A 60948-nucleotide genomic window follows, 5' to 3' on the forward strand; every position below is an offset into this window, starting at 1 on the left:
TACTCTTTGGCTGGGATGATCCGACAATCAAGTCATTTTAGCCTGAATCAAGGGCGTAGGAACCGGGGGGGATGGAGGGGACGTGTCCCCTTCAATATTGGAGACAGGCGCATCTGTCCCACCTAAAAATTATACCGGGGGAGAAAAATATTTTATTTTATTTTGAAAGCGCAACACAGCGTCTTGTCACCGCTTCTTATTCTAAAAAACTGGATGATTGAGCGTGCAATTAAAGAATTGATTTGATGTTTATCAGTTCATTACTGCCATTCAATTTTCCTCTACATAATCAAATGTATATTTTTAGTAGAATAAAATATATTTGTGAATGCTTTCAGTGTAGTTAATTTATGACATATTTCTGTTCAAACCATTAACGGATCTGTCAGGTTTCCGATATGTGTCCCCCCCAATGTTAAACTCATTCCTACGCCCCTGTGTATAGGTGATGCACGTGCTCACACTTCCATAGGCTGCAACAGTGAACCAATGTTGTCTCGCTGCACACAGCTGCTGACTGACAACAAAAGGCCTGTCACCGTGATTAATGACGAGGGGAAGTGCGGCCGCGACTCTCTCCGTGCACCGCTGTCCCCCGGCTCCGAGCAGGGCCAGCAGGCACGGGGAGGGAGAGTGGGAACGCACGGGGAGGGAGTGGGAATGCACAGGGCCATGTCCCCGCTTCTTCCGGCCGCGTGGCGTGGGGCTGCCTCCTCGTGTCACCCGTTTACCAGAGTTAATACCTTCACTTAGGTCGGACCCCTCTCCGCTCTCACCCACATGGTGTTCTCCCCTGTTGTCCTCTCCCCCTCGCCTCGCCTCCGCCTCCCTGCAGCAGTCAAGGTCCCGTCCCCTGCCTGCCCGGACAGCCGCGGGGAGGGATTGGCTCAGGGCAGTTAAAACAGAAAGGGGGACAGGTGCCACCGAATGAGAAGGTAGGTCCCAAGGGGCCCGGGCGCCTCCAAGCACTACATTTCCCTCAAGGTCCCTCAAGGACTCCGGGCGCTGGGGGTCTGTGTGCAGAGTTGTTCTTTCCGACGGTCGGAGGAAAGCGCTTGATTGCCTTTTTTTTATTTGTCAGTTTAAAAAGAAAGAGAGAAGGAGAAATAGTCAGAGTGAAAGAAAGAAAGAAAAGCCCACCAAAAAAGTTGATGGAGCAGGTATTGATTCAGTGTTTCTGATCGCATCAGGAAGCTGAGCCCCCAGACCCATGTGGGGTATAATCATATCATGCTTGGGTGCTAAATGGATGTGGCTTGACAGTATGGGAAATCCATACCAAACATTAAGTTGCTCAGAGTTTAGCCGTCCGATTGGGACGCTCGCCGCAGCCTCTCTCAGCGTGGGCTGGAGATATAAATCAAAAAGAAGAGCGAGCCATAGGAAGAGACAGAACGTGTCCATGGCATTGTAATGCAGTCCCGGCTGGCAGAGATTCAGTTAGGGAAGATTCCAATATGCATCCCAGAGGCGCACAACAAATCAAACGCAAAATGGAACATTCTGTAATTCGGCCCAAATATACAGCTGTTAATTGTACCATGATACCGAGTGATCCAATTTTACAAAGTTGTGTTTTTGACTCATTGTCTACAATAACCTTAATTTCTTTATTGAGGTTATTGTCCAGAATACACAAATAATCAAACTCACTGTGTGTTAATCTGAGGAGAATAAAAATAACCAGAAGTAAACAGGAGGCTGGAGATTTTGCAGAACCAGGATGTTCGTCTGTACCCAAGTGTGTGTGTGTGTGTGTGTGTGTGTGTGTGTGTGTGTGTGTGTGTGTGTGTGTGTGTGTGTGTGTGTGTGTGTGTGTGTGTGTGTGTGTGTGTGTGTGTGTGTGTGAGTGTGTGTGTGTGATAGAACCCTAACGAGGCAGGTCCGGGGCCTGTGGCGGAGAGGAGTGTGTTCTCCCAGCCTGCTGCAGACGACCACTGGGGAGGTGAACTGTCTTTTACTGTCCCAGCTGGACTCATTATCTGAATAATGACATATTTTCAGTCTGTCTCCCTCTATGTGGCTCTCTCTCTCCTTCCTCCTTCCCCTCTGCATCACTCACACACGTCCCTCCACACTCTAGTCTGGACCTCGGCTGCTCAAACCCACTCACTTTCTACTGGGCCTTCATTCACTTTCTCTCTCTCTCTCTCTCTCTCTCTCTCTCTCTCTCTCTCTCTCTCTCTCTCTCTCTCTCTCTCTCTCTCTCTCATTCTCTGTCTTTCTCTTTTAGCCTCTCTGAACCTCTCTCTCTCTCTCTCTCATTTATATTTCATACATCCAATGAACACAATAACAAAACACAATCAACCCTTATTTGTAGAGCACCTCTCTTAACAGACACTATGAGGGGCTAGCGCCTAAATGCTTCTAAATGCGTACCCTGTAGTCTACCAATACACATGGTTGTCCTCTCAGTACAGCAGCTGTTTCAACTTCTCTACTGCTGCAAACCCACAAGTCAAATGGGGTAGGATGGCTTTTTTGCCCTCATGGCACATTAAAGGTGTTGTCTGTACCATTTAAGAGCTATTATTGGAGTGTAATTTGTTAGAAATGGTAAAACCATCTATCAGCTGTTAGTGAGTGAGATGCTCTGTGAGAGTATCTGTTTCAAGGTGACTGCCCCAGCCTCTATATGAGACCCTCCTGTGTCATTTCTGACCATTCAGGGTATCCCTCTCCAGATTGGTTGGGGCAATCTATCTTTCATGTCAATCATAGGTCTGGGAAATGCTGAGCTTCTCAATGGGGGAGAAACCATGGAGGGAGGGAGGAAGCACAGAGAGGAAGGGGAAGTTTTATCTGCTTGGGTTCAGTTTCAAAATCTTGCTCTCTTCTGCCCTCTCTCTTTTCAACTCTCACATCTAACCCTAACCCTCCGCCAGCTTTGAGATGGCCGTTTCAACATCAGGGTGATGTTGAGGGAATGTGCACGTAACACACATTAATTGTCGATGTCTGAAATGTCCAATTTTGTGCTGTGCATTGTTGTGGGGCTGGATTGAGATCCGATCGGGAGGTTCTCAGCGCTCCATGTGGAATGTTAACCAAATGTAAGAAGAATGCACCAAATACAAAAAGAGCTCACCAACACTCAGCCTCCCTCAAGTCCCAGCGGTGTCCACGCTTGACAGAAACCTAAAGTTCCGGCTATACCTCGGACTGACCCACAAGCTGTCGAAACCAAGGTTGACAGCTTGGCTCCTGACACATACACACACACACACACACACACACACACACACACACACACACACACACACATACACAGTTGAAGTCCAGTGTGTAAATGCATACACTATAGTGTATACGGCACAAAGAGGTTGTCCATCAACACCACGGCAATGCAGTGCCAGCAACGGCCCTGCTCATATCAGGTGAGTCCAACACACAATTAAAAGAAGTGAGCAGCAATTGTCTGCGACCCCTTACAGGAGGAACTCACTCAGTCTCTCTTTCTTGCACAATTGTGGTTTGTGTAAGGCCGGTCCCCAGATGACGGTAATCTAGGGCCTTGGTTCTCCTTTCAATATAAACACTGCAGGATTATTACTGAGAAAGAGAGAGAGAATGAGAGTGAGATAATCTTTGGTGCAAATTGGTAAAAATCGTCCTTTTCAATATCTGCTCTTTCAGTATCTGGTGATTAGTACATGTTGTCAAGGCCAGTAACAAAACGCTAGCTTTTGGGGTTGTTTAGGGTTTAAACACACTGTTGAATCTGTCCAATACTTTTCTCTGGCCGCAGTGAAAAAGTTCCATAGTGTCAGTTTTAATGATTTTTCTTCCCTTATACATTTCCTCTCTTTCTGTGTGTCTCACTTGCATGCGTGGTTGACTGTTACGTAAAGCCCCGGTGAAACACATGGCACTGAAACCCTCCCAAAAGGCCCATCACCAAGGAGAGAGTGATTGAAAGGAAACGCACACTGGAACCAGCCTGTTTTCAGAGGAGGATGAGGGATGGATATCACACCACTGATGATGGATAGATCCAGCCTGTTTTACTATTCATTTCAGAATCATTGTTTTAAATATGTTTCAATTATATAATAAGGACACTAGGTTCCCTGTAATCCCTTTGGTGAGTAAATGGTAAATGGACTGCATTTAAACCACATTTTTCACACCAGCGGCCACTCAAAGTGCTGTACAATATTGCCTAACGTCACCCATTCATGCAAAAATGCCCACACCAACGGCGGTGACTACCATGCAAGGCAACAGCCAGCTCGTCGGGAGCAGGAGCCATGCTCAGGGACACCTCGACGCAGCTTGGAGGAGCCGGGGATCGAACTAGCATCCGGTTACCAGCCAAACCCGCTCTACCTCCTGAGCCACATATCACCCCAAGTGTGGGGGATACAATGCCTTGTGTGTAGCCAACCTCTGGCTTTAGGCCCATTTGTGCTCAACACACACTGGCTACCAGAGTGGAGTGGTGAGGAAGGATGCAATTCAGTTAGTGACCAGCGGGCTATTACACGGCCATGTTGGTATAAGACCAGGGTGGGAATTTGGTTAGTTATCCCCCTACCATAGTGATGAGTAGAGACACTGGGGTTAGCCCCCTACTCTAGTGATGAGTACAGACACCAGGGTTAGCCCCCTACTCTAACGATGATTAGAGACACCGGGGTTAGCCCCCTACTCTAGTGGTGAGTGCTAAAAGGACACCGGGGTTAGCCCCCTACTCTAGTGATGAGTACAGACACCGGGGTTAGCCCCCTACTCTAGTGATGAGTAGAGACACCGGGGTTAGCCCCCTCCACTAGTGATGAGTACAGACACCGGGGTTAGCCCCCTCCTCTAGTGATGAGTACAGACACCGGGGTTAGCCCCCTACTCTAGTGATGATTAGAGACACCGGGGTTAGCCCCCTACTCTAGTGATGATTAGAGACACCGGGGTTAGCCCCCTACTCTAGTGGTGAGTGGTACAAGGACACCGGGGTTAGCCCCCTACTCTAGTGAATGGTGTCATGGCTGTCATCATCTTAAGTGACCACAGGGAGTCAGTACCTTGGTTTGATATCTCATCAGCCAGACACTGATGTTCCACAGGATTTGGGGATATTAACTGGGCCAGAGGGATGAGCACCCCCTACTGGCCATCCAACACTTCCACCAGCACCAGCTGCTCTCCCGTCCAAGGAAGGACCATGGTTAAATCCTCCTGAGGAACAACACAGATTCTCAAAAAAAGTGATTCTCTGTGCTGTCTTGTGTCCACCCTCAATCCTAAATGCCTCCTTTTCCTCTCTCCTATACTTTCGTCTCCACACATTCTCTCTCATCCTCTCCTTCCGTCTCTCCTTCTCTTTCTCCTCTTTTCCTCTCCTCTCCTCATCTCTCTCCTCCTGTCCTCTCCTTTCCTCTCTCTGCTCTTCTCCCCTCCTCTGCTCTTTTCTCCTCATCTCTCTACTCCTCTCCTCTTCTTTCCTCTCTCCTCTCCTCCTCTCCTCTTCTCTCTCTTCTCCGTCTTCTGTTTCCTATCTCACTCAGCGTCTATCCCGGTCTTCTCACTCGACCCAGGGATCAGAATGGCCCTCTACTCGTTCGTGAACAGCCCTCTGTGAGGTCCGTCCAGGGGGATGGTTTGAGGAGAGGCTCTACAGTGCTGCCTCGCTCTGGATAATGCTAGTATTCAGTGGATTGAAAAAAAACTTCCAGAAAGGAGGGGGTGCGAGTGGAAGGCGATGGACGGGATGGATGGGGGTGTGTTGTCATAACACTCTCCACAGCTCTTGATCTCATAAGAGGAGCCGTCTGACGAGAGGAGCCTGCCGAAAGGATAAGAAAGCCTGAAAACACAGACGGGTGTGCGGAGACACACACACACACACACACACACACATACACACACACAGATACACACACACACACACATACACACACAGCCACACACACATACAAATTCACACACATAGAAAGACACAAACTCACACACATACAATCACACAGATAGACACACACACAAACACACACACACATACAAACAAAAACACAAACTCACAAAGACAGACACACAGACTCTCGCAACAGCTGAAGAAAGGATAAGGAAAGGACTGGCGTTATTACTCATTGAGCTGTATTCAGTTCAGTTGCCTTTATTCATGCACACAGACAAACACACAAAGAAAGACACACACACTCACAATTAGCCAACATTAAACAGCAGCAACGTGTAGCTGGGTTTGATGGAGCATAAGGCTCTATAGACCCATAGACAAAGAGGAGAGTGTGTACTGTATGGAGACACAGGCTAAGTGAGTGAGCAGAGAGGCAGCCGCTCCTGTCACAGGGACGGAGGCCGGTTCATTAGTTCAGCTTACATAAGTATGCTGTGGTTTGTATTGGCCTTATTACACCAAGGGGGGGAACCAGGCCAATACAGCAGCCGGTTATGCAAGGAGAGAAGAAGAAGCCGGAGTTAAACATCTGCCCCCCCATTCAACGCCCGCCTTTAATCCCCAAGAGAGAGACGGGGAGAGAGATAGAGAAGCAGACAGACACACAGAGAGATAGATAGATAGACAGGCTCACAAAAGAGAGTGGGAACCGTGGCTAAATCCAAATGTGGCAGAGCTCTTTATCAGCAGTGGTACGAGTCTCCCTGCTTTGTTTGCTCTGGGTGTTTTTTTGTGTGATTCTTTTTGCGGCGGCAGGGAAACTGATTCTACTGCCAAAGCAGAATTTCACGGTCTCAGAATATCTGAGGTAACTCAGAGTGCACGATTGAATTGCTTCTTGTGTCTGATGAAGAGCGCCCTGGGACAAATGTGTGTGGGTGTGTGTGTGCGCTTGCATGTGTGTGTGCACGCGGGTAAGTGTGTGTGTGTGTGCACATTAAAAAAAATGCCTTTATCTCTTGGAAACTGGTCCAACACATGTTCCTGTTTCTTCAAATCAATAAACATGATGGCTGGGGAATATTTACAGGTAGTGGTTTGAAATCAAGCACTGCTTTTCTTTAAGATGTGCTCGACTGACCCATTGGGAACTAAAGCGGGCAGAGTAGCTATACGCATTTTACAACGCCATGAGTGTAATACGTTTGTAAGGCACTGCGGTTCTAATTAATGTAAGAATTTATAATGTATATTTAGTTTTTTCATCATTATTTATTTTCTTGGCAACGAATACTTTTTGAGGGCATGACAGATAGTGAGCAGGAAAATCCTCGGTCATTTTTCAATGTGAAACATGGATCGTTGAAAACATTGGCAGCAAACTCAAGTATGGTTCACTGTGTTGCAAGTCAACAAATCCGCTGCTACATGTTAGCATCCTGCCGTCTGCTAACTGCTCATGCTCTGATCGCTTTTGTGATCCGAAGCAGGAATCGCTTAAAGCCACGAGCCAAAGCAATTCTTTATGGAAGGGTGAAGGTGGTAAGTATTGACATAAACAACCTTTGCTTTTTTCTTCCTGCTTCCCTTGTTGAAGATTCTGCTGACAAGCACAGTACAGGTGAACTCTACGGAGAAACCGCCTCCAATCGGAGAATGGTGGTAATAATGATGACAACATTGAATATATCCCATCATGCACCCTGCTTGTCCTGGTGAGAAGCATCTGTGAGTTCACAGCCATTCACTGATGCCACCATGTTGCAGTTCTGCTCTAAAAACCACCCTTCCCTAATAAAAAGGTTTTTTACCCCCCCCCCCCCCCTAAAGATTCAGCATATTTTTGCATAATTTGTAGGATGAATGGGTTCGCACAGCACTTTTTTATCTGTAAGATTTTCGCAAGTTTCCTCCAAAGAAGAAAAAACCTAATGACATGTTTGTTTGTCTGCGTCTGATGAGATGGCATTGGAACACTGACAACGCTGACAGCCAATGGCGTTGAGTGTCACCTACACCACGTGACCTCTGCCGGGGTTTGTTTACAGTGTAAAATGTGGATTAAAGGCCGTGTGTCCTTTGGCCCACTGGCCTCAGTGTGACTCGGTCCACACGGACAAAAAATAGAAGGCTCTGTCCTAGAAATACAATTTGGTACGGGGCTTTCAGAGCCACCCACTATTGGCTATTGTGTGGAGACGGAGAAAGAGATGCAGACAGTCAAGACCCGAGTCCTGGGAGTTTACCCCTGTGATGGAAAGTGCTGTGTCCTGTCTGAACTAGTGGAAACTTTGTGTCACAGATGCTCATCCGTTTGGTGGACTTCCACTTTGACAGGCATTAAGCAGCTGGATCACATGAATCCACAGGTTTTGCTGCTGATAAGAGACTGTGACAATAATCTTACAGCTGCTGGTTACAGTTTATATGCTAAGGTGACCCACTGGGGAAAGGCTGATAGGTAAAGAAAAGATCTGAGTCAAACCCGGCATCCACACTGTGGCATTCAGTAGGCCTATACATTTGGTCGAACTGAAATTCTAGTTCATGATAACATAAAAACAAGGGCCTGTCTGTTTTTAACTTTTACATCATCTCACAAATATTACTTTAGATTAATCATCTAAATCCTGACCTTAGAATAGCTAAAATCTGCATTTCACTTTGCTTAACTTCCTCTTTGTTTCAACCAATGATGTTGCTGGGAGTGGGGATGGTAAATAAAGGCAAGCCCTGTTATTGGCTCACAGCAAACACAACCTCTGCCAGCCCTTGTAAACCTTTCCTTTTGCCGGTAAGAAGACAAGCTTAAATAACCTAGCAGAATGCTGTCACCAATGTTCGTATAGAAAGTGATGGAAAGGTTTCAAATCAACACTGTGCTACTACTGGCCATAGTACCAAGATACAAAATCCTCCTCTGAAAGCTACCTCTTGCCACTCGCAAAGAGGTTTTCTTCGGTAGAATATCTCCATACAAAGAGATGGAAAAAATGAATGGGATATTTACTGCCGGAACCACACTGTTGAGCTCTATAGCATAGTAGGAATACTGTGTCGAGATGAACCATTACATTCATATTATTAGTATTAGTATTATTAGTATTATCGTACAGATCCTTCTTCACCACCCATTGAATTAACAATGTGATATTGTTTCCTATGGTTAGCCCATGTGCTGTCCCTGGATAATCCTGTGAGCGAGCACACAAAGACAGGACAGACTGAGAGATGGAGAGAGAGAGAGAGACAGAGAGAGAGAGAGAGAGGGAGAGAGAGAGAGAGAGAGAGAGAGAGAGAGAGAGAGAGAGAGAGAGAGAGAGAGAGAGAGAGACAGAGAGAGAGAGAGAGATAGAGAGACCCTCACTGATTACAATGGTCCTATGGACAGGAGGAAAATAAAGGCTAATGATTTGAGTGTCTTGGACAATCTGTTAAATTGCAGTCAAAGCGGCGTGGCGAGGGCAGGTGCCTGGCCAGCCGTGGACTCATTAGGGGGAATGTTTGCAATGAATTACCATGGGAGAGGTCGGCTGCATCCCGGCAGCCTCACTCATTTATTAAACTGCTCTTGACAAGGGGGCTCCTCCTCCTCCTCCTCTTTGGAGGAGGGTTTGCACACCCTTGTCTGTTCTGTGGGGATGAGTTTGAATGGGTTTGTTCCAGGATAGTATGTGTTACGACCACGACAACCAAGGCCCCCATCTTCAGGGCCTGGATCAGGAGAAACCAATCAAAGGCTGAGCTAATCCTCATTTCAAGCCAACCTTTTCTTCTTAATAGCCAGGTTAGACATTCAACATCCACATGTGCTCATGTGGATTGCCTGCAAAGCGATAGAATAAGAACTGTAATTGTACACTCATAAGTTGACTTTTATTAAATCCTTCATTCCAATATGTATAATTGTATATATTTATGTATATTTACCTGGATGACAATGTAGGCTTTGTGGCTTCATGATCTTAATTGCACATGTGTCCTCTCCTGGGAGTGCGATCCCTCTTTGAAGCTGCTTCTGAGGCTTTCTGGACCGCTTAACCTCCCTCATGGAAGAGCGCTGGACTGTGGTGTGTTGTCTGAACCGGTTAGGGGCCAGCGAAACCATCTGAGACCCAAACAGTGATTAGGGTCTTAATTATATGCTGCTGTTATGACACATTGCGGACCAGGCTTGCATTCTAATTTCAATCTTTAAAAGGTAGTCTGTTCATTATCTCACCCCAGGAAGACACCTGTTAAATGAAACTAAACCAAATAGATGCCTTTCAGTTTTTCAACAGTAAAAGTGGATATATTTAAAAAAGAAAAATCATTTTTAGCCATATAGCCATCTCAATTTGCCGCACACAGCCAGACCATATTCGCATCACTCATTAGGTCTGTAGAGTCTGCCGTCGGCAGTTTATGTTGAGGGGGGCGTCGCCAGTCAACCTTACTCTGCAACCGATTGGATTAGCCGGTCAATCCTGCAATCCGATGACATACACTGAAGGGCTGTGTTTTGATAGTAAATACCATTAGCTGACACTAACGCCTCCATTTGCACTGTGTCTGCGGGTGAACCCGGAGGGGAGCTCGCTGGCCCCACGTTAATACCCCAACACATCCCCGGAAAGTCCTCCGCACGTTAATACCCCAACGCATCCCCGGAAAGTCCGCCACACGTTAATACCCCAACGCATCCCCAGAAAGTCCTCCGCACGTTAATACACCCAACGCATCCCCGGAAAGTCCTCCGCACGTTAATACCCCAACGCATCCCCGGAAAGTCCGCCACACGTTAATACCCCAACGCGTCGCCGGAAAGTCCTCCACGCATCATCGGAGGGTGCATCGTTTCTTTGGATTGTGAGAGTAAGTGGGGGAGTGGGGGGGGGGGAAGCGCTGGGTGCATCGGGAGGGAGGGGGGCCTGCGGGTGGGTAGACCTTGTCAGATCGAGGCAGCCTCTGGCGTGGCTTCCTGTCTCGTGCCAGTCAACTGGGACAAGTGTTTTCCTCCTCCCAGTCACGGCACTGTGATGACTGCCACTGTGCAGGGAGTCCTGTCCCCGTACCGCGCCCGCGTTGCTGTGTCAGAGCCACTGCTACATCTGATCTGCTATGTGTGATTGTGATTGTATGTGCGCTGTGTCGGTTGCATATTTGTGTGTTTTCTTCTCCTTCGTGCGGGTGAGTATTTCGGCAATTCTGTCCTGTGTGCTCATGCTCTACATGAGCATGTTTTATAAGTGTGTGTGTGTGTGTGTGTGTGTGCCTGGCTAGCATGAGTTAGAATATGTGTGTGTGTGTGTGTGTGTGTGTGTGTGTGTGTGTGTGTGTGTGTGTGCGTGTGTGTGCGTGTGTGTGTGTGTGTGCGTGTGTGTGTGTGTGTGTGTGTTTGTGTGTGTGTGTGTGTGTCTTTGTCTGTGCCCGGCTAGCGTGAGATAGAGTATGTGTATGTGCTTGTGTGTTTGTGTATGTGTGTGTGTTTGGGTGCTGTGTGTGTGTGTGGTTGTGTGTGGTTATGTGTGTGTGTGTGTGTGTGTGTGTGCGCATGTATGTGTGTGTCTGTATGTGTTTGTGTGTGTGTGTGTATATGTGTGTGTGTTTGTGTGTGTGTATGTGTGTGTTATGTGTGTGTGTGTTTGTGTGTGTGTTTGTGTGTGTGTGTGTGTTTGTGTGTGTGTGTGTATGTGTGTGTGTATGTGTGTGTGTGTTTGTGTGTGTGTGTGTGTGTGTGTTGTGTGTTTGCGTGTGCCTTGCTAGCGTGTTCCAGACTCTGTGTATTGGTGCTTCCGTGACTGGCTGGGACCCCCCGCTGTGCTGCTGAGTGCCTCCCCTTCAGCCGCATTAAAATAAGATGAGCGCATGTCCAGGCAGAGCTCTGGGATGTGTGCACACACGTGCACGTGGGGGGTGGGGGCTAGGGGGGTGGGGGGAGGTTAAGGGCCTACAAAGTAAGAGAGATCCAGATCACAAGACTGCAGACACACCCACACCAAGCTGAGGGCAAGGCACGAGAGGCCGGCGGCTCCATGAGTGTGTGCGTCTGCTTCCGTGAGTTTGTGTGTGTCTGCTTCCATGAGTGTGTGTGTGTGTGTGTGTGTCTGCCTCCATGAGTGTGTGTGTGTCTGCTTCCGTCAGTGCGTGTGTCTGCTTCCGTCAGTGCGTGTGTCTGCTTTGATGAGTGTGTGTGTGGGTCTCTGCTTCCATTAGTGTGTTTGTGTCTGCTTCCATGAGTGTGTGTGTGTGTGTCTGCCTCCATGAGTGTGTGTGTGTGTGTGTGTCTGCTTCCGTCAGTGTGTGTATCTGCTTCCATGAGTGTGTGTGTCTGCTTCCATGAGTGTGTGTGTGGGTCTCTGCTTCCTTGAGTGTGTGTGTCTGCTTCCACGAGTGTGTGTGTCTGCTTCCATGAGTGTGTGTGTGGGTCTCTGCTTCCTTGAGTGAGTGTGTCTGCTTCCATGAGTGTGTTTGTGGGTCTCTGCTAACATGCGTACGATCATTTGTATGTCTGTCTATATCGATATATCCACCGATATATGTGCAATATATGTATTGATATGTGTGGGTCTGATTAGGTTAATCTATCTGTCTGTGTGTGTGTGTGTGTGTGTGTGCGTGTGTGTGTGTGTGTGCGTGTGTGTGTATGTGTGTGTGTATGAATGTGTGTGTGTGTGTTTGTGTGTGTGTGTTTATCTGCCTGTGTGTGTGTGTGTGTGTGTGTGTGTGTGTGTGTGTGTGTGTTTGTGTTCATGTGTGTTGCTATCCCTATGGGCCATTAAACCAAGATGTGCCATGTTGGATATTGGAGAAAGAGAGTAAAAGAGATAGTTGAGGGAGGAAGAGGAGGGAGAGGAGGAAGAGGGGAGGAGGGAGGAGGGAGCGGGAGGAGGAAGGAGGGAGGAGGGAGAGGGAGGGGGGAAGAAGGAGAGGGAGGAGGGAGTAGGGGGGAGGGAGAGGAAAGAGGAAAAGGAAGGGGGGAGGGAGGGGGAGGAGGGAGGATGGAGGGGGAGGAGGGAGGGAGGGGGGAGAGGGAGGGAGGGGGGAGAGGGGAGGAGGGAGGATGAAGGGGGAGGAGGGAGGGAGGGGAGAGGGAGGGAGGGGGGAGAGGGAGGAGGGAGGATGGAGGGGGAGGAGGGAGGGAGGGGGGAGAGGGAGGGAGGGGGGAGAGGGAGGGAGGATGGAGGGGGAGGAGGGGAGGGAGGGGGGAGAGGAGGGAGGAGGAGAGGGGAGGAGGGAGGATGGAGGGGGAGGAGGGAGGGGGGAGAGAGAAGGAGAGGGAGAGGGGATAGGTGAGAGGGAGAGGGAAGAGGAAAAGGGACGGGGGAGAGGGAAGGGGGAGGAGGGGGGAGAGGAAGGGGAGGGAGAAGGGGGAGGGAGGGGGAGGAGGGAAGGGGGAGGGAGAAGGGGGAGGGAGGGGAGAGAGAAGGGAGAGGGAAGGGGAGAGAGAAGGGGGAGGGAGGGGGAGAGGGAGGGGGAGATGTGTACTTGGTGTGTAATTGGCTCTTAAGTGCAGCACATGTCTTGTACCAGGAGCCCCTCTCTCGCGGCTGCTTTGTTGGGCTACAAAACTCCCGGCGACCACTTATCTTTCCAGCCTCCAATCACTACTGCCTTAAACACACACACACTTATCACTGTCTCACCAGCTCTCCCTGCTCTATCTCCTGCTCACACACACATACAGCATCCCCCTGCACACACACACACAAACACACACAACACACACACACACACACACACACACACACACACACCGTATCTGCCCTACACACAGTCTCTCTCTGTGTCTCACACACATACTCTCAGTCTCTCTCCCTCTTTCATTCTCTCTCTTTCATTCTCTCTCTTTCCCACTCACACTCTCTCTCTCTCTCTCTCTCTCTCTCTCTCTTTCAGTCTCTCTCTATCCCACTCTCTCTCTCTCTCTCTCTCTCTCTCTCTCTCTCTCTCTCTCTCTCTCTCTCTCTCTCTCTCTCTTTCAGTCTCACTCTTTCCCACTCTCTCTCTCTCTCTCTCTCGCTGTCTTCTCTCTCGCTCTCTCCCCCTCGCACACACACAAACAAACACACACACACACACACACACACACACACACACACATACACACATACACATACACACAAACGCAGCATCCCCCCTGCACACACACACACACACACACACACACACACACACACACCGTATCTGCCCTACACACAGTCTCTCTCTGTGTCTCCCACACACACACTCTCAGTTTCTCTCTCCCTCTCTCTCTTTCATTCTCTCTCTTTCCCACTCTCTCTCGCTCTCTCTCTGTCTCTCTCTCTCTCTCTCTCTCTCTCTCTCTCTCTCTCTCTCCCCCTCGCACACACACACACAAACGCACACAGGCGAAGAAGAGAGCCTTCTCTCTCTCTCCCTCTATCAATTCAATTCAATTCAAAAAAGCTTTATTGGCATGACTATTGGTAAACTGAACAGTGTTGCCAAAGCATTACAGTATTACAAATGTTACATATAATAACAATAGAGAACGACAGAACAATATTTACATATATCAACCTGTAACAATATAACATAACATACGGATATACATATGTACGAAAAAAAAAGAAGTCATTAAATTAATGAAATGAAAAGCTACATAAAACTCATTATAGGTTACTAATAATCAGTAATCAATCAAACAGTGAGGCCTGGTGTAGAATGTCATCCTCTCATTTTGTGAGAAGCTAAAATAAACTGTCCTGCGACTACGGAGCTCTCTTTTCTCTCTCCCATTAATATTTTTAGTTGGTCTACATGGGAGTTTATAAAATGTGGGTTTTTTTGGCCAAATTTGCTAAAGTATATTTCGCGGACATTTTTGAATTTGGGGTAGTGTAGGAGGAAGTGCTGCTCGGTCTCTACATCAGCTTCTTCACACTGCTGGCACAGCCGCTCCTCTTTGGGCAGCCATGATTTCTTATGGCGGCCTGTTTCTATGGCCAGGCTGTGAGCGCTCAGTGTGCGCTTTGTTAACAACACTCTGTGTCTAACATCAGTGACTGTGGTCAGGTAGGGGGCCACACCGTACTGTCTATTTAGGGCCAGATAACACTGCATTTTGCTCTGTGTGTGTGTTTTAGTGTTCCAATGGGTGAGGTACGTTTGATTCTGATGTTTTATAATTTGGTTGAGTCTAATTGATATGTTCTCCGACTGGTCCTAGGGCAGAGCAGAGGGGGAACCTGTCTGTGGACAGAGCCTCAGGACCAGCTGAGTGAGAGGACTCCTTTTCATCTCTTGGCTTTGCAGGGCATTGTGCTGGAAGGAGTGGGGGTCACTTTGTTTTAGGATTTTTAATAGAAGTGGATACTGACCTAATTCAGTTCTGCAGGCGTTGTAAGCAGTTATCCTGTGTACCTGCAGAATGCTTTTACAAAATTCAGTGTTTGCAATTTCAATTGAATGTTTTTCCCATTGGTCAAAAAGTTGGTTTGTTTGTGGGCCCCACACTTCACTTCCATAGCGCAGGATGGGTTCAATAATTGCTTGAAGTAGTTTGAGCCAAATTAGAATTGGAATCTGAATGTAAATTTGTCTTTTGATTGCATAAAATGCCCTGCGTGCTTTCTCTCTCAGTTCATTGACTGCTGGATTGAAACTTCCAGTGGGACTTATTTTCAGGCCTAAATAATTATATTCTAAACAGTTTTCTATTTTATGTGTTCCTGTTGTGAAGTGCAATGTGTTTCCCAGACATCTTGGTCTTTTCTGGAATATCATGGATTTTGTTTTCTTAATGTTAACATTGTTATGCTAATGCTAACATCTATCCCTCTCTCCCTCTCTCCCTCTCTCTCTCTCTCTCTCTCTCTCTCTCTCTCTCTCTCTCTCTCTCTCTCTCTCTCTTTTTCTCCTTCTCTCTCTCCCTCTACCCCCCTCTCTCGCTCTCTGTCCTCCAGGGAGCAGACCTACAGTAAGCATTGTAAGGACGGTGTATACTCCAGATCAATTTGTCCAGTTTAACGGCTCCCACACGTGTACCAGGCCGGTCCACTTCATCATCGGGGATGTTTTGTTCTCCTTTCAAAGCTTCACACCCATTGGCAGTTAACACAATTTATCCCTGCAGCAGATAACATGCCAGCCATTACTGTGATCATCTACACAAAGACATTGTAGTAAGGTTTTTGTGTTTGTATCTGTTGGGGCAACAGTAGCTCAGGAGGTAGAGCGGTTCCTGAGCAAGACACCTCACCCTGACTGCTCCTGACGAGTTGGCTGTCACCCTGCGTGGTTGACTCGACATGCCGTCGATGTGTGAATGTATGAGTGAATGGTTGTAAGTTGCTTTGGATGAAAAAAAAAAATATATATATATATATATATAAACAGTGGGGCAAAAAAGTATTTAGTCAGCCACCAATTGTGCAAGTTCTCCCACTTAAAAAGACGAGAGAGGCCTGTAATTTTCATCATAGGTATACCTCAGCTATGAGAGACAAAATGAAAAAAAAAATCCAGAAAATCACATTGTCTGATTTTTTAAGAATTTATTTGCAAATTATGGTGGAAAATAAGTATTTGGTCACCTACAAACCAGCAAGATTTCTTGCTGTCACAGACCTGTAACTTCTTCTTTAAGAGGATCCTCTGTCCTCCACATGTTACCTGTATTAATGGCACCTTTTTGAACTCCTTATCAGTATAAAAGACACCTGTCCACAACCTCAAACAGTCACACTCCAAACTCCACTATGGCCAAGACCAAAGAGCTGTCAAAGGACACCAGAAACACAATTGTAGACCTGCACCAGGCTGGGAAGTCTGAATCTGCAATAGGTAAGCAGCTTGGTGTGAAGAAATCAACTGTGGGAGCAATTATTAGGAAATGGAATACATACAAGACCACTGATAATCTCCCTCGATCTGGGGCTCCACGCAAGATCTCACCCTGTGGGGTCAAAATGATCACAAGAACGGTGAACAAAAATCCCAGAACCACACGGGGGGACCTAGTGAATGACCTCCAGAGAGCTGGGACCAAAGTAACAAAGGCTACCATCACTAACACAGTACGCCGCCAGGGACTCAAATCCTGCAGTGCCAGACGTGTCCCCCTGATAAAGCCAGTGCATGTCCGGGCCCGTTTGAAGTTTTCTAGAGAGCATTTGGATGATCCAGAACAGGATTGGGAGAATGTCATATGGTCAGATGAAACCAAAATAGAACTTTTTGGTAAAAACTCAACTCGTCGTGTTTGGAGGAGAAAGAATGCTGAGTTGCATCCAAAGAACACCATACCTACAGTGAAGCATGGGGGTGGAAACATCATGCTTTGGGGCTGTTTTTCTGCCAAGGGACCAGGACGTCTGATCCGTGTGACGGAAAGAATGAATGGGGCCATGTATCGTGAGATTTTGAGTGAAAACCTCCTTCCATCAGCAAGGGCACTGAGGATGAAACGTGGCTGGGTCTTTCAGCATGACAATGACCACAAACACACCGGCCGGGCAACGAAGGAGTGGCTTCGTAAGAAGCATTTCAAGGTCCTGGAGTGGCCTAGCCAGTCTCCAGATCTCAACCCCATAGAAAATCTTTGGAGGGAGTTGAAAGTCCGTGTTGTCCAGCGAAGGCCCAAAAACATCACTGCTCTAGATGAGATCTGCATGGAGGAATGGGCCAAAATACCAGCAGCAGTGTGTGAAAACCTTGTAAAGACTTACAGAAAACGTTTGACCTCTGTCATTGCCAACAAAGGGCATGTAACAAAGTATTGAGATGACCTTTTGTTATTGACCAAATACTTATTTTCCACCATAATTGCAAATAAATTCCTTAAAAATCAGACAATGTGATTTTCTAGATTTTTTTTTTCATTTTATCTCTCATAGCTGAGGTATACCTATGATGGAAATTACAGGCCTCTCTCATCTTTTTAAGTAGGAGAACTTGCACAATTGGTGGCTGACTAAATACTTTTTTGCCCCACTGTATATGCATATGTATGTCCTCCTGCATACACTTGTGAACATTGGCGGTTGGTGGAAAGGTTCAGACAGACCGAGTAAACACGCTTTGATACACAATGCAGAAGCAATTATGCATAAACATAGGACGGATTGAGCACATATCTATACACCAAACCAGCAGGTTGGCTTGTTGGTCTAGCATTCTGTGTGTTTTCTATACTGCTGCATACAGACAGGGTACATCTCACACACAGGTCTCTTCTGAGCCTCTCTCCCTCGCGTTGTTGCAACATCCTAGTAGGTCAGAGCCAATGAATGATTGAGAGTAACATGGAAAACAATGCCACCCCCATGGACTCCCACACCACCCTCCGAACCATACACCCTGTCTCATATTCGATTACAATAATACTAACACTAAAAATAGTAATAATATTAATACAAATAATGCCTCAGACTGTGAGCAGACTTCCACACAGCGAAGATAAGCCCTTCTGCTCAGGGAACCGGCAATGTTCCTGCTCAGTTCAAAGACATTATAAACACACACACACACGCACACACACACACACACACACACACACACACACACACACACCCACAAAATCGTGCACACAAAAGTATATATAGATTAGAGGGAGAGAGACCGAGAGAGAATGTTTATAAGATTCCTACAAAACAACTTTAATTCGGACCTCTCCCTAAGCCGCGGCAAAGTCTTTCAATTAGGGAGCCGATGAAGCACCTACCCTCCTACGGCTCCCCTCCCTCCCTCACCACCACCATCACACACACACAGAGAGAGAGATAATTGGCCAATAAAAATGTAAATAAGGGAGTGGAAGGAACAGGCATGTGATACGGGCTGGTTGGGTGTGTGTGTGTGTTTGTGTGCTGGGGGAGTATGTGTGTTAGTGGGGGTGGTTGTTCTGATAATCTACCAACATATTGTGTTGGTGTTTGTCCGTAGACTGATTGTGGTGTGCTACTCGCAGAGCTCCACCTTAACGCCCTGCCCACCAGCGTCAGAGCACTACAGCGGACCAAGGTACTGTACAGGGGAGAGGCCCCCACCCCTCCCTCACCCCATCACCCCATTACCCGCCCACAACCCACCCACCCCCACCCACACCCCATAATCCCCCCATCCCCCCCAATATCATTGAACATGTAACAGGTAATTGAAAGGCATTGCCCTCTATCAGACGTTCTCCCTCTCTCTCGCCCCTTGTTGCTAAACCAATGAAGCTGAAACAGATGTCGATGCCTTCAAGGATGCTCGGGTGTCCCGCCCTCTCTCTCGATAATGACGCACATCCGACGGCACGACGTGACGCTGGGACAGAGGTTATAGATAGATAGAGCTGTCGGCTAAAGTGACGCACTTCATGTTTGGGTTCAGGTTTAAGGTCTACAAATATGGAAGGAAAGTGTGGAGAGCATGTTTTCTGAAATGCTTCACCATGAATACTATTCATATATATCAAATCAATATTCACTAAAGATCCATTCTCCATCGCCCTCTCTCTCCTTCCAGTCATAGCAATATCTTAATCTACCCAAGAAAAAACTTAATTATTTCACACTAGTACAAATTAGGATGGTTTTTATGTCACTGAAATGACATTCAGAGGTCTTTCAATGTTGTTACGAAATAGCATGTCTAGACAAAAACGTTTGTGAAAGTGCATGACTGTCTGCAAGCAAGATTTTTGTGAGCGGAAAAAACCCTTATGTGTGCCTATGTGTGTGTGTGTGTGTGTGTGATTGTGCGTGCGTGTGTTGATGTGCGTGGTTGTGCATATGTGTGTGGTTGTGCATGTGTCTGTGTGTGTGAGTGTGTGTGTGCATGCCTCTTTATGATGGCAGCCAGGACTCAGCCTCGCCCCTTCCTGATGCACTGGCTCACAACGCTTCTTAACCTGACTTCACAGAGTGCCAGCATTTCCTGTTGGAGGGTTCTGACGCGAGCACTTTCATCACTAAACGTTTCATCTCATTCAACACAACTACAAAAAGTCCCAGCAGTCAGTCAGACGCCAGACAGCTGGGTCCCCTCACACACAAGTCGGAGTCAGGATTCACGCTTTTCACTCAGAAAAGAAAAAAGGATGTGATTTAGGAAACAAACTAATACAATATTTTGAGGGGTAAAAGAAGAGATACCAAAGCAAAGCGTCAAATCAAAGATGTGATGTTTTGATGTGTTCCCTAGGAGGACCTTCATCCACCTGTACGGGTACCTTTGGGGAAGGCGACAACGTTGGATATAATGATCCATTATGTTACTGTAATGTCCCTTTGTGGAATACACAGCTTTATTTATTCATTAGGGTTTTTAGGGGGGGAGCGGAGAGGATTGCTTTATTCAACCTCCATACACAGTTTAATAAGGTATTTCTATGGAGCACGCGCAACCACAAACACACACACACACACACACACACACACACACACACACATACACACACAAACATGCAAACAGTTCTTCTGGGAAATGTCTAGGAAATGTGAATTGTAATAATGCAGGTGGAACTGTGTTTCACTCCAGAATCGGTGTCAGTGTGTGTGCGTGTGCATGTGTGTGTGTGTTTGTTTGTGTGTGTGTGTGTGTTTGTGTGTATGTGTTTGTGTTTGTGTGTGTGTGTGTGTGTGTGTGTGTGTGTGTGTGTGTGTCTGTCTGCGTGTTTGTGAGTTTCAGATATTTTTCCGAGGGTCCAATGGTCTCCTGAGAAACATCTCACCCCATGGTGAACAGTGTATCTGTATGGAACCTCCATTATGACAGCTAACACACACCACCTACTCCCCCACCCCTTCCGCCTGCCCTTCTCATGGCACGGACACACACACACACACACACACACACACACACACACACACACACACACACACACACACACAAACAAAAAGACACAACTCAACTTCTCTTTGATCTACAAAACACCCACATCCCCAAAATCCCCCCCGACAGAAGTTTAGTAACTTTCTCCCTTCCTACCATTTGTTTGAATTTCTCGCTCGCACTCCCACTCTCTCAAGCGCACACACGCCTGCGCGCACCCACGCATGGAAGGCCAACAGGGTAAAACCTATTGTATTGATAACATCAAAGTAAAATATGTAATTTAAGCTATCATAATGCCACATTTTACGTTGTTGTATTTTATTACAGCATATAATGCTCAGGTTTAAGGGTTCAAAACACCCTTATTCTTAAATGGGCCTAAAATACGGCGTTATGCACGACTTTTCAACAAACTATTTAATGCCTTTAATAGTGCTGCTAGAATCAAGAGGAGGAGCTTATTTGAGGAGGAGCTAATTAGACTGTTTGCTGTTGAACGTGACATTCTGTGTGTTAAATAGCACGTCAAAAAGCCATTCAAAACGCCGTCTTTAATGCCGTAGTAGAGAGAGGAAGGAAAAGCGGCGTAAGAGACAGCACTTTGAACAACTAAAATGGGGCATTTTACGTTGATTAATCAGCACACATCCAGGCATAGTTTTTACCATTTTGGCCTTCATACACACAAACACACATAACCAAACACAATAATGGTGCTATGAAAATGGTACAATGTTTTGAAATAAAGATTTGCTTTTACTGAAAGACATATTTCGCAAATTGGGTGTTCATGAGTGGATCCTCATGGGCAATTCAGCAACACAAACCAGTTCTTTGATACCAATTCAAGCTACAGCCATAACTGCCACTTTAAGTCATTTTAGTGAAGGAGAGGCTAGCGTGCAGTTCCTAAAATAGCCTGTAGGGGTCTCTGTGCTGTGTTCTAATGGGAGTCAATTTAGATTTTGTGTAAGTGTATCGGGGCTCTTATTTTAGCTTATTTTTCAGTCAAAGTTTTATTTTGCTCTGCAAACATGTTGTATTAGACATATCCAACCTTCCTCTGCATTTGAGTCTGATCTGTCTCACCCTTAATCATTAACACATGAATTAATAAACCATTCATCATAACTCACTAAACGGTCATGTATTCCAATCATGAACCTGTAATTAGAAGATAGATGAATGAGGCAATATTAAATGGTGATTCAAATTTTCTTATTTTACATTGATCAAATGTCAATGTAAATGCTATCCCTGAAAACATGCAGTTTACATGTTGTTGGAATCATTGTCTTTGTGTTATGTAACAGTCATCTGCGCTGATGATGTGTTATTTTATGTACCTGATGATATTCTTTCAATAAAAACTGAGATTTTCGAGTAACCTAGAGATGACATTCATTCCTCTTCTTTGGGACGGACTAGGATGGGTTTTTGTGAGGCACAACAGAAGATTATGTCTGCTTTGCTTCCACCGAAGGTCAATTTGATAAATACATTTTGTTGTACAAGATAAACATGACAAAGTAAGTGTTTATGCATCAATGAATTAAAAGGAAGATGAAAAAGATTTCAAAAGACTACTTGAATGATCAACATGGGTCATAAACTTACAGGAAGGGATTCAAACACAGGGGCATTCACAGGGGCACAGAATTACTTTTTTTTTTTTTCATTAAGGTATGTCATTAGAAGGTGACTGAGGGGTCGAGGATACTTGGGAGTGAACAAGAGACCTGGGATCTCTTTCATATGAAAGAAGTAAGAATATAATTTGGGGGCTCTAGCTCTACAGGAAGTAACTCAGAAAGCCTCAAAACTAAAATACTTCCCAGATGGCCCACTGATACAACACGCACATCTGAGAATCAGATGTTAATCTTATAAAAACAAAGTTAGGGGCGTCTTTATATTTCGTGAGGGAAGCGGCGCATGCCCCTTTGGAACTTTTGACCCCATATATTAAAACCTGTCCACATGCCATCTGTCTTTACAGCAGGTGACCTATCCCCATCCCACCTGAAATGGGGAACTTGAAACCAAAAAAGTTTTCTGCATATTTACTCCAAGGTCGGAGGTCACACCCAATTTTCTGCCCTTTCTAGCAGGGCAGAGATGGGAAAATCCATCAAACCGTCTTCCCTGGGTGTCTCAAAAAATATGATGCATTAACTAACATAATAAACATCAAAAAGCTACATTCACTCAGCCATAGTGAGTGAGTGACAGATTGTGTGTGTGCTGTGTGTTTGTGTGTGTGTGTCTGTGTGTGTGTGTGCGTGCATGCGCTCGTTTGTGCGTGTGTGTGTGTGTGTGTGTGTTTGGCTGTCTGTTTCCATGGATGCATGCATTCATGCAGATGGGAGAGCCCAGAATAAATTGAGACACCAAGGAGAATAATGAGCGCCAATCCTGTTCTGATGGGCTGTGATGTGCCGTGTTATTTTAGGAATTAAGCCTTTACATAAGACGTGCACAGAGACCCGACCGCTCATAGTTGACGCTCCACCTTGTCGCAAGTAAGCAGAACCCACATATCCCTGTTTATGCGCCTCTCCTCTCCTCTCTCGCTCCCTCGCTCTACCCCCTACTCTCTCTACTGCCAGCTTGTGTGCTCCCTATCCCCCTACAGGCCATTTACTCTATGCTTCTTTATCTGTGTGTGTGTGTGTGTGTGTGTGTGTGTGTGTGTGTGTGTGTGTGTGTGTGTGTGTGTGTGTGTGCGTGTGTGAGTGTGTCTCTTTACTTCAAACTTCTTGCATCATTCGGTCCACATATTGGGCCCTCTATCCATCACCCCCCCCCCCCCCCCCCCCCCCACACACACACACACACACACACACACACACACACACACACACACACACAAACACCATTACAACACACCTGCTTCACCTCCACAACCAGCCCTCCCAGCTACATAAAGTCCCAGCTTATCTTTATGCTGACCCATACACACACACACACACACACGCACACACACACACACACACACACACACACACACACACACACACACACACACACACACACACACACAGACACACACACACACACACACACCCACACACACACACACACACACACTCTCTACCATTCTCTGCTGGTTCTCAAGCCCGGGAATAGCTCTGAGACCACCCTCCAACCCACCCAGGCCCTCGCAGCACCTTTCCAGGTGTACCTGCCCGCTTGACAACCCCCCCTCTCTCCGCCAGCCTCATGAGACCCCGGCCACCCCCCTCTCTCCCCAAAGGGTTAGTGTTAGCCGCTGCGGTTGCCTGGCGCGGGCCCTTCCCTGTGTGGTGACGGCCAAAGAGGGCAGGGCCCTCAGGGGCCAGAGAGAGAGAGAGAGAGAGACAACAAAAGATGGAATGCAACATAACCCTCCTTTTTATCATGCCAGGTCCTGGGATCCGCTTAGAATTCTCCTCAGTGGTAGCGTTGCCAGATTGGGCGGGAAATCTGGCCCAATCTAGCAAACACTGCTCAGTAGTACATCCTCTGCTGCGGCTGTTTTTGACACTAATCTGGTTGAACAGAGGAAGGGTTTTATTTCAGGAGTGAAATGGTGGCGGAAAATTAAAAAGATCAAGGCGGGATAGAGAGAAGTGGAAATACAGAGGCAAACATGTAAGGCGACGCAGCCCACACAACGCTGAGGGAAGCCAGGCACTACAAAGAGCAGAGGGTGGAGGAGAAGGCAGGAGGACAGGGAGAGGTGGGGAGAGGCTATAGGAGGGGTGGAGCTGGTGGAGGTGGTGGTGGTGGAGGTGGAGGAGTTGGTGGTGGTGCTTAACTGAGAGGAGCATCATGGGTGGTGAAGAGATTAGAGAATGAAGTGGTTGATAGTCTGCATTATAAACAAGGGGAATCAATGGCCGCCCCTTTGTGCTTTTTTTAGTTTTCCAGCTAATTGCTCCAAGTGCTTTAAACTCGGCTCATACCTTGTTTTGTTTGTTGCTGTTTTGTTGGTTCCCCCTCTTTGACAAATCAGCCATTCAGCTGCCGACGCACTCTATGTCTCCTTAGTGCTTTTGTTTCTGTTAGTTCAGTGCAACTCACTGTGAGAGACTTCCACAGATGGAAGATTGAGGTTGAAATGGTTCTTGGCCCCTTCTTGATTTGTACATATCGTATCCACTGCCGTGTAACGCTCCAAATATGCTTATGACGCTCAAAATGTATTAGAGTGTAATGCAAGTGTTTAGAAAGGCAGAAAAAAGCTTTTTATGGGGTATTTACCAGATCTAAAGAGGAGTGCTGGACTGCTTCTTACAGGCTAAGCCTTTGTTTGCATCGGTTTATTTATTTTCTTTACTAGCACATGTTGTCCAGGCTGGCGGGTGTTGTCCTATATATCAGCCCAGCTTGGTCTCTGTCCAGGGCCACAGGCAGGGCTGCCTAGTGCCGACTGGCTGCCAGACACAGCTGTCCCCATTAATGATCAATGGAACGAGCCAGCTCTGCCACAGTCTTTGATTCCCTTACATTGGCGGGGGGGACATCTGGGAGGACCACCACCACCAACTATACTATGTGTGCAACACAAAGAAGATACATTTACGCTTTTATTTTGGAGGATTATGCTTGAATGAAATGCAGCTCTTCCTGTTTAATGGAGTTGGAGTTTGATTGAAGTGTATTTATATTTTGTACAGGGCTACCTTATCTGTGGACAGAATGGAATATGTAATGTATATATTGACTGCTGTTGCCAGAAGAAGAAATCTGAGGAGTAGCACCTTCATTGATCAACAGCTATTACTAATGACAGAGTAAATGTCATTTGAACAATCCCAGTAAATACTTTATATACACCTCTTCTTCTTCACTCGAAATTGTTGGAAAACGTAGGAACCAAATTGTCAGGGTCTGTGCATTCACAGAAAGTGATTCTCGCCCTCTCTTTTTCTGTGTGTGTGTGTGTGTGTGTGTGTGTGTTTGTGTGTGTGTTTGTGTGTGTGTGTGTTGGTGTTACAATGCCCTTTATGTCTTTAAGTGGCAATTTAATGCTTGTTGTCATTTTGCGGACAGTGGTGGCTCTTAAAGTGGTTTATAAAGTGTAAGTGGGGTTGTTTGTCGAGTCCTTTATGTTCTGAAGCAGCGGACCAGCCACTGCCGTTCCACACAAGACGCCTAGCTAGCTGGACAACACTGATATAACGTCTCCTGGGACGGTCTGACCCGGACACCCAACCAGAGAGAAGCAATATAATCACTGACAGAGAGACTTCTTCTATTGGGGAAGGGAAAGACGCACCAAACACCTGGATTAAAGTGAGCGGATTCAACATCCGCTCACTTTAAGAATGCTAACATATTTGTTTTTTAACCTAATTTTCACTTTTTTTAAAATGCAAGCAATAGGGAATGGCTCTTACAATAGATTAAACAATAGATTCAATTTCATGCAAAATCTGACATTTCACTATTACTCAGACAGTTTTATGGACTCTTCCAGGTAATGTATTTTAATAATGCATATTAGAATTACATATTATTAGTATGTATTATTATTGGTCTCTAAACAGCCTCCTTCGTGAGATGCTATATAAAAATAAATACAGGTAATCCAAAGTCCATGAAACATGAACGTTGGAGGGAGAGCAATTATTAAGACGTGACGTGCTGTCGCCCTCATACCGGGTCTTTACCGTACACCTGCATGTGGGCTGGCACTGCACTTACACTGAGTCACAACACAGAGATTAACAGGGCTGGCAGGTCAATCTACTTACCTCAACCACACGCCAGTAGGCCTCATCGTCTGACAATCTGGACTGCCGGGCATGATGAGCCGCCTACCCAGGCTCTCCTTACACTCTGCACATCTTTCAATGACGAACAGCCCGCCAACAGAGGGGCTGCTACTATGGAAGGCTACACCATAGATCCCCCAAAGCATAGGTACGTTTAAGCAGATTCAACCAAAGTAGCTCATGTGTACAGAAGACCCCGGGGTAGCTCAGCACGATGTTCAGGAAACCAAGGGGAAGGAAACGCAATGGTTTCAATTTGACCGATGTGGCACCCAGGTCACATGCCCTTGAAATAAATAAGCAGTGTGGACGGACGGCTGACGTTCAGCGGCATCGCTCGCGTCACAAAACTGGAGTACATCTATATCAACAGAGCCGTGCTACGAGACAAGCTCCCGGAGCAAAGGCACCTGTTGCCGACAGCAGGGCAAAGGGAATCCCAACGTCAACGCCGTCCATTTGCTGATATGGCGCACAAAAGGAAGAGACAACAACACCTCTTTGTTTGAGGGACTCACACAAGCCCCCTGAAAAGTGGATAATTTGTCTTCTGCTCGCCTAAGAACCGAAGATACAGAGAAAGAGAAAGGCGAGGATGGAGGATGGATGTGTGTCTGTGTGTGTAGGGAGGGGGAGTGCAACACAAGTGATGCACAAGAGGATGATTGGCCAGGCGCATCACTCTCGGTGAGTGTTCACGTGTGTGTTGTGTGGCGCACACGGAATGGTTTGCAGCACAGGATCAGTGCATACTGGGTGATACGGCTCGCCCTCTGCCTCTGGGCCAACAGCCTGGGGATAAACAAGATGAACACCACTAGCATCAGTTAGATGGACTCATCTTTTTATTGTGCTGAACAGGGGCGTAGGAATGAGTTTAACATTGGGGGGGACACATATCGGAAACCTGACAGATCCGGTATAATTTTTAGGTGGGACAAATGCGCCTGTCTCCGATATTGGAGGGGACACGTCCCCTCCGTCCCCCCCGGTTCCTACGCCCTTGGTGCTGAAGCCTCCCTGGACATGCATGCACCAACACGCGCACACTGTACATATACCTGTACACACACCTGTACACACACATTGTTGATTGACCCAGTGTTTGTCGGGTTGCAAAGGAGAGACTATTAAGGAGGAGTGTAACTGAGACATACCTTGGAGGTGTGTGTGTGTGTGTGTGTGTGTGTGTGTGTGTGTGTGTGTGTGTACGTGTGTGTGTGTGTGTACGTGTGTGTGTGTGTGTGTGTGTGTGTGTGTGTGTGTGTGTGTGTGTGTGTGTGTGTGTGTGTGTGAGTGTGTGAGGTGTCCTAGTAGTCCCAGGAGTCCCCGGATCGATGTGTTTCCGTGCTCCTTTGACGGCATCCAGACCTCATTAGGCTGGAGGTTATTTTCCACTCATTAGTGCAGGGCCAGAGGTCCCCCGGCCTGGACGGCAGCAGGCCGGGGGATGTTCATCAAAATGTAATGCGTCAACATCTTTTAAACTACTCAAGCTTATCTTTGCCACGGATCTGTGTGTATGTGTGTGTGTGTGTGTGTGTGTGTGTGTGTGTGTGTGTGTGTGTGTGTGTGTGTGTGTGTGTGTGTGTGGCTGGTTTCTTGCAATTACTCAGATCAATTAGAAATATCTGGAGTAATTTATTACAGGAGAAGAATTAAAGGTTGAAACATTTCTGGAAGAACATTAGTGACATTTTATTCACGGCAAATAGGGTGTAAGTGATTGTAACTGTTCAAATCTTTACCAATAAGGATAAGGGAATTCTTTGCTGTACCAGACTAACTATTTGAATAGTCAACGATGTTCAGGATTTAGGAGCAGGACAACAAGGAGGAGTGAAGACATTTTTTCGAAACTAGTAAACATCCTCCAAAAGACAAAAGACATCCTCAGTTCAAGTTCATTGGCGACATCTGTACGCTGTATTGAGCAGACAGGCTGATGGATAGGCCTAATTATTGATTTAAAATTGGCAATTACCCTGTCAGTGAAACTGACCAACTTCCCAACTTCTGGACAACCTCGCCATGCTTCCAATCGCCCAGAAATACAACACGTCCACCATAAAGTACAGGTGTGAACAAACACACACGGCTCATTTCGATTTTTCTGGACGTTGTGGGTGGCGCAGCACAAACCAGACCCAGGTTGTGTTCCCTGGCCAGGGGGAACACAGCCACACTCATAATAATAAATAAATCAAATAAATAAATAAATAAAATAAATCAAATAAATCACATACAGGTTGAAAAAAAGAGCTGCAAGGGCATCCACCTTCATAACCTCCTCGTCGATGGGGATGCGGATCCTACCGCCATCTTGAAGGGTTAAATAAACAGTCATTTGTTCTCCTTCCTCGTGTTTTGGGCTATGTTTTGCAGTATGCCATAAGATTTACATTTACATTCAGGGGACAAGTCAACCACGCAGGGCGACAGCCAGCTCATCAGTGGCAGTGGGGGTGAGGCGTCTTTCTCAGGGATACCTCGACACTAAGCTAGGAGGAGCCGGGGAGCGAACTAGCCAACGCGCTCTACCTCCAGCTACTGCTGCCCTTTACAGTATATATTAATACGATTAATGCAAGAATTTTGGCCATAACTTTAGCCAACAACAGTGATCCATGTCCTGCCAGCTCAGACAGTGGTCTACACTGCCTCTAATTCTGATTCTGCTGCCACTGGGGTCATGCTGGGAGGGGCCCTCTGGTTTTACATTTGTCCCTCAGAGCAGACATTTGAAGCGACCCGTCCTGTTCTCCCCTGACCTTGGCAGGGCCGTTGCCCTCACACTCACAGATGTCAATACTGAGTGTGCAGTCTTGGATTTATTTTGCACACACTTGTCATGTGACACAGGAAAGAGTGAAGAACAATAGACAGTGACATGACCTGAGGACCACCAAACACACCCACATGCACTCACACACACCAACACACACACACACACACACACACACACACACACACCAATATATAGACAAAATTGGAGAAAATATCAGCAGGCAGGGGGCTCAAGAGAATAAATGGATGAAGTCAGAAGAGAATAATTTATTAATAATGAAAAATTGCTTAATTCTATTTACAGCAGTAACAACAAATGGTTTGTTCCATCGTACACCACCCGCACGAGTTGCTCTTGTGACGTAAATTCCTGGCTTGCAGCACTTATAGCATTCCCATTTGTCATTGTTATTGTTAGCTACATTAGCCTCTTTAGCAAACCAGCTCGAAAACGAACAAAACTACTTTATATTGTATTGCACGCACAGCAAGACCGTGCAATGCATACATTTGTGACCGGGATAAAGTAGCAACGTAATCAAGTGTGTAAGAGCATTTAAAATCGCCAGTAAAATGACCTACGTGGTACAAATACAAAGAAAATAAATCTCTTTAAGGGCGCAGCAGGACCATTTTTGTTTCTCTAATCGTATGTAAGGTGACCAGATCCCAATTCACCAGATGTGGGACAAAGATTGAAAGTCAGGGGGCGATCGCCTAGGATCGCCTTTGCATTGTTTCTTATTGGTGGGGGTGACCTTAACCTGCGTCCGCGTCCCCGTTTCATTGCCATTATCAAACAGCCCGCCCGTTCCCTGATGACAGCCCTCACCGCTGTCTCCGCACACAGCTATTTGATAAATGGCAGATTATAAAACACGCATTTCAAAAAATTTGCTCTGACTGTCAATAACAATGCGGGACACCGTCTCAATTTGCAGGACATGTACAGAGTAATGGAAATGTCCTGCACAAATTGGGACATCTGGGCCCCGTTTCCCGAAAGCATCGTTAGCCTAAGTGGATCGTGAAGTGCGTCGTACGAGCATCGTACAGTTTTCCGAAAACACCGTTCCCCGAAAGCATTGTTGGTAACGAACGTCGTGAAAACGCTCGTAGCTAACGAGGACTCCATGGGTACTCGTAGGATGCTAAGAGCATCATTACCCAACTATAGCCTCAGTGGCGTTGTCACACCAAATTTGTACCGGGTGCCAAATTTGTACCGGGTACGTAATCCATACGTAATCCATTCCAAACCTGCCTGGCAACAGATGATCGCGGACGATCGCGTCGATTGACGTAGTAAGGTTCAAGAACATTCGCAAAGTCGTTCATTGAGTTCAAGAACATTCGCGAATTCGTTCATTGAGCGCGACAAGACAGATAGTCCTAACTTTACAAATTATATTTATTAGCGTTCCTAACTCTATATTTGTATTGCATTTAATTGTTTAATCGAATTTAGCTAGTAAACTGAGTGTTTAATGTTGTTTAATGTTCTTGAACCTTCCTACGTCGATCGACGCGATCGTCCGCGATCATCTGTTGCCAGGCAGGTTTGGAATGGATTACGTATGGATTACGTACCCGGTACAAATTTGGCACCCGGTACAAATTTGGTGTGACAGCGTCAACAGCGGACATTCCATGTATTGGATGCGTTTTATTAAAACACATCCAATACCACGGAATGACCGGCTGGCGCAATTTCGCAACCAAAAGCAGTGGTTACTATCGATATATTACTCACTGTTAGATTTAAACAGGAAAGATAGAGACATGTTAGAAGTCAACAACAAAATAATTTATTGCAGCAATTTAAAATTCCAAAAATACATGCGCAGCCGAAATGTACCGATCAAACGCCACGTCACAAGGCATATAATAAAATCTAATGATTCCATTGCTCTTGTGTGGGAGGTCGCTTTCGAGCTGCACTTGCTGTCTCTCTTTTGATCAATGGCAGAAGACAAAGGCTACTGTAGACATGAATCATGCTGAGACAACCCGGTATCACGCCATTGCGTGCTCCTGCGCACGAACGTTAATCTATTGAAGCGTGTTCCCGAGCACGATAGTCCGACTTTTTGCGTGTTACACAAAACGAAATGTAAACCAATGCATTCTGAATGGGAGTGTTCTAAGACAATTAACGTTCTCCACAAAACGCTACGAGAGAGAGAGAAAGAGAGAGCGGGAGGGACAGAGAGAGAGAGAGAGAGCGAGAGAGAGGCTTCAGAAAGGGTGTGCGCAGATAGTACAGTGCACCCTAGTTATGTTTATGCCAAAACCTATATATATAATTAGGCTATAATTATATTATTTAGCGTGTAATGAGACAATCTATAGCCAAATTGTCGAAGATGCCCGAGAATCTTTTGGGATATCAGCATGGGAAATCGGCGAATCAGACCCATGAATCTATTGTAGCGACCCTGGGACAGTTAAATAGTTTGTGTGTTATGTGTTACATTATATTTCGTTGTCCGTTATGCCAGTTGTTCTATGTGCATGTATTGTAATGTTATTCTTGTCAAACAGCGTGTGGGGCGAATCATTAGGTCAGCTGGGGGAGGGCCTTGGAAGAACAGGAGGGTGGGGGCCTGCACGCGAGTGAGACCGTGTTGCCGGGGTAACCGGGGTTTGTTTGGGTCCGGTTTTCAGCTGTTGGTTTCAATGTTGTTACAATGTTACGGGTTTCAGTGACCTGGTTTTTGGTCCATTAAAACTACCTTCAACTAATGACTCGACATGATTATGTCACCGGCGAGGTCGTTACACTATAAAGAAACACGTCATCTCAAGCGGGAGAGAAAGTTTGCGGTGCTGGTTTGTGTCACCAACCCAGCAACCCAGTCGCCAAGAAAAAACGTTGACAGTGCACGTTTCCATGAACACTGGATACGTAGCATTTCAACGTAAAAAATTGCGTGTTATACCTACAGTATCCACGTGTGCCGCTGTGGAGGCGGGTTTCGGGGTTTGGGACAGGATTGTTTAGGGGGGGGGGGGAGACTGTTGTTGACCGGGGAGGGGGGGGGGGGGGGGAGACACGTTTGTTGAGGGGGGGGGGGACACACGATTGTAGGGGGGGGGGGGGGGGACACACCAACCCAGCAACCCAGTCGCCAAGAAAAAACGTTGACGGTGCACGTTTCCATGAACACTGGATACGTAGCATTTCAACGTAAAAAATAGCGTGTTATACCTACAGTATCCACGTGTGCCGCTGTGGAGGCGGGTTTCGGGGTTTGGGACACGATTGTTTAGGGGGGGGGGGGGGGGGAGACTGTTGTTGACCGGGGAGGGGGGGGGGGGGGGGAGACACGTTTGTTGAGGGGGACGACGACACACGATTGTAGGGGGGGGACACATGTTAGTTGAAGGGGGGGGGGGGGGGGACACGTTTGTTGAGGGGGGGAGACACGTTTGTATCCTAACAACAAAACAAGTTAACAAAAGCCCCATTTGTCAACTGAGAACCCCAATTCCCAGAATCCCCCGCGGCTCCGGAACACGGCGTAGTTTATATTAATCTTTATTATCTGAATGGGAAATGCAATATTTTAGGACAGATACACCATTAAACGCGTTTCTAATGACATTTCTAGCGAGAAATGTACATTTTCCTTACATAATCTTCAGTCAGTGAATGTGTATGATCTTTATTAATCTTTATTATCTGAATGGGAAATGCAATATTTTAGGACAGATACACCATTAAACGCGTTTCTAATGACTTTTCTAGCGAGAAATGTACATTTTCCTTACATAATCTTCAGTCAGTGAATGTGTATGATCTTTATTAATCTTTATTATCTGAATGGGAAATGCAATATTTTAGGACCGATTCACCGTTAAACGTGTTTCTAATAACATTTCTAGCGAGAAATATACTTTTTACTTGCATAATCTTTAGTCAGTGATTGTGTCTGATCTTTAGTTTTATAGTTATTAGGATTTGATCGGCTCGCTCGCATGTTTCAACGACGTCAGGTTGCTTTCGCTAAACTAGCAGCTCACGTGCTTCCTGCGTTTGTGTTATTAAACTGTTACTTCATGTAACTTTTAATGATATCATCTTGTTAGAAACACGTATATCTGAGAGCCAACCCAGTCGCCAAAAGCATACGTTGACAGTGTACTTTTCGTGAACACTGGATTACGTCGCATTTCAACATAAAATAGCGTGTTATACACACACACACACACACACGCACGCACACGCACAGACACACACGCGCGCGCGCACGCACGCACACACACACACACACACACACACATACACACACACACACACACACACAGTATCTTGTACAATGATTTTTAGATTTCTTCTTTGTAAAACTTGAAAAATAAAGTAAGTTTTGGCTTTGGAAAAGTAATTATTTCCCTTATTATACAAATAGGCTATGCTGTTAAGGCTGCCGTGTTCCAATACCTGTACTTCCATGAGTATACTTAAAGGAAGTATACTATCCGTACTATCTACTACGTTAATTTTTCAGATGTGAGTGCTGTTCCAAATCGAGTTCTCCGTGGTGCACTAACCGGAAATTACGATCACGACTGCCGCCGTGGCTCCTCCCCCGCAATAAACATCCCGCTTTGAAAGGTGAACTCTTTACGCCTAGCAGCTATAAAAAACTATAAAAACTAAAAAATGACTCTATTAATGCAGGCTATGTGGAAAATGCGCCGACTTTGGCTCAGCCTGGCTCCGACTCTTCCGCTACGTATACATATGTGTAATCCAGCACATATAAAGACGGGGACCAGAAAATAATTACTTTCTCTCCATTGAAACCCATTCATATTTTTCGATCTCAGAGGTCCCATGAGGGGCCTACCGGAAGGGGCGAACTTACGAGCTCTATGACGCTGCTCTCGAGCGACATATAGATAGGACTGCTAATCTTACAAGCATTCTCAAGATCGATTGTCGGCAGTAGTTCTATTCATTCTATCGCTGTAACTTTTCTCTCGTGTTGCTATGGACAAGTTGTTTGACCTGGATCTCCGTGACCCCCGCACAGAAGGAAGACACCTTGCCGTTGGGTTGATGCATGACCAATTCCTTGCAGAAGCCATGGTAACAACCTTTTGTACATTAACTGAACTTGAACTTGTACATGAAATGAATGTTTCAGTACCTCAGAAACTCCGTCTAACAAGATGTTGGACTTAAACACACAGGAGGCTGCGGAGAATGTCAATCGGGCAAGATCTGGAGGGGATTCACCACGGAGCTCAACCAAACGGAGCGGACGCGGCAAGGCCAGAGGGAGACGTGGAGGCCGTGCGGGCCATACAGGCCGTGCAGACCGTTGGAGTGGCCTAACTACAGGTTTGTTTATGTGCAAATTCAGATTAGTTTAATTTGGTGACAAACAATTACCCATGGCAATTAGGGATGGGTCAGAATTTTCTATTATTCGATTTTTCGTTCCCGTGGGTCAAAGTCGATTTGTAACATTTGGACCGTTAAAGGTTGGGTATGGGATTTGCGAAACGCCAGCAGATTTTGAAAATACACAACTCAAATGGTCCTACCCCCTCTCCTTCAACGCTGACTCTACCCATTCCAAGTACAAGTACATGGGAGCGGGGGAGAGGGAGTGCCGTACGACCGTTTGATTGACGTACTTACTGTCAAATGAGTTTCTTGCAGCAGTGCAAGCACTTGAGTGTCTGCCGTAGAGATATATTAATCTGTCATGTACTGTTTAACAGGCATGGACACTGAGGTGTTGGCACTTCCTTCAGAGGATTCCTTGCCCTTACCCAGAGCACAGCAAAATCCTCAAGAGATGTTTGGTAAATATACAGTGTTTAATTCTGAAATCCAAATACTGTATATAGAATGTAGATCATTTGGTTATATTTTATTTGCAGAACAAAACATGGAGAGGCTTTCTGCCCTACTGGATTCAAGCCCCTGTCCTGCTGAGCCTGAGAGAAGCGCAGCATCATCGTGGTCTGTTAGGCAGCAGAAAGCCTCTGACCGTTGGGAGGAAGCACGGCCGTACCACCTCAGATGCCTTTTGGAATCTGAGGCTGTTGGCAAGCCATTGTGTTGCTTCTGCCACAAGCCGGCTGTTATAAGGTTGGATGTTCATCAATCAAATAATAGAATGTATCAATGTACACTAAAAAAAGTATATCATATAAATTGAGTGACTTGACTTGAGTGTTTTGTCTGCTTAGGTGCAGAGAGTGCCTTCCGGAGCAGTGGTTTTGTCCTGCGACATGCATAACCACAGCAAACGGCCACTCCACAACAGGGACAGCGTGGTGGATGGCTTCTTTAAAGCCATTCCCCCATCCACATGTATCTCAAGAGGAGAGACTGGAATATATGCCACACATGAGCAAGGTAAGGTCTGACAAATCTACCTGTCTAGACTTCCTGATCCTTATCTTGTTTATTCAGTCTGCTGCCATATACAGAATGTTCACTTTTCTTTTCGACAGATCGCATTTTACCCACAATGCCAGCACAGCACTGCACCTGCCAGGTCCCTAGCTTCACAGTGGAAGCTGGGAAACCAGTCATCTTGATTACCATCAATGGTAGAAACCAGTTCTCTATTTAGACTTCTGTTAGTCTAATATACAATATGTGTCAATGATTATGACTAATGTTGTTTTTTTCGTTAGGGCGTTATGATTTGCATTTGCCACGTTATGTGTGCCAAACATGCCTGCAGCAGTGGGCCCCTGATGTGAGAGACCTAGTCAGGAGTGGATATTGGCCAGCTTCTGCAAATGCTTCCACAATCTACACGGTGGACCTCCTCAACACCTTTCAGGAGCTGAAGTTGATCTCACCTGGATTCTCCAGGCAAGCCCTTGCAAAAATGCTGGAACATCGCACACTGTGTGCAGGAAGAGTAAGTGACATCAGCAATACTATTTATTATGCTCACCAATATTGTCAGCAATTTTTTTATTTTTTTTTTGACTATCTCAAAAATGTTTTCCATATTCTGATATACTTTCTAGTCTGGACAGATCAACGGGGATGCCCTGCAGAGGAGCTTTCTTGAGTTTGCATACGCCTCCTTTGAGAAAGACCAGCTCTGCTGTGATACCCCTTTCACCTGCCCTGCCTGCACACCTGAAATGGTAGCAGTGTCAGCAGATGGCAACAGGAAGCTTTATCGCTTTGGCCATACTGGAAGGTGCACTTTAAGTTCTCTTTGGTAATTGAGTCGTGACTGTAAGTGACAACAAGAGTAGGTAATGGATGTTATATATTTTTCCCCTAGATCTAATGACACTCCCTTTTTTGATGGGCTATTTCTAGCCAAAGACAGTGAGGTGTCTGATTTTGTCAACACAATACAGATGGCGGTGAAGAATGTAAGTTTAAGCTAAGTTTAAACACTCAAATAGTTCTGTTACTAAAGGAATCATTGCATTTCCTGGACTTCTAGAAGTATTCCATACTCCCTACTCTTTTGTCGTGAATTACATTAACAATATGTGTATGCACTATATTCACAGATAAAGGGGAGAGGCACATGTGGAGACTCTCAATGGGGAGCAGCAAGGGAGACCTCTAGGCGGGCCTCTAAACTGGATGAGGAAGGCGTTGAGGTTGCGGTGTGTCGGCATGGCTTCCTTTTTAAAAGCCCTTAACATGTACCGAGGAGAGATATTTGCGTATCCTATGTATCTCCAAAGGGAGCTTCTCCCAAGCAAGGCACAGTTTTTTGCTATGGATGTGGCATGCAAATACTGGCCATACCTACAAAAAGTTGCTTCGGTCATTCCAGCTCTCAAGAGCCTCACAGAAATGAAGCCCTTCCTGAGCATCATGCATGCAAGAGCTCATGCTACCAAGTGTGAGGTATGTCTGTTATCTGTTATTTTCAAATGAATACGCCATGTGTTACTATAGGAATGGACAGCTTTAAGCTGAATTCCTTTTCCATAATATTTGTCCACGTTTTCCAACTGCTTCATTGGCTCTAATGAACCCCAAATCCACCCATCCTTGCAACAGATAAAATGGAGTGGTCGGAATCAGAAGGGAGCAGGCACAACTGCCGGTGAGGAGGTGGAGCAAATAAACAGCTACCTCTCCCGTTGTGCCCTGACAACAAAGTACATGTCAAAAGCAGGTAAGTCACTTTGGTCTGAGTTTATGCTATCATCTAATATTGCTCATAGATTGCAGAACATAATGTAATTCTCCTTATACCAGCACGTGTGGACATGCTCACTGTGCATGCAATGGGTTGGAACCATCACAAAGCAGAGACGCTACACAAGGCCCTCTCCACAAGATATGTGAAGGTATGTTTCATATTCATGTATGTTTTTGTGCCAGTTGTTAGGCAGACTGAGTTCCTATTGTAATTATTGTAAATATTTTAGACATCTAAAAGGGCAGAAGAAGAGGCAGAGAGGCTGTCACAACTGCAGAAGGACCTGCAGTGCTCAAATGCAATGGCTGTACAGTGGATTGCTGAAGTCAAGGAATGGGCAGAGAGCGGTGAGGACAGAACAATATACATGCCTTTTTGCAGTTTCCTTACAGACATTTGTGTTCAAACGGTAATCAAAATAATACACAATCAGTGAAGCATTAGTGCTGCAAAAATCTAGAAAACTCGGTTGCATTGTATAGAATACAGTACACTGAGCTTAATTTCACCCTAACGGATATCTACAGAGACCCCAGTAACGGGTCTGCACGTTCTCCAGCAGTCCATTGAGGGTCTCCATCTGGGTCTAAAGCAACAGAAACAAACCCTCTACCGTCAGAATGGTATGTAGGCTTTTTCTTGAGTTATCCGGTATACCTAACAATGTATCTATATTGTTTTTAATATAACCTATACAAGGTTTTTGTGTCTGCATATTACGTTTCTCCTAAACAATCTAGACAGCAACAAGCTTCGCCATCGTCTCCGAAGAAAGTTGACGGAAGACAAAAAGCGCCTTCTCCAGGAGATTGATAAATACAACAGTCTTGTTGCAGACCTCTCCAAAAGGATTGATGTGGCCTTGGTTGACCACTCTTTGGCTGGACAGAGCACTGGCGCAATATGGCCATGGGAGGACTATGGCAGTGGTATGCATTTTTCAATGCTTTTAAAATGTCATGCAGTATATCGGAATAGTGAACTATCCTGAAATGATATATTAAATATAATGGTGGTTTTGTAATATATAAAACGATTTTGGGAAAGAAACATCATTTCTAAATTCTGTTTCCATTATGGTTGCATTGCTAAATGTAATGCCAGATACTCATGTATTGATCTTAATATTTTGGATCATTAGTAACAATCGGGTTCAAGAAACGACTGCACGACCAGGAAATGCTGAAAACACGGCTGGAAGAGGAGCTCCCTATCCTGGTGTTGGAGATGGCCCAGCACTGTACGTGGTTGCAGAACCTGGGAGTGGCCCTCAAGACGGAGCTTGCAAGATACGGTAAGTTAAAGACAAGTTTTGGGGATCCCATTTAATGTATTCAATTAGTGGGGGATGTTTCAATATATATTAACGTCGTTGGGTTTTCTGTCCTCTACTTGTAGAAGATGAAAATGGACTTCACTGTCTCTTGGCAAGAAGACTTGCGGAAGTGGAAGAACGACATCAAATGGTCCTGCAGCGGTATAAGACTGCTCTAGGTCCATTGGCCTCTGTCTTCCTTGATGTTTGTGAGGAAGAGGAATGTGATCCGATGGGCCTGGTCAGTCCAGACACCAGCGAGGATGAGGAAGATGCAAGAGAACAAGCAACTTAGTTGATGGTGTGGTTTCGTGCCTCGCTTGATGTACACAAATGATCATTGTTATTGCTATGTTTAAAATAAAAAAAATAAAAAAATCTATCTCTTCAATTCAAGATGGGGTGGGTGAGAATAAATAGTGCTATAACCTCACTAGCCTTATTGACATGGACACATCTGTTCCGCATAGATTTCTATGCACGAGACTTAACGGACACTTTTGTTACTGCCATGTATACAGTACATTCGGATCACATTTTAGGAAGAGATCTATGACGCATAGAAATCTATGCGGATCAGATGTGCCATGTAAACGCGGATACTATGAATTTCATTCATATATACAATTTCAGAAGTGGATGAGATTCGAGAAATATCTTGTTATAATGAGAAAGAATGTCAAGGTTTGGGGGTTGATGAAAAACTATTTTGAACCTTTGTGGTATGGCAACCCAGTCGCCAAAAGCATACGTTGACAGTCACTTTAAGGACAAGTTATGAGAGAAATGCACATTAACTTTTTGTTATCTCATAAGCGGTGTGGTGCCGGCTCCTTTTGACCTTTTGACCCCAGACTTCAAAAACGTGTCCACAGGCCAGCTGTGTCTACCCACCTTAAGCCACAAATGTACACCTACATCCCACAGTAAATGGGGACTAGAAACATAACCTCTGTCATATACATTTACTCTACTGTTGGAGGTCACGCCCCTTTTTCCACCTTTTCGAGATAGCTAGAGATGCTAAAATGTTTACACACATTTCCCGGGGCCCCGTGTACGACATATCCGAGATTTGGAGTTCTAGCCCTTAGAGAAAAAAAGTTTTCCCAAATGGAGTGTCATTTGGACAAAGCCCCTCAGAAGTGTAGCCTGCAAGACCTAATGGTTCAGAATGTGGTGGAAAAACAGTTTTTGAGATAGGAAGGTCCTACCGCCCTGAAATTTTAATACCTTGTTCTAGGGCCTAACTGGGACCTCCGCACCGAAACTTGGCCCGGTCGGACCCCGAGGGCAGGAAGGGGGGGCCTGCCCTCGGGGTCTGACCGGGCCAAGTCTCGGACAGGAAGGGCCCCCCCTTCCTGCCCTCGGGGTCCGACCGGGCCAAGTTTCGGTGCGGAGGTCCCAGTTAGGCCCTAGAACAAGGTATTAAAATTTCAGGGCGGTCCAAATGACACTCCATTTGGGAAAACTTTTTTTCTCTAAGGGCTAGAACTCCAAATCTCGGATATGTCGTACACGGGGCCCCGGGAAATGTGTGTAAACATTTTAGCATCCCTAGCTATCTCGAAAAGGTCGGCAAAGGGGCGTGACCTCCAACAGTACAGTAAATGTACATAAGACAGAGGTTAGTTTCTAGTCCCCATTTTTTGTGGGATGGAGGTGTACATTTGTGGCTAAAGGTGTGTAGACACAGCTGGCCTGTGGCCACGTTTTTGAAGTCGGGGGTCAAAAGGTCAAAAGGAGCCGGCACCACGCCGCTTATGAGATAACAAAAAGTTAATGTGTGTTTCTCTCATAACTTTTTGTCATTATTAAAGAGAGGCCTGATTCTCAGATATGCATGTTGGATGGCTAGGGTGTAGGTTTGGGTAGAACTTCAGACCAAAATCTTGTAAGCGAGCCGCTGGGTGAGGTGCAACAAGATGGAGCACTTGCTGAGTAATTTCTTGTAGGGCCGGTGCGTAAGAGGGCAAACAAGATGTCCTTCAATATCTACGCTTCCAGGCGATTGCAACGGTGCCACACATGAACACATTCAAACATGTTTAATGGTAGTAATTAGCTGTCGAAATTGGAGGCCTTAATCAATAATGACCAGCTATTGATTTGCTTCCCGATAAAAGTTTGTGACAAATGACATGTTATTTAGCATCTACACATTGAGCTGAGTCCAATGACACAAAGCATGACACTCCACGGCCCTACACGGCCCCCTACACTACATGGCCCCTGTATTTTACATGGTACACCTATGGTCTAGGGCATGATCTCTGTGTGGCACAAGGTCGAGCTTGATCTCATTGGACTCAGCTGCTAATGTAGATGCTAAATAACATGTAATTTGTCAGAAAACTCCATCGGGTAGCAAATCTATAAATGGTTATTATCTATAAAGGCCTCCAAAATCGACAGCTAATTACTACCCTGAAACATAGTCAAATATGGTCATGCATGGCACCGTTGCAATCGCCTCGAAACGTAGATGACAAATGACACCTTGTTTGCCCCGTTACGGGAAGATATTTTCATGGTATATCTTTCTATTTCCTAACCAAGCTCCATTGCCGTCTTTAACCAACGTGGTTTGCCGAGAGTCACGTGACGTTGACGCAGGCCCATTGAAAAGAAAAGGCCCAAAAAACGAAGGCATGTCACATGTTTAAAGCCGTTATTGTAATTAATTAATTTAATATTAAAATATAGGCTATTATATGTATACAATTATTACGTCGTGTAATATTCTATCTATAAGTAGACCATTTATGGACTTTTATTCAATTATCGTTATAACATGATCTGTATCTGACCATTGAACATCTTTAACCAAGTTCAGGTATAACCAGACCATATAACAAATATTTATAACATATAAACTAGGCTATACGTATAGCATATCATACATTTGGTTACAGGCCAAATTCGGTATAAATGTTACCCTCTGCTGGCCCACAACTAGATCGTCGCGTCCCTAGCAACCTGACGTCTTTGAAACATGCTAGGGAGACCATAAAACTAACTATCGAACAAAAGATCAGACACATTCACTGACTGAAGATTATGCAAGTAAAAAGTATATTTCTCGCTAGAAATGTTATTAGAAACACGTTTAATGGTCAATCTGTCCTAAAATATTGGATATATATATATATAGATATATATATATATGCCTAATGCCTTCAGGGCGGCGCTACTGTTCAATCAGGACAAGAACAATGAGGTACTCCCACTCTTTTATCCCTGCAACCATCAGGTTACTAAATGATGACAAAAGTAAGGAGTAGGTGGAGAGCACACCAGTGTTGCTGGGTGTTTCCGGGGGCAGGGTGGTTGTTACTGACGGGCTGAAATGAATTGTGAGTTAAATGTGTGTGTTGGACTGCCTTTGATATATGTTTTTGTCTACCTCCTATTGCTATTTATTGTATTTATTAAGTAATCTATTATGTGAGACTGGAAACTGTGAACGAAATTGCCCATTTTGGGATAAATAAAGTTTTCTAATCTAATCTAATATATATATATATATATATACGTAACCATTTCCCCCAAATGCTGGGAGAACGTATCGACCCCTATTGGTGCTATTCCTCCATTCATTTAGATGGGCGGAAGAAACGTGTATCTCTTCACGCTTTGGTCAGGCATAGCGTGACACTGAACACTCCTTGCGAGGTGGACCAATGTATCTATTTCACGCCTTGGCGTGATACCGGGTTGAACAGACTGTTCTGTGTTTATGTGTGGAAAAATAACATCATTACACGGTTCCATAAAATAACATAATCAGCAAAGACAATGGTTTTATTTCCATGCTTTAAACGGCATTCGGGCTGCTAGTTTCAGCGTCCATAGCAACCATCATAGGCTTAGCCACCATGTTTTTCTGTCGAGACAAAATACGTTTTCAGACAAACGTAATTGAGAATGCCGAATAGTTCTCTGGGAACGTAATTTTCATGAGACAGGGTCGTCCTTTAGGGCTTCGGCCTCCTAATTGATCATTGATTAAAACTCTGCCCAATCCTCACCTTCTCTGACGCAGAGAAACTCGTCCACGCCTTAATCCCCTCCAGGCTTGATTACTGTAACAGCCTTCTCATCGGTACACCCTATAACACCTATGGTCCTTAGATTATTATTTATTTTATTGTGTTATTGCCCTTCGTGTTTTGTTGTAGCACTTTGAGATTATTTTTATGAAAAGTGATTTACAAATAAAATGTATTATTGTTATTATTGTAGTAGGCTATATTTGAATGCCCTTTCACATATATGAAACCACCACCACACCATGGTTGGTTTGACGTAGCAGCTAACTTAATCATCCAAGAGAATCTGGTGTTTTGGTGTTGAATAAAGATCTATCAGCACAATATTTTAATAATCTGTTGTGACTAAATTGACATTCAGTAGGCCCTGCTTGCACTTGTATGTTTAAAATCAATATTTTCTATACAATATAGCCATTTGCAATTATACCTGGATGCATATCTTAAATACATTGAATGGATTAAATACTCAATTAATTGCTGCTACTACTCTATTAGCTAGAGACCCTTCAGCCCACAACTTTTGAGTTACTTTAACTTTACCCACCATGTACTGCCTACAGACTGGAATTCATATTTATATTAACTGTTGTGTCCATACATATATATATATATATATATATATGTGTGTGTGTGTCATTAAGCTCTTAGTGACCACATTTGAATGGCAGGGCAATCATGTATCAGGAGTAGCACCACATTCTAGAAAGACTGAAAATATGTTTTTATTTGAAGAGGGCAGGGGGACTAATTCAAATCTTTTGGCTGCCAGGACCTGGCCCACTCCTTCCCACTGAAAAGAGAACAAATAATTTATCAATGAACCGTTTTGTGATGATTGGTCGAACTCCACTTACATAACACACAGTATATACCTACTTTATATTGATTCTCATCTATAAAGGCAATTACAAATCAAGTCCAATCTTTGCACATTTTTGTTCTTGAGCAATACCACACTTTCAAGTCATTTTCTAATAATTCAAGATCTAATAATGTAATAGTGTATGACACATAAGAAAGGGAATGATGAAACCACTTGATAGGAAATCTGGTTGGCAAGTGTGTTTGGTGGAAGAACTACTGTTAAACGTTAAAATAGCAGCAGCTATTTTGCACCAAGATGGTGCAAAATAATATGGTATAATATAGAATACTCGGAAAAGCAATGAAGTGGTTTAAAAAAACCCAGTGAAACAGAAAGAAACCAAATTAAATACATACCAAACTGGGCAAGGCTGCCAATCAACAAGGACTTCTTTAATGCCCTATCAAGGAAAGGAACCATAAATTCATTAGTAAGATAATAAATTCAGTGTTAGCCTATGAGTTTGATAGACAAAATGCATTGACGGTACTATTCCAAAATATTTATGCAAATTACTTGTATACATGAGTAAATTACATTTACAGTATGCACTTAATATGCATGCTCATGATCAATCAGCGAGAATGTCATTCCTACAGTTAATCACGCATGTGTTTTTGCTGGGTCTTTATGGGTCTGTCAAACCTTTCTCATCCTCTCCTTCCCGTAACTCCTTATTTCGAAGGAGTCACGACCAATATGGTAGGGGCAATCTGAAAATATAAAAAACATGTTTTTCACAACAAAACCATCTATGCTTATCCACTGGCAAATATAAAATAACAGTAATTATTAATACTGTATTAATGCTGTAATCGCTGCTATGAATACACAGGAGAATAATTTACAATTCCATAATTATAAATTGTGTAAAGGGTTTGTCAGTGCTCTGATCGTTACAAACTATTTCATCTTACTCTTCGGTAAAGTCTTGTTCCTTTTTTCAAGCCCCTTCTGGCTGTGATGCTCTGTAGGAAAGAAATGTTGAGGTATTCAAACAAAGACTCAAATGGTCATAACCAACATTCTTATTACAGTCCTTTTTCCAAAATAACTACAATAAATGTAATGCTATGGTGAAAAGAATAGTAGTCAATTAGCAATTCGATCTGTACAGACATTCTGAACATACCTTTTCTCCTCCGCTTCCTCTGCACAGTAGAGACCGCTGTTGGAATGGAAAATAAAATATTACTCATTCAGGCAATGATGTTTATTTGTATGACACTTAGTACCTTCTCATGCATGCTTTAATTGAAAAATCCATACCTGGTCCTTCCGTGTCCGGGTGGGCCACCTCCTCTACCTGCAGGGCCCCCTCCTCCACCTGCAGGGCCCCCTCCTCCACCTGCAGGGCCACCTCCTCCACCTGCAGGGCCACCTCCTCCACCTGCAGGGCCCCCTCCTCCACCTGCAGGGTCCCCTCCTCCACCTGCAGGGCCACCTCCTCCACCTGCAGGGCCACCTCCTCCACCTGCAGGGCCACCTCCTCCACCTCCTCCACCTGCAGGGCCACCTCCTCCACCTCCTCCACCTGCAGGGCCACCTCCTCCAACTGCAGGGCCACCTCCTCCCCCTCCTCCACCTGCAGGGCCACCTCCTCCAACTGCAGGGCCACCTCCTCCCCCTCCTCCACCTGCAGGGCCACCTCCTCCCCCTCCTCCACCTGCACGGCCCTGTCCTCCACCTCTCCCATGTCCATGTCCATCTAAGATGACATAAGATAACACTCACTCAAAGTCCAACAGTGGAACTTCAACAGTGCAAGTGTAAATTCAGTTTTAAAAAATATGAAATTAAGACCATACAGATCTATACACATCTATACACATAAATAACCATAAACAAACATGAAAAGAGGTTAGCACTTATACAGCTGACTTAGTATATTGTAATTTGTAGCATAATATATTGGAGTATATATGCAGTATATAACAATATATAGGATTAGCCTCTTTAATTGTCATAGATATTCCTGTATGTCTTCACCTGAGTGGTCCCCCTGCCCTCTTCTGGCCCCTCTGCAGTCCCACTTGCAAAAGGGGTCCATCCTGTGCAAGTTTGAAAAGTGTTGCAAAGGGTTATTAAATTGCAAATGGCAACCAAAAAAATTGTAGCAATAGTTCCATGATAAAAATGAATGTGGTGGACAAATAACAAGATGCAGTTAGTATTTTGGTAAACAAAGCAGAGGGTGTGTGGAATTTATAAAAATAAAGAATCATACCTTGACAAATGTACTCATGGATGGAGCCCATTTTTTTGAGGGACTCCTCCGCAAATGTGGCCAAGGTGCAACGAGGTGTGAACACCTTGACCACATGGCTCTTTTTAGTGGCTTTTCCAAGCAGCAGGACAGGTTTATATCCTGCTGCTTGAAGCTTTTCGAGCTGTAAGGAAATCACAGCATGTTAATGTTTTGCCTGTAGTAATCAAAAAAGACCTACTATTCAAAGCAATAGTGATTCAGACAGTTAAAGGTAGAACATAATTAATCTGAATTGTTTACATACCAGGAGGAACATTTCCTGCTTGACAACAGCCATGTTGTGGTTCTTCTTGCGGGAAGACGCCCACTCTTCCCGCTTAGCCTCAAATTTTCTCAAGGCAATTTTGAGGCGTTCCTTTACAGGCTGGACCATTTTGCAGTGGCTGCAAACCTTTTTAGCGCAAGGCAGAATGGTTTTGCAGGAGGGGCATGTTTTACATGTGGTGCCTGGCATATTGAAAGATTACCTAATTTACAAAGACACAGACAAACCGAATAGACAGATAAACAAAACAGATTAGATACACAGATAGTAGATAGATAAGAAAGATTATAGATATAAAATATTAGCATTGGCAGAGAGATAGTTAAGATGTATGATGCTTATTTGAAGCTGCAGGGAGAAAAAAGTAAATCACTAAAAACAAACTATTTTTTACAAACAGCCGACTACATTGTGTAAATTACCTTCTAACATGATGCTGTGTATGGTACTTATCTAAGCCTTTCTCATTGTTCAATTTCAATTACTAACGAACTAGCTAGCCTACCCGAGGGACAGGTGGCGACGTAGGCCTACATTAGCCTATGAAGCAACGCTTTTGTTATCTGTTATTAGCTGTTAATACCTGTTAATATTCTTTGACAACGGCAATATAATTATTTGCACTATCAACTCCATAATCTTAGTATTTCAAGCATTCAACCGTTTTTAAATAGCAGTCAATCATAGTTGAACTTACGTCACACAAACCAGCACCGCAAATTTTCGGTCACTCCAGAGTTGACGTCTTTCTTTCAACCCGGTGTCACGCGATTGCGTGCTCCTGCGCACGACCGTGTGCGTGTGTGTGTGTGCGTGCGCGCGCGCGTGTGTGTGTGTGTGTCTGTGCGTGTGCGTGCGTGTGTGTGTGCGTGTATAACACGCTATTTTATGTTGAAAATGCGACGTAATCCAGTGTTCACGAAAAGTACACTGTCAACGTATGCTTTTGGCGACTGGGTTGGCTCTCAGATATACGTGTTTCTAACAAGATGATATCATTAAAAGTTACATAAAGTAACAGTTTAATAACACAAACGCAGGAAGCACGTGAGCTGCTAGTTTAGCGAAAGCAACCTGACGTCGTTGAAACATGCGAGCGAGCCGATCAAATCCTAATAACTATAAAACTAAAGATCAGACACAATCACTGACTAAAGATTATGCAAGTAAAAAGTATATTTCTCGCTAGAAATGTTATTAGAAACACGTTTAACGGTGAATCGGTCCTAAAATATTGCATTTCCCATTCAGATAATAAAGATTAATAAAGATCATACACATTCACTGACTGAAGATTATGTACATTTCTCGCTAGAAAAGTCATTAGAAACGCGTTTAATGGTGTACACCATTAAACGCGTTAATGGTGTACACCATTAAACGCGTTTCTAATGACTTTTCTAGCGAGAAATGTACATTTTCCTTACATAATCTTCAGTCAGTGAATGTGTATGATCTTTATTAATCTTTATTATCTGAATGGGAAATGCAATATTTTAGGACAGATACGTATCTGTCCTAAAATATTGCATTTCCCATTCAGATAATAAAGATTAATATAAGCTACGCCGTGTTCCGGAGCCGCGGGGGATTCTGGGAATTGGGGTTCTCAGTTGACAAATGGGGCTTTTGTTAACTTGTTTTGTTGTTAGGATACAAACGTGTCTCCCCCCCTCAACAAACGTGTCCCCCCCCTTCAACTAACGTGTGTCCCCCCCCTACAATCGTGTGTCGTCGTCCCCCTCAACAAACGTGTCTCCCCCCCCCCCCCCCCCTCCCCGGTCAACAACAGTCTCCCCCCCCCCCCAAACAATCGTGTCCCAAACCCCGAAACCCGCCTCCACAGCGGCACACGTGGATACTGTAGGTATAACACGCTATTTTTTACGTTGAAATGCTACGTATCCAGTGTTCATGGAAACGTGCACTGTCAACGTTTTTTCTTGGCGACTGGGTTGCTGGGTTGGTGACACAAACCAGCACCGCAAACTTTCTCTCCCGCTTGAGATGACGTGTTTCTTTATAGTGTAACGACCTCGCCGGTGACATAATCATGTCGAGTCATTAGTTGAAGGTAGTTTTAATGGACCAAAAACCAGGTCACTGAAACCTGTAACATTGTAACAACATTGAAACCAACAGCTGAAAACCGGACCCAAACAAACCCCGGTTACCCCGGCAACACGGTCTCACTCGCGTGCAGGCCCCCACCCTCCTGTTCTTCCAAGGCCCTCCCCCAGCTGACCTAATGATTCGCCCCACACGCTGTTTGACAAGAATAACATTACAATACATGCACATAGAACAACTGGCATAACGGACAACGAAATATAATGTAACACATAACACACAAACTATTTAACTGTCCCAGGGTCGCTACAATAGATTCATGGGTCTGATTCGCCGATTTCCCATGCTGATATCCCGAAAGATTCTCGGGCATCTTCGACAATTTGGCTATAGATTGTCTCATTACACGCTAAATAATATAATTATAGCCTAATTATATATATAGGTTTTGGCATAAACATAACTAGGGTGCACTGCACTATCTGCGCACACCCTTTCTGAAGCCTCTCTCTCGCTCTCTCTCTCTCTCTCTGTCCCTCCCGCTCTCTCTTTCTCTCTCTCTCGTAGCGTTTTGTGGAGAACGTTAATTGTCTTAGAACACTCCCATTCAGAATGCATTGGTTTACATTTCGTTTTGTGTAACACGCAAAAAGTCGGACTATCGTGCTCGGGAACACGCTTCAATAGATTAACGTTCGTGCGCAGGAGCACGCAATGGCGTGATACCGGGTTGGCTGAGACCAGCGGGTGTCAGAGAATTTCTGCAGGTGTTTTTTGTTGTGGTTGTTTGCATTAAGCACTGTAGGCGCTTCGGTGAAGCTGTGAGGAAGTTCACTATTTATTGGACCGTGTCTAGACAGTAACGAACATCCCTGACCATAGTTAATCGCATTTGTAGTCTACACTTAGACGTGAACTTATTATTGCCTGCGGGTGTCTTCATTCATAAAAAAATGAAAACATTCGGGAGTTTGCAATAATACAAATTATTCTAAAGAGGTCTAGACTTCGTGCGCAGCTCCGCCTTCTCCAGTGAACCAAGAAAGCCTGCGCCTTGACGAACGGGGGATTTCACCCCCTCAGTTTTACACAGGAAACTTGAGATAAGAAGGTGAAATCGCCGGGCGTGCCAAGCTGTGACCGAACCGGCTTGGCAGTGTAAAAAGACCTAGGCTATAGCCTACATCATCCTGCCCAACAATATGGACAGGATCAAGACCAACCTCTCCTAATCGGGTCAGCAATAGCCATGTGTCAATGCCTAGCCTCTGCGTTTGAATGATAATGAATGAATGGAACGTTGCATTTTTAATGTCTACAAATATTCTAGACTAGAGAGTGCGCGCCAATCAATGAAATCGGAATCAGATAAAGTCGGCTCTCTTTGCTGCGCAAAGCATGTTATTTAAGCTATTTTAGATTTTTGTATTATGGAATTATTTCAGGGGGGAAAATGCCGTGAAAAATTTACGCACAGGGCATTCAGGATTAGGACTGATATCGGCCTAGGCCTAATCAATTGTGTTTTAATATCTTTAGCATTCATATTATTGCAGTCTATTCTTTTCGTAGGCTACTCTGCTGTTGGCCTTGATGGGGAGATATTTTAACGCTTTTTAACCCCATTTTCCGGCGACATTTCTGCGTCTCCCCCTCCTACGGAGCCCATTTCAGCACCGTGTCAGTAGACAGTTATAATCCTACGAACGTCGTGAGTGCAGTGAACGCGAATGATAAGGGCATCGGTGAAGACGCAGCGAAGCTTGGCACGTGCTACAACAAGGTACCACAATAAGGTAGGTACCACAACAAGGTACAACAATAAGGTAGGTACAACAACAAGGTACAATAACAAGGAACCACAACAAGGTAAAACAACAAGGTAAAGCAACAAGGTAGCACAACAAAGTAGCACAACAAGGAACAACAACAAGGTACCACAACAAGGTACCTCAACGAGGCACAACAAGTGACAACAACAACAAGGTACCACAACAAGGCACAACAAGGTACCACAACAAGGTACCACAACAATGTACAACAATAAGGTACAACAACAAGGTACCACAACAAGGTACATCAAGGTACCACAACAAAATACCACAACAAGGTTCCACAAGAAGGTACACAGGAGAAGATATTGAACAACAAGAACAAAGAGAGGATGGACAATAACACGTTGTGACTTCAAATAATTAGATGGTATCGAGTGATCGCTTCCGAGTCTTTCTTGCAGACTTTGAAAGGCAATGAAGATAAAGTGCGGGACTGGGCACGGGAGGGTAGGAGGTGTCAATGATTAGCTTGATGATAGCCTCCTCCTTAACCTTCAGCTACCACCGCTGCTCCTGGGGGTTACTCCGTGTCATACTCTGGCCTAATTTGCAATCACAGGTGACACACGCACACACACACACGTACACACACAAACACCCCCACACACTCACACATACACACACACTCACACACCCACACACACACACACACACACACACACGCATGCACACACGCACGCACACACATACACACACACACACACACACATACGCGCAGGTAATATTGCACTGTAGGACTGTCCGATTTATTAGGAAGCATAGGAAAAATCTAAACTAGCAATACTTCAAGGCAGCTTGGGGTGGTCCCTTAGTCGGTGCAGCATGTGCCTTAGGACTGTGTGACACAAGGAGGTTAGTTAGCACAGAATAAACAAAAGTACAGCATATTTACATGGATTTGTCATTCTAATATCAAGTTTATTGGAAAATAAACTAGCATACTTAATTAGAATCCCTCCCCTTTATGAAATATATTATACCAATTGTGGTTAGACACGTGATGCATTTTCACAAAGCATGTACCTAACAAGGAGTTAGTAAGTATTATGGTTTAGCAAGTAGTGTTAGTAAGTATTAAGGTTTAGTTAGTAGTGTTAGTAAGTATTTAGGTTACAGGAATTCTCTGTGCAATTGATACACAGCCAAAGACTCATATCAAAAAAATATGTAATGATGCATATCTGACGAGGTAATTTTGAATGATTAATCATTCAGTCACCATGGTGCGGCCACATTCTCAACAACAGGGTACGTACTGGACTCTCCGCAGAAGATTAGTTACTAAATAGACTGTGTAAAAAAAAATATATATATATATATCTCACCAAGGTCAAGCCATTTAAATTGCAATATAAACTGTGGTTATAGCATCGATGCCTATGGAGTGTGTGGCTGTGTATGTGGGTGTGTGTGTGCGTGTGTGTGTGTGTGTGTGTTTGCGTTCCTGTGAGTGTGTGTGGGAGTGTCACAGGAGCAGTGACAGCTCTATACGGCACCAACAATTAGAGGGGTAGCCGCGGAGAAGCGCCCAGGGAGGGCTGGGGGCTAATCCTCCGCTGCCGCAGCAGCACCCCGATAGCTACCGGGATGCCTTCCCTCGAACGTCTGGAAAGTTCTATCCCAGCGCTCGCTCCTTCACTTCACTTAGTGCTGAGAGTGGGGAAATTCGCATATGTGTCGGGTCGATTATATGCAGGGTATTTTTTTCTTTCTTGATTTTTTTCCTTCGACAAAGGAGGTGAAAAGGTCAAATGACGTGTCGCGGTGGAGGTGGTGGGAGGTTGGGTTTGCTGGATGTGTTCGGGGCGGAAGTATTTTCAGAAGAATCTGTGTTTCCTGATGAAGATATAAAAAGGGTTACATGGGTTACATGTCGCCCTGCGTGGTTGAATCCGCCGTCGGTGTGTGAATGTGAAAATGAATGGTTGTAATTCGCTATTGATAAAAGGGTGTAAAATGTTAATGCAAATGACAATACAACCTGCCCTGTAACCAGGTTTTCTGGAAGGTTTACACCCTTCCTTCAAATTTCCCTTTTTGATCATCTTTCATCTTTCATCATATTTGGATAAATGCATTCTGTTTTTTCAATTTGTATTCTCAATCCTAAATACATTTTGTATATCGTATGAAAAGCAAAGGGAGTTAGAATCCCTTTCTTACTTAGATGCTAATAGTTATATTAGTACATAAAAGGACTAATATAAAAGTCACATCACTTTTTATTTTGTTATTGTGCTGTATTTGTAATGCTTTTTTGAATTAGTGAATTATTATATATATATATATATATATATATATATGAGAATAGTTGGATGTATATATATATATAATTTAGGAAAATAATTATAATAAAACATATTTATAGGCTATATATATTTTTTTGATTATAATTATTTTCCTAAATGATATAGGAAAGCTATAAACGATAACCACAAATTTCCCAGCTTGGCCCTTTTATCTTGCTAGATTGATTCAAGGTCAAAAAACAACAACTTCATGATGCATGTAAAACCTACTTCTTTGGATATGTTTTAATTAATGAGTGCATGAGGCCTGCAGTATCAAGCGCTGTGAAAAAACAGCCTTCTCAGTATTCCGATGCATGACTCCTGCGCTAGAAAGTACGTAGAGAGATGCACATCCAAAACGCTGTATGCAGTCTTGGCTTGCAACTCAAAGTTTTACTGCAGAGCCGACTAGCAGTGACTTTCACATTGGAAGCGATTGAGACATCCCAGGATTTTCCACCGTGTGCGGTCACCTCATCCAACGCTGTCACCTGGTGGCCAGAAACAACAACTACACTCAATATGCACCTCCTGAAAGGTTATGTTTTCTCCTGGAACTCTCTTAATATAGCATCCCCTTGCATAAGCAGATAATGACACGCGAGGGCTCTGAGAAAATGACAGAATGGGGATGAGCTCCGACGCCCCCCGGGGAAAACCCGCTGCTCTGCCGTGTTACCCGTTTCCTCCCGGGATGAACACTGGGATCAAAAGGGTTTGCCCTCTCAGTCAGCCCAGTAAGAACACTGTTTAAAACCGGGGCGATGGTAAAGACACCCCCCCCCCCACCCCACACACACACACGCACGCACCAGGCCGCCGTCTCCCCTCCCGTCTCCGTCGGTGTGAACGGAGCGGCCCACCGCAGGGGTCCCGACCGCGTCGCCCGTCGGGGTCCGCACGCCGCTCCTCGGCAGGAGTTGAAAGGGAAGCAGCTTGACTCGGTTTTGAACCACTGCTGCTCTCCCCCGCCACCCCCCTCTTATCGCTTTCCTTTTGGAGGATTTTTTTTTGTATGTGTGTCACAGAGCTACCCTGTCCTCTCGTTCACCCCGACCGAAAAAAAAGGGAGAGAAAAAAGATACACCCCCGAAAAACTCCGCCCCCCAATCCTCATCCTCTCCCCTCCTCCCTCTCTATCTCCCTCTGCCTCTACCCCGGCTTTGATCCACCCCTGCAGCCACACTGGAAAGATGACAGAGCAGAGACAGACAGAGCACAGAGAGCGAGAGACGCAGAGACACCGAGAGACTGAGAGAGAGAGATGACAGCTTCTCAACAAGTGTGCCGCAGAGAGGGAATATAGAGAAGAGACACAGAGAGAGACAGAGAGAGAGAGAGAGAGAGAGAGAGAGAGAGAGAGAGAGAGAGAGGAGAAGAGAAACATGCAGAATATCAAAGAGAGACTGGAGCTTGGTCTGCACACACCGACTGTCTCAATATCACCCACCACACCTCTCCCACCTGGTAAAACAACATGTTTTGCCCCCAGACAGGGCTGCCGGTGTTGAATTTGTCACCCCAGTCGAAAATATGGTGCAATTATTGTGTCACGAGGCACACTTTTGACACATTTTAACACATGACACCGCTGATTGCTGATCTGAGGTTTGAGGGCAAAAAAGGCGTTGGTAGCATAGTAAGTTGGTAGTTTGTAGCATAGGTAGTTGGTAGTTGGTAGCATAGGTAGTTGGTAGTTGGTAGCATAAGTAGTTGGTAGTTGGTGGTTGGTAGCATAGGTAGTTGGTAGTTTGTAGCTTAGGTAGTTGGCTTCATAGGTAGTTGGTAGTTTGTAGCATAGTTAGTTGGTAGCATAGGTAGTTGGTAGCATTGGTAGTTGGTAGCATAGGTAGTTGGTAGTTGGTAGCATAGGTAGTTGGTAGCATAGGTAGTCGGTAGCATAGGCAGTTGGTAGCATAGGTAGTTGGCAGTTGGTAGCATAGGTAGTTGGAAGTTGGTAGCATAGGTGGTTGGTAGCATAGGCAGTTAGTAGTTGGTAGCATAGGTAGTGAGTAGTTGGTAGTTGGTAGCATTGGAAGTCGGTAATAAAGGTAGTTGGTAGGGGAGCGTACCTATGTTGCCCGGGTCCTATGTTCCCCGCTTTGTATGTGACCGGGGAACATAGGACCCTGTGAGCAAATCTTTTTTTCGTAGGATGGTAGGGGCAAGTACTGCCTTTTTCGCCTCTGATTCGCCTGTGATTGGTTAGAATGGCTCTCCTCTGATTGGTTATGGTCAGGGTTAGGTTTAGGGTTAACCCTCACCCTAACCCTAACCCTAACCATAACCCTAAACCTGACCCTAACCCTTTGCACCCGGGGAACATAGGACCTGGGGAACATAGGGATGACCCCGTTGGTAGCATAGGTAGTTGATAGCATAGGTAGTTAGTATTAAAGGTTGTTGGAAGAATAGATAGTTGGTAGTTGGTAGCATAGGTAGTTGGTAGCATAGGTAGTTGGTAGTTGGAAGCATTGTTCGTTGGTAGCATTGCTTGAAAACAGTCTTTGGAGACCCCTGTTCATACAACTATAAAGGGCATGTTGTTGTGAACAAAGGATGGACTAAAATAAATGCATGAAGGAAGCTTCTGTGGGATCTCCAGATCTTGTCCTAGATTAGGTGCAGATCGAGAAACGCTACAATTTCAAAGGACACAGCCAAATCCTGTGATGTATTATTAGACCGCTCGTGTAGGGACAACGTCTTTTCAACGCATGCATCTTGAAAGTTCAGTAATACGTTGTTAGAGCAGGACGGTGTAACTCCTGACCTTTAAAGCTCTTAGCAGACAGCTAATGGGTCTCTCGGGATTAGAGAAAATCTTCAACAGCATTTCATAGAGAGAGCCACGAAAGATAGAACGAGGACTTTCCCATCTCCCGTTTCTGGAGATGGGATTCACACCAGACACATCAAATGTTGGTCTTTTTTTCGCAACTTGTTAAAAAAAGATGGTTTATCGCTCAGGGTTATAAAAAGAGCAGTTTTAAATGTGAACACACAAATTTCAATTTTGGTGGGCCATTGCATTTTCACTGGTGATTCATATTTTTAAGTGTGACACGCTGTATATGCTGTTGCACCCTAGCCATGCACAAATGTTTGGTGTATTGCTTATGAATTGTGTAATTTATCAAGGCAAACTTCAATGCTCAGTCATTGGTCAATTATCCTTCTTTAATAACTAGAACAGCGTGTATATCATGGATGGAACATTAAATGCATTATATAGTTATTAAAAAAGCTATTATATAATCTTAAGGATGAAATTATCCCCAAGCATTTTATTTAGTTTTCATTTAATTGCTCCATTAGTGTTATCGGACTCATCCCAGAGCTATCGTCACAGCACCAATTAAACTCCAATAGGGGTGGAGATGGGAGGCGGATGGATGGACGGAAAGGAAGGTAAGAAGTAACCATCCCTATGGGATGTGATGTGTTACGTGTTTAAGGCCTATTGCCCTCGATACTAAAGATATGAAAACATTAAGGTTAATGTAAATCATCTTAGGGCTGCCTTGGGACAAATAAAATAAGCATGAGCTCTAATAAAACTAATCTATCTAAATGAGCAGTTACAGCCACTTTGCAGTCTCCGACAGGGAAGTGATTGCAGTGCTGCTTCGAGCACGGATCAGCAGCAGCATTTTCATTCCTGAAATATAAACTGGCCCTATGGTGCAATGAATCTCCACTCTCCGACCTAGAACTAGTCCGTTACGACTCGGTTTTTCGGCGAGTGGTGACGACTATATAGATATATGACTAATTGTATCATACGGAATACGGCTTTTACGGTTTTGTTCCAACTGTCACGTGATACATCAAACAGCGGTACACGCACAGGAACAATGTCAAAAACAAGACTTCACCGTTCCTAACCGCCTCTATCTGAGTTTAATTAAATTGACCTTTCTTTGAAACGCGTCTCTCTGCCATCTCCAGTCCCACGGGGCTAGTGTACACTTTAATCTGCGCACAGACAAGGATACTTCTCAAATAAGTAGGGGCCCGATCCAGTGCTGACGTGTGGAGAATGCCATGGCGATAAAGGAAAACTTTTCCGTCACCCTTCCGAGGGGAGGGAGGGAGGGGGAGGGGCAATGTAAATCAGCTCAATGTAAAGCCGGGCCAGAGGAGTCTGCTCTCCTGGGACAGTGAAATGCCCCTTAGTGGATTGGGCCGTTGAAAGCCATGGTGTATCAACCAGTAAGGTGTGTTTAGGGCTGTGTGAACTGTGTTTGGCCGGCTGCCTGTCAGGACACATGGGCCAGTTGAGGAATATCGGTTGACCCAGTTCAACTCCAAATAAACGGGTCATGTCTGATTCATTTGCGATTGGGAGCGAGAAGGAAAAGCAATACTTTGATGCTGAGAATGCGCCTTGAGTCTGAGGGACAAGGTTTGCAGTGTTTGAACTTTTGATGGGTCTGTGCCTCCCTCTGGAAAATATCTAGTTAGGAAATACTGGAAAATGTTTAATTACTCAAATGACCACTTCGCATAGCGCAGTATATCAGGGTGAGCGCCGCCTGAATCTCAATGGAGGTAACAGAGACAGAAATGAAGCTGGCTGCTGTCACAGCCCCAATTAAACCAAAATGGGATGAAGATGGATGGATGATTGAGGTGGTTACATGAGCCAATTGTATTCCCAACGAAGTATCAAACCAATTATTAACGGATTATTAGGCTCTATGCAAATGCAGCTATAGATATGCCCGGCTCTCAGTGGCATTGGACCCGGCACTCCTGGGCCGGTTCATAACTGGGCTGGCCCAATAATTACCTGATGTTTATTTGTGTAGCATTAGGATCTTTGGAATATACCTAATTTAAACATGCACTGGTAGCTTTAGCAAGACTATACAAGTACGACGATTTATAGAGACGATTTCCCTGGATGCATTGCCTTGAGGATCAGCGCATGTTGCTTAATTCTGTCTCAGAGACAATTGTTTTTAATGGAGTTAATAGCTGTGATAGAGAAGTTACAAAGCACAGGTTTAGGTTTGTAGAAGTACACAAAAAAGGACAACAATAGATCATACAAGACTGAATGCAGTTTTTTTGGACTAATTCTCCTTGTCTTCGCCTTATTTGAATATACAAGATAACCAAGAGAAGCACCACTCTGTTTCTGCTAGCCCCCAGCAGAAGGGCAATGACCTGAAGAGAGAAGCAGGTGTGGGGTCTGGTAGTGCCACGAATCCACCAGATGCAGACACAATCAGTGTAATCACTGGCTCACATGGGGCTTGCATTCAATTCGCCCTCCTTGTCTGTCTCTGATCCCTTTATTAAATGGGAGTCAAGTTAGATAAGAGGCTCCCATTGATTCGTCAAGGTGGTCCACATTGACTTATGGGAAGCCGTTGACCAATATTCAGGCCTGCAGGGGCCGGGAGAGGCCAATTCAATCTCCTCAACATTTAATCTCAGAAGGAATTGTGTAGAGGCACTCTGAACCAACTTTGATTTTGACCAGCTCCAAGATTTAAAAGTAGAACATTTCGCAAGACGAGGAGCAGAGAAACGACAACAACCGATTCCTCCTTCTCAGCTTCAAGAAGATCCAGTTTCAGTTGGTCACCCAATGATAGCAGTGGATCAAATACATCCAGAGACGATGAGCAACACAAAGACCTGGACACATGCAATAAGAGGCTGAAATACAGGCTTCTCATGTAGGTGTTTTCAGCCATGGAAGCTTGGGTTGTGTTTCTCAACGTGTTTCTCTGTCCAGAAAACAATGGCTTCTAGCATTATGGTTGTCATCTTAAAATCCCACACACCTGACATGAAAACAGTGTTGTTTCAATCAATATCTGCATAATTCAATTTAAACTGCAACATTTAAGTTAGAGACTTGCTTCGCTAGAAGACCTTCAACGGGCTCACACACAAACGGTCCAAGCTGGGAAGATGTTCTGTGACGGCAGATGGCTCCAAAAACAACTTCAGACTGCTCAGGATCTTGGAGGGCCACTTGGCACAGACCCAAACAACAGACCCAAACTGTTGTTTGACAATATAATGTACTTCTTGACTGGTTTGTGACAGTCTAATATAATACGGGTTTGTTACCCGTATTATAAGAAACAGTCAGGTAAGTTTGTAGAAATGTGTGTGTGTGTGTGTGTGTGTGTGTGTGTGTGTGTGTGTGTGTGTGTGTGTGTGTGTGTGTGTGTGTGTGTGTGTGTGTGTGTGTGTGTGTGTGTGTGTGTGTGTGTGTGTGTGTGTGTGTGTGTGTGTGTGTGTGTGTGTGTGTGCGTGTGCGTGTCTCTTATTAACAAAAGCCTGGATCTGGACTATAATTCATGCCAGAGGTTTCCGCTGAACAGAACCGCCTACAATTGTCACAGATCTGTTTATTTGGAGCAGTGTGAACAGGACACTTCCCAAGGAATGCAATATTATTCAAACCAGCCTATGCAGCTACAATTAAACTGTAGAGAGGAAGAATTGAATCTGAGTCAAATAAAGCCAAATTATGACAGGGCAATATAGGTAACGCACCCGCCACACGTTTCTACATGATCAACTTCCCCAATAAAACCCTGCCAAGGTATTCAACTGTGTAGAAAATTAGAGATTTTTTTTTTACTTGGATGCCTTCGATTTTCCATCTGTGTTATGATGGCAGAATAGATGGTAACAATTGCTTCTGTTGTTCAGCGCCACAGGACAGCTGAGAACTTGTCATAATGGGATTTTTGACAACAATAAACATCTACAGGACAAGGGGAGAGCATCGGTCATCTGCCAGACACACAATCTGCTTAAGAGGAGAAAACATTACCTCATTAGATTGCTTCATGGTGAAGTCAGAAACAAGAAAATCATTGAATGACACTGACTTATCTTTGCAATGCATATGCCTGATAAGTACCACTCAATATAACTTCTGAATACAATTTCAAATACTGGGGTTTAGTGTTATAAACTTCCTAAATAGACCATTAGTTTCAGACACAGTTTAAAAAAAGGCAGAGTTGGGCTGTCTCAGAATACATCATTTATTTTTAAGTTCTTCTACAATGTCTGAGCCCTCAACAGCCATCTGGATACTCATTTCATGGCAGAAAAAGATCCAAAGAAATCCAGATGGTACTCTTGGTCATAATTACTTTGCATGTATTGTTTCATATCACTTTATTCTATTTGCGTATCATCAGCCACACACAGCAATGAATGTACACACATACAGTGCAAACCAATAATCAACAGTTTATTTATTAAACCTACACTTTTGGATTGTTTTTCCACGTGTTTGTGTGCGTGGATGCATGACCGAGTGTTTAGATGATGTAAATGTCATGGTCTGTCTATTTCCTTGTCTTGTTTTGGTGCGTTTCCTGTTTTACTTTGGTATCTCTGTCTTGTTTCTCCCCATGTCCTGTCAAGTTTCCCTCCTGTGTGATTACTGCTCCCTCCCCTAATGTGTTTCAGCTGTTACTCGTTGCGTGCCCTGTGTTTGGTATTTAAGCCCTTGTCTTTCCTTTGTTCCTAGTTGGATCATTGTGGTTGGTGGTGAGTTGTGTACTGTGTTCTCTGTGTTCTCTGTGTTACCCGCGTCACCTGTGTCACCTGTGTCCTCGGTGTTCCTTGCCTTTTGCGTTAATAAATTATCCTTTACCTGAACTGTCTGCTATTGGGTCCTACCTGCCTGCCTGCCACCCGCTAACCGTGACAGAAAGGTAAAACAGGAAACACACCAAAACAAGACAAGGAAACAGACAGACCATGAAAGTAAACTTTATGTATCTGATTGACGTGGTGCAAAAGACGTGTATTGTGCCTTATTGCATCTGAACCACAACATAAGTCCATGTTTAGTCCATGATTGATATTGATTTCCGTTGATGGCAGTTGAATGTACATGATTTCTGAAACATATTCCTGTGCCTCTGCAGATTTTCTCTCTCTCTCCCACTCACTGTCTCCCTGCCAACTGGCATATGAGTTGCCAGATTACCATACTGGCAACCATGATTTGCTATTAAGCTTGTGCAGTCTATAGGATTGTGTGTGTGTGTGTGTGTGTGTTAGGATGGAGGGGTTTGCAAGATAATTGCCTGGATGTTTTTTTTTCTGGGTGACAGAATGAGATTAGTGTGTCAGATTTACAAGGGTTCATTTAGCGGTGACTGTAACTGACAACAAACCTTGCGAAACACTCACATTCACGCTTGACATACACAAAAAACACACACACACACACACACACAATCACCAATTGTGTATGGCTTGGCATTGCGTTATTATATATTTTTTAATTTGTGTTGCAATAAATGCAATATAAGTGCATTATATTCGAACAATGGAGTTACAGCCTGGATGGCTCACACACACATACACTTTTAAAAGCTCCAAATTACACACACACACACACACACACACACACACACACACACACAAGGATGTGTCCAATCGGATAGAAGCAAGATAAATAGGAATTAGAAGAGACCCAGGCCAGGCAGTGTGACTCACTGTCCCACGAATGAACTCCTGCTACTGAGATTCACACTCAGCAAGGGAGAGTCTGATCAAATACTCAAAGTCCCCACTGTTACCCCTGATTAAACACACACACATGCGCATATGCATATATACATACAGACGCGCCAGCGTCAAGTATCGGAT

The 60948-nt window shown here is 44.7% G+C and overlaps 1 protein-coding gene and 2 long non-coding RNA genes across 3 annotated transcripts; 2 read left to right on the top strand and 1 right to left on the bottom strand.

Moving 5' to 3' along the window:
* Positions 1-35426: 35426 nt before the first annotated feature.
* LOC307079505 lies at positions 35427-36544 on the top strand. The gene is made up of 5 exons (XR_013812055.1): positions 35427-35551; positions 35650-35748; positions 35836-36068; positions 36181-36359; positions 36447-36544. It is a non-coding gene; the product is annotated as an uncharacterized lncRNA (long non-coding RNA).
* A 201-nt stretch (positions 36545-36745) lies between these two features.
* LOC307079093 (uncharacterized protein) lies at positions 36746-38874 on the top strand (the record flags this gene model as incomplete). The annotated part of the gene is made up of 9 exons (XM_079741186.1): positions 36746-37030; positions 37187-37304; positions 37388-37479; positions 37561-37678; positions 37859-37954; positions 38072-38260; positions 38473-38625; positions 38730-38808; positions 38865-38874. Exons 1-9 carry the CDS (start codon positions 36761-36763, stop codon positions 38872-38874), a joined length of 1125 nt encoding a protein of 374 aa, XP_079597312.1. The 5' UTR covers positions 36746-36760.
* Positions 38875-45552: 6678 nt separating this feature from the next.
* LOC307079985 lies at positions 45553-46194 on the bottom strand. The gene is made up of 3 exons (XR_013812079.1): positions 46080-46194; positions 45794-45956; positions 45553-45617 (listed from the first exon to the last, which is right to left on the bottom strand). It is a non-coding gene; the product is annotated as an uncharacterized lncRNA (long non-coding RNA).
* Between the last annotated feature and the right edge of the window lie 14754 nt (positions 46195-60948).

This window comes from Pollachius pollachius (assembly GCF_949987615.1).
Source record: "Pollachius pollachius genome assembly, chromosome: 8".
Lineage (NCBI taxonomy): Eukaryota > Metazoa > Chordata > Actinopteri > Gadiformes > Gadidae > Pollachius > Pollachius pollachius.